The following is a 72089-nucleotide window of genomic DNA, read 5'->3' on the forward strand; positions in this document are numbered from 1 at the left end:
AATGTACGTCAAAAAAAAAAAGAGGCGGGATTCTGATCACATGATCACGGACGCCATCTTGACTTCTTTGCCCGCCCTCTTCCTCCCCTAGTGGGTGCCCTTGAACTGGGGGTGGTGGGGTTGGGGGGGAGAGAGGAACAGGCAAGGAGAACGCGAGAAAACTCTAAAGGCACAAATGGAAAAGAAGGCAGAAGAATCCGTATCCACAAAAGTCGAAGAAGCCAAAATGTTACGTGAACCACCCACTCAGTACTGTGCAAGTTCAGGGCCTGTTATATACATTTGTTTTATATATATATAGATATAAAATATAAAAAAAATTAAAGTTTTATTAATGGAAAAAATATGGGGAAAAAAAACCATGTCCCCTTTCCTCCAGCCCCAGCCGATCATTTGAAGACAGACTGGAACGTGGAACATTCTGGAGTCTTCATCTTCTTCATGAACTTTTTGAATTCTTTGTTCTTTTTATCCCACTTATGGATGGCCGTCAGCAGGTACTGGGTTTTCACCTTCCTCCCCATGATGAGAAACTGGTGGCTGAGGTTGTCCAGCTGGTGGCAAGGACAGTCTGCCCCGTTCTTGAGGTACAAAATGAGTTTCTTCAGTTCTTTCTTTTTGATGGTACCCAATTTCAAAGCCTTTTTCTTCCTGGGGATGATTTTCTTGTCCCCATTTTCCTTCTTCACCTCCTTTATTTTCATCTTCAGGGCTGGAAGGCAAAAGAAATTTAAACGGGAGAGCCAAGTTAGTCAGTGACAGAGAAAAGAAAGAAAAAGAAAAAGAAACCACCCTGGAAGCAGTAAACTAGGGTTTGCAGCCAAGCTACAGCAGAGGAGGGAATATTTGTTTAAAATGGGCTTCCATGATCAGATATCCTCCAAATGGCTTACATTTCAGTGCTCATAACCTCCAGGAAGAGGATGGCAACATATCAACCCAAGAAGACCAGTTTAAAACAAAACAATATACATATACATACATACATACATACATACATACATACACACACACACACACACACACACACACACACACACGAAGTTGGGTTAAACAACTGTCTTCAGTTGGAAAAGAAACTGATGTTAATAACAGAATAACAGATTTGGAAGGGACCTTGGAGGTCATCTAGTCCAACCCCCTGCTCAGGCAGGAAATCCTATCCCATTTCACACAAATGGTTGTCCAATTTTTTTCTTAAAAACTTCCAGTGTTGGAGCATTCACAATGTCTAGAGGCAAATTGTTCCACTGATTAATTTTTCTAACCGTCGGGAAATTGCTTCTTGTTCTGCCCTCAGCTGTTTCGGAGAATAAGTTGACCTTCCCCTTCACATCTATGCTCTTACTACTATGGAACAGAGATTATGTCATCTGAAGTCAGGCTTCCATAACCTGAAGGGGTCTTCATATGTGCTGATTAGTTCCCAGAATATTGAGTATAATCACTACTGGAAAGTTAGAGAACTGCAGTCCAAATGTATGGAGGATTCAGCTGAGATATTCCAACTCACAATGACCAGGTATACTACCCATCTCCTGGAAAATTATAATCCTGATCAGCAATTTCCCAGATGTTTGCTAGACCAGCAGTCCTATGAACCCCTGGAAGTATATATTCTTGTGAAGAAGACATGTTTATCAAATGTTCAAAACACTCTCCTAACTATCATTGAGAGCAGTCAAGAGACCGTTCTCAACTGGACTGGAAGCGTTCTGCTGAGTAGTCGTTTAGAAATAACTCCGTAGGCAGCGTATCGATATCTGAAGCTTCAAATCTTTTTGTTGGCCGAATAATTCAGTTATTTAAGTTTCCTGCACCGGCAGCCAAGAATACCTTGGGTTATTTGACAATCACAAGCAAAAAGGAAAGGAAAGGCGGGGGAGAGGAGGGTTAGATTAGTAAGACTTCTTGTTATCTCTGTGCTACCATCAAATGATCATGGGAATGGGAACTCAAGGGTTCAAAGTCTTGACTTATCCACAATTAGACAAAGCAGTGGTGTCCCTTCCAAGTGGTGGGATTCAAAAAAATTTACTACTGGTTCTGTGGGTGTGGCTTGGTGAGCATGGCTTGACTTGGCTTGGTGGGCGTGGTTTGGTGGGCGTGGCAGGGGAAGGATACTGCAAAATCTCCATTCTCTCCCCACACCCACTAACCAGCTTTCTAGCTCCGTTCTCCTATGCAGGGCAACCAAAGAAGACCCAGCTGATCAGCTGTGGGCATGGCTTGGTGGCTTGGTAGGCATGGCAGGGGAAGGATACTGCAAAATCTCCATTCTCTCCCCCACACCCACTAACCTGCTTTCCAGCTCCGTTCTCCTGTGCAGGGCAACCAAAGAAGACCCAGCTGATCAGCTGTGGGCGTGGCTTGGTGGGCGTGGTGTTCTCTGGGCGTGGTGTTCTCTGGCGTGGCTTGGTGGCTTGGCGGGCGTGGCAGGGGAAGGATACTGCAAAATCCTCATTCCCTCCCCACCCCACTAACCTGCTTTCCAGCTCCGTTCTCCTGTGTGGGACAACCAAAGGAGATCCAGCCAATCAGCTGGGACCGAATGGGAGACAGAGAATGGATGGGGGCGGGGCCAGTCAGAGGGAGTATTTGCCGTTTCTCCGAACTGCTCAAAATTTCCGCTACCAGTTCTCCAGAACTGGTCAGTACCTGCTGAATACCACCTCTGGCGGGGACTAATTCAGATTGGAGCCAGCAATATTATCCTTGGACAGGTATATTTGCCTTCATTCGTACATTATGATTTAGCAGAGAATATGAAGAAAGTTATATTTCCTACTGAACTGAACTGACTGAAAATTATAGTTTGAATTGACTTAGGTTGACCAATTTACAGGTCTTCAACTTTGGCACTGACCTATTTGACTCCTTTGCATTTCCCAGTTTCATCTGTCCATCCATTCCTTTGGCTCTCAAGGGAAGCTTGCATAAGAGGGGCGTGCATAAGCACACCAACGTGCCTACCGTCCCTGTGCTAATGTTCCCTTTTATTCTTACCCATTCCATGTATCATGTATAATCATGTTTATTGTCAGCCTTCAAGATCTACTGCTTTCCATCTTTTCTACTGCCTTGCATCTTTCGGCTGCCATAAGTAACGGGGGGGGGGGGAAGAGGGGGGATATGGTCTGGGAAGAGAGCTGGAGGTGTTACATTCTTGTGTTGTGTAAATGAGGAGTGGGGGGAGTATAAATTCCTGCTTTTAGGTTTCTATTTCTCGCTTAGCTTTCTTTTCTCTGCGCAGCTGCAAACCTTTATCAAAATATGCCAAGGTCAACGGACAGAGGCCTCATCACCACCTGAAGATGTCCACATGATCATATTCAGAACTTTTAATTGGAAGAATCTTTTGAACTATGGGGGGTGGGAACAACTTTATCACTTTGTGTTATGTCCCACCTTCAAAAGCAAATAAGCAACGCCGAAAGCAGTCGTCCTCAAAAGCAAAACAAACTAAGAGGAGTTTCAGAAGATAACAGCTGCTATTATTCACAGTCTACAGCACATTAATCCTGGCTTAAATCCACAAGCCTCCGAGCTTTGACCGTTGCTTCTCCACGTAAATTAAACGCTTTGTTCCTGACAAATTTTCAAACTCAGGCGGATCCTTTTATAGTTATTAGGGCAACAGTTAATTTCCTTAATTACTCATTTGACCTTCTCCTGCGTTCCAGCTGGCCTTGCCTCTTAAAGCAGTGTCTATTCCTAACATCTAACCAACAATTCTCCAAGTTCTCGTCTCCACTTGAAGACTCTCTTAAAACTTCTCTGTCAGCCATTCCCGGCTGATGATCAGATACTGAACCAGAGGAGGTCGAAGGTCCTGACCATTCTACTAAATCAGGTCTGTCCTCTCTTGTCACGTCCATCTCCTCTTCCTGATTATCATTCCAATCGCTGAGCCATGCTGGCTCATATTTCTCTGCCATGTCCTCCTCACTTGAGCTCATATCAGCCACAGGAGCTGAATCCAAGTCCGGAGCCACAACAACTTTGTATATGTGATCTGCGCGCCTAAATTCTCAGATTCAGAATCCTATTTGATGCTACCCCTTCATTTTTCAGTCAAAGAATTCTTTTCTCTAATTTATGGAGTCTAAGTATTTCTTTCTTGGATTTTGAATGGAGCACCGACTGACATTTATACTTATATCTGTTATCTAATACATGCCCGACAAATAAAATAAAGAAAAATTAAATACAAATTAAAAGCTCACAGAGACACTGATCTAATTTTCAGATTGGGTGCATTGACTTTGATCCTTCTTTTCTCATAGTCTGGTGTATCTGGTAGGAATTGAGCCATTGTAGCTGGGAATTCTGGGAAATACGGCCCCGACACATTTGGAGGCTGAGCAAAGAAGAATTAAGCACCGGGGACCATTAAGTAACTATCCATGGAAAACAGTCTGGAACTTTCTCCCGAAAACATGCCACAGCCCACTCCCCAATTCATATCTTAGGTGAGACAGGACAGGGTTTCAATCCAATCAACACAGATTGGAAATTGGCATTTAGCCTGGAGTTGCAGCTGCCAAAATAAATAAAACCCCACTTTCCCATCAGTTCAACCCACGTTCTCAAAGCAACTTCTCCCAGGTGGGACCCAAAGTACAAGGGATAGAATAGATCAGGTCCCATTCAAACCTGAGGCCATTTATCCACTTCTCTGGAGTCCAGCCTATCCATCATCTCTCTTATCTAGGCTATTATTTACCCACTTCAGCAGATGGATGATTTCCATCCCAAAATAATGCATAGGAAATTTCCAGCTGGGCGGAATGAAAGAAAGAGAAAATTGTGCATGTTGACATGAACATAGAACACAGAATTGCAAGAGTTGGAAGTGACCCTGGAGGTCATCTAGTCCAACTCCCTGCGTGAGAAGGAACGTCTATACCTTTTCATGCAAATGACTGTCCAGTCTCTTCTTAAAAGCCTAGAGTGATTACTAGTTGATTATTCTCACTGTTAGTGTCAGCCTCAAGATCTCTTCTACACCTTTTCTACTGCTGCTCTCTTTCGGCTGTCATTAGTAACGGGGAGGGGGGAGGGGAAGAAAGCTGGAGGTGTTACATTCCTGTGCTGTAGATGAGAAGGAGGAGGGGAGTATAAATTCTTGTCCTTAAGTTTCTATTTCCTTGCCTAGCTTTCTTTCCTTTTGCGCAGCTGCGGAAGTTTTATCAAAATATGTCAAGGTCAATGGACAGAGGCCTCATCGCCACCTGAAGATGCCCACATGATCATATTCAGAACTTTTAATTGGAAGAGTCTTTTGGACTTTTGGGGGGGGTGGGAACAATCCCATCCCTTTGTATATGTGATCTGCGCGCCAAATTCTTTAGATTCAGAATCTTCCCTGTAGCTTCCACTTTGAAATTTAGTAAAAGAAAAAACTTTGCTCTAACCACTGGAGTCTGAGTGTTTCTTTCTTGGATTTCGAATGGAGCACAGACTGACAGTTAGGAAATTTCTCCTTAATTCTAGGTTGCTTCTTTCCTTTGATTAGTTTCCATCCACTGTTTCTTGTCTTGCCTTACGGTGCTTTGGTAAATACATTGCATTTTTATATCAGACCCTCAACTACTGGAAACTGCTGAATGATAATGAACTGTAAGCTCCAGGCAGCAGAGGCCACGCTGAAAGGCATCGGGATTAACTTAATCCATTTTGTAGCTTCCTAGGAAAGGCTAGTCGTATTCACTCTCTAAACTGGGAGCTGGATCTTCCTTCAACATTATCGATGAAAAAAAAGTATTATTATTTTGCCAGACAAGGGAATCGATCTACGAATTCTAGTCACTTTCTTCTCAGCTGGCTGGAGAGTTCTGGGTGTTGAAATCCACAAGTCTTAACATTGCTAAGGTTGGATACCTCCAGTTGAGATGAAAAATATCTTTTCAACAGTTCAAGCTTCCCACGTATTGCAAACCGCCAAAGAAGGACCTGCAGTTATACTGACGGGTATCACTTTGTCCTTTCTAGTCATCTCTCCTTTGGTTTTGCATTTGCAAGTTTGAGGAACAGTCCAACATTCCTTTTAAACTTATAGTCCAAAGCAGAGGTGGTATTCAGCAGGTTCTGACCGGTTCTGGAGAACCGGTAACGGAAATTTTGAGTCGTTTGGAGAACCGGCAAATATCACCTCTGACTGGCCCCACCAACCCCATCTATTCTCTGCCTCCCATTGATTCCCAGCTGATTGGCTGGGTCTTCTTTGGTTGCCCTGCACAGGAGAAGGGAGCTGGAAAGCAGGTTAGAGGGGGGGAGGAATGGGGATTTTGCATTTCTTCCCCTGCCACGCCCATCAAGCCACGCCCACCAAGCCACACCCACCAAGACACGCCCACAGAACACCACTCCCACCAAACCATGCCCACAGCTGATCGGCTGGGTCTCCTTTGTTGTCCTGCACAGGAGAACAGAGCTGGAAAGCAGGTTAGAGGGGTAGGGAGGGAAGGGGGATTCTGCAGTAACTGTCACCTTTGGAAGCCATATTGAGATTCGATGCTCCCACACTGCCACAACTGAGCCTGAGAAAGTGGGAGGGAGGAATTCATTGGAGTATATCTAGTTAGACAGAATAAAATTCTTTTGCTGGTTCAAGGTCACTGAGTGTGGCGCATAACGAAATGGGAATCTTACTTTAGGACGGATGGGGATTGGACCATGTGATGTGGTGATGGCTAAGCGGGGGGGGATGGATTTGTAGTTTTGACTTTTGCAAGGAAGCCTGAAACTTTCAGATTAGAGATTCCACAGATGTGCCAGTTACTATCCAAATAAAGGAACTTTTGAGAGATGTCTGTCTTGGAGTTATTGGCTGGAATGGAGGGTTGCTGGAACACTGACAGAAACCTTCACCAAGCCACACCATGCCCACCAAGGCACGCCCACAGAACCGGCAGTAAAAAAATAAAAATTGAATCCTACCACTGGTCCAAAGGCAAGGAAAGACAAGCCAGTTGCTCACAAGGAGCCCTACTGTGTTCACAGTGAACTCAATTTCTTGCTTAGAAAAAGACTGTTTTCTCTTGCCAGATGTACAGTATACACACCCGGTTCTCCCAAAGGAAGGTTCTTGTCCACCAAGACCCAATGAATGAAAAAAATAATCATTAACTCCGTGGAATGTTCCATCACAGAGAAAAGAGTCTGTAATTGCTGCCTTTTTTCACAACCCGTTCCAAACAACAAATATTTTTCAAAGCCATCTCTTTTTCCTGCTGAATCACTTTTGGCCATCTTCAGCATGTCCACAGGGGCTCTCCACAGGCCTCTTAAAACAAGGGGATGGCCAAACACAACTCTTTTTGACTTGCCTGCATGCCCAAGCAGAGTTGGCACGCAGGCTGGCTGGCATCCGGGACTACTAGCTACTGGATCTGTATTAATACCATGGAGTTTTCAAAACTACAGACGAATGAAATCCATATCTTAAAAATTGCAGGCAGTCAACAGTTTTCTCTCTGGAGTAAAGGCATCCACAGTATCTGTGTGCGAAAGGGAGGGAGGGAGGGAGAGAGAGAGAGAAGAGAGGAGAGAGGAGAAGAGAGAGGGGAGGAAGAAGAGAGAGAGAGAAAGAGAGAGGGAGGGAGAGAGAGAGAGAGAGAGAGAGAAAGTTTTCTCTCTGGAGTAAAGGCATCCATAGTATCTGTGTGTGAAAGAGAGGGAGGGGGAGAGAGAAGAGAGAGGGGAAAGAGAAGAGAGAAGGAGAAAGAGGAGAGAAAAGAGAGGGGGAAGAAGAAGAGAGAGAGAAAGAGAGAGAGAGGAGAGAGGGGAGAGAGAGAGAAGAGGAGAGAAAGAGAGAGAGAAAGTTTTCTCTCTGGAGTAAAGGCATCCACAGTCTCTATGTGTGAGAGACAGGGAGGGAGGGAGAGAAGAGGGAGGAGGAGGGAGAGGAGAGAAGAGAGAGAGAAGAGAGAGAGAGAGAAGAGTGGGAGAGAGAGAAAAGAGAGAAAAGAGAGAGGGAGAGAAGAGGGAGGGGAGGGAGAGAGGAGAGGAGAGAAGAAAAAGAAGAGAAAGAAGAGAAAAGAAAGAAGAGAATGTCAACCACAACTACATGTGCCGCATTGTAAAAGAAGAGCATGACTTTGTTTGCACAGATATTAACATGTGCACACCTCATCGTTGCCTCTGCTCTGGGGAGTCAAAGAGACACATCTGCCTTCAAGAGAAAATTTACCGGGTTACGTCTCTGCTAAAGATCAGCAGAGACAACCTGGAGACTCTTAACTCATTTAGAGATTTTTACGGTCAAACTCTTCCAAAGGAAAAGTAATTCTAAGACCCCTCTTTGGCACGAATGAGTGGGGGTCCTGACTACCCACAAACCTAAGCTAAGTCAGACCTGGGCCCAAAACAGAGAAGAAGCAAAAGACGTCGTGGGCAGAGTCACACACCCCTTGTTAGCCTACGCTAAAACGGAGCTGGAAATATTGTGGTTCAGGTTGATGTGGAAATCCAGCCGCAGAGTTTCAGCCAGGTGCCATTTTCAGCGGAGGAGGAGTGGAAGTAATTTTTATTTGTTTTATTTTGTATTTATTTATTTTGTCAAGTGGTTATTAGATAACAGGTATAAGTATAAACATGGTTATGAAATGGATATGAATAAGGGGGAAAAAAAACAATAGGACAGGGATGGTAGGCGTGTTGGTGCACTGATGCACGCCTCCTACAGACCTCTTAGGAAAGGGGTGAGGTCAATAGTAGACAGTCTAAGGTTAATTTCTTTTCTTCTTTTTTGTGTGTGACTGATGACCCATTTGCTTGTGTTGGATTTGAGTGCCCTGGCAAGCCACCCAAAGCAGAGGTAAGGATGTTAATCAAGTCCAGTCCTAGAACATTAGCCTCGGCCCTGCCAGCGGGGGCTGCTGGAAATCCAAGCTTAATAGGGAACATCTGGAGAGCCAAGAAGACTAAGCCTAAATCTTGGAATTTGGGAATGGCATAACCGACTCAACAGAGATTACAGATTAGCAGAGTTGGAAGGGACCTTGTAGGTCATCTAGTCCAACCTCCCACCCAAGCAGAAGACCCTACAGCATTTCTGACAGATGGCAGTCCAGTCTCTTCTTCAAAGCCTCCAGTGATGAAGTTCCCACAACTTCTGAAGGCAACTTCTGTTCTTTGGGTTGATTATTCTCCCTGCCAGAAAATTTCTCCTTATTTCCAGGTTGAATCTCTCCTTCAATTTCCACCCATTATTCCTTGTCTGGCCTTCGGGTGTTTTGGAAAATAGCTTGACCCTCCCTTTTCTATGGAAGCCCCCCAAATATTGGAACACTGCTCTCATGCCTGCCCTGGATCTTCTCTTCAATAGACAAGCCATGCCCATTTCGTACAACTGTTCGTCATATGTTTTAGCCTCCAGCCCCCTAATCATCCTGGTTGCTCTTCTCTGCACTCTTTCTAGAGTCTCAACCTCTTTTTGATAGTGTGGTGACCAAAACTGGATGCAGTACTCTAGGTGTGGTCTTACTAAGGCTTTATAGAATGGTATTAGTACCTCCATCGAGCTTGTATCGAGCTCTGTTAATGCAACTTAGATTCTTCCTGACCAGTGCTGTCCTCACAGCCACCTGGGGTGATCAGCCACGTGAAGTGTCCCCAAACCCCTCATACAGGATCCAGAGACAAGTCAAAACAGAAACGCTTTTTGGAGCAAATTTCACTCGTCCTCCTCCAAAAACCGAAAGCTGCCAAGAGATCCATTAGATCTGTATGATAAGGAGGCTCCAGGCAACCAGTCAAAGGAGAGAGAAAACAAAACCTTGCATTAATTTCTCTTTCAGCTTCCTTGGAAACTCGAGAAGAAGAAATTGCCCACCAACTCCAGCTGAGTGGCAGAAACAAAATGAAAAGCACCTTCTCCGGAGCGGGAAGGCAGGGGCAGAAATTAGATCCCAAAACTCTGTTTGCTGTAGTAGATGAAGGACAACCCCCTCCCATTTTCTCCTGCTAACCCCCTTCCAATAGAACCAAGGTTGCAGAAGTTCTTCCCTAGGAACAGAGCAGGAAAAAAAGAGCCAGGGAGGGAAGAGTAACAAATTTAACACTTAGTAGATATGCGATACCATAAAAATACATTTTCTTTTCACTATAGCTCAATTTCATGTAAGAGCTAGTTTGGTGTTACAGTGAAGATGCCGGGTTAGAAACCAGGAGACAGTGAGTCCCTTCAGCATGAAAGCTGGATGAGTGACTTGGGGCCAATCACCAGGAGATAGTGAGTTCTAGTCCTGCCTTGGGCATGAAATCAGGTGAGTGACTTGGGGGCAATCATCAGGAGAAGTTGAGTTCTAGTCCAGCCTTAGACAAGAAATCAGGCTGAGTGTCATGCCCCTGTTGGAGACTGACTCCGAGGGAGAGGAGGAACAGCCGACAGGGAGTGGAAGTGGGGCTCCGGAGGTTGTGGAGGAGGCTGGGGAAGGACAGAGGCTGGCTGGGCAGTCAGAGGAGGACCCAGGCCCACCCCCTCTCCATCCTAGGGCACACAGGGATGGGAGGATAAGGGAGAGACGTGAACGGTGTGGTCTACAGGGGAGGAAAGGGCCTTGATCCTCTTCATGGGCTGCAGCTGTGAGAACTGATTAAAAGGACGGGCATGCGAATGGGCCAGTGCTGGAAACAAAGCATGGAAATATCTCTAAGTTTATTGTTCCTCTCTGAGTTTGGCATCCTTCCCAGTGTGTGTTCCGATATCTGTGGACGTCTTCAAGCTCTTCTCTTGCCTGGTTCCCTTAATTGCTTCGGTGTGGTTTGTGTTGTTTTATAGGCCTTTTTAGTTTAAATGGCATTTCCTCCTTTTCGTAACCGCTTGTGGGGGAGTTTTTTGTCTCCTGTCAAGGATATTTGGAGCTTTGAAGCAAAGTGAAGGAATAAAAGGGGCTTCACCTGTTTTTGTGACTGTGTTTAGTTTGTATCCCACCCTGAGTCATCACACTGAGTGACTTGAGAGCAATCACCAGGAGATTGTGAGTTCTAGTCCCATTTTGGGCAAGAAAGCCAGTTGGGTGACTTTGGGCTAGCTGCTAGTCCTTCTCTCCCAACCCAACCCACCTCACAGGGATATTGTTGGGGAGCAGGATGTATGTATTCAGGACATCTGCAAAACATGTTGTGGTAAGCATTATTCTCATTGCATTGATAAAAACATGCCCGTAATTTTTTGAACTATGTACCTGTTACATGGCAATTGTCAGCTGGACCACATAAATGGATTTCTCCATTACGTTCTTGCTGCAAAGATACATTTTTTAGCCCCAATTGTTCAGTAGATTGAAAAACTGCTCTTGCAGCAAGAGTTTCTTACAGATTATGAATGGTTGGATAACTGCAATGAAATATCATTTGTATTAAAATTGTTGGGCAAATCTTTCATACATAGGAGTGTCCACTCCTGCATACACGTGTATAAATGTGCATATGAATAAGAAGGATATATACATTGGTTGTTTTATTGTGTTCTTTTTTTCCTTTCTTTTTAAATTTTTCCCTCTTTGTTTTATTAATTCAGTAGAGGCCAAAATAATTTTTTTTAAAGAAATAGATTATGTGACTCCCAGAGAAGAACCTAAAACAAATCAGCATCACCTACAAGCACTGGACATTTAATTGACCAACTTGTAGGTTGTTCAGTGATGATTGGAGAGGAGTACTCCCCAGAAAGTTGCACTTCTGTGTCAGGAAGAGGCTTCAAAATGTCTCAAGTCTACCCTAACCAAAGCATTATCCAAGACCAATCTCCTTGCATTCCTTCATTTGAGACTCACCACTCAACCCAAAACAAGTGACACTTGTCTCTATATGCATCATGTCCGAACAACTTAGACATAGTATCCAAGTTCATAATTATTGACTTAACACATAGCTTCTTCATCAGGTTGAGACCAAGAGCAGTTCCGCTGTGAAAGTCTCTTTTGCAGTAGGTCAATAAATCCTCTTGATGCACATAACACTTTCATACTTTGAATTGCACATTAGGAATCATATTGTCACTCAGCACCCTGGGATAGAGGTTTTCTAGCATAGAGATAATCATAGAGATAATCATAGAGATAATTCATTTCACTTGAGAAAAGTATATACTTCATCGGGTCCTGGCTCCTAGATATTTTCAAGCAGCACAAAATGCTGGTTGACAAGACGACGAGTTAGAAATGAACTAGAAGAGAATATCATCTTGCTTCTATTTTTCTGGATTTTTGAACTCTTTTGGCCCCAACAAATCAAACTGGATGTGCAACCAATCACCAAGCAAAATAAAACCCCAAACAAACCCACAACCAAACCCGATCAAGTTTAGTGTGTTTTGCAAATGCTGCTGCTATTCTTTAAACAGACTCAATTGAATCTGTTGTATGAACACAGCCAAATCTCTTTTCCAGTTGGAACAGCTTTTAAGACTAGGACTTGTTTCTTTGGCTGGATAATTCAATATAAGTGGCTCTTCTGCCTTGTTTGATGCAGGATTATTTCCCTGGCTCTAAGACCGGTTCTCCCAAGGTCCATCCTAGGAATTCATACAGTTGCTTTCATTTACATGTTCTGAAACTGTCTACCCAACAGCTCCTATAGAGAACCAAACCAATGCCCAGTCCATTAACCAATGAGCACCTACATAAACGAGTGAACCAGTGGTGAGATTCAATTTTTTTTGCTACCAGTTCTGTGGGCATGTCTTGATGGGCATGACATGGCTTGGTGGGTGCGTCAGAGGAAAGTTACTGCAAAATCCCCATTCCCTCCCCACCCCACTAACCTGCTTTCCAGCTCCATTCTCCTGTACAGGGCAACCAAAGAAGACCCAGCCAATCAGCTGGGACTTGGTAGGCAGAGAAGAGATGGGGCGGGGCCAGTTAGACGTGGCATTTGCCTGTTCTCTGAACTACTCAACATTTCCGTTACCAGTTCTCCAGAACTGGTCAGAACCTGCTGAATGCCACCTCTGGAGTGAACCCAATGACCAAGAAACAGGACACTTGAAATTGTGGAGGTACTCAAGTCGGGAAGAACAGCCCTTCCACCACCACCCCAAATCCTGACCTTTGATCAGCCACCTCCTGCAAATTTGACTTGATCTGAGCTGCTGAGCGATGATGTGAATTGTGGTCCAGCACATCTGGAAGACCTCAGATGGGGAAGGCAATCCTACAAGGGACGTATTGCTTATTGATGAATCACAGTGTATTTTTTTTCCTCTGTCCTATCCAAAACATCCTGTGTTCTCTTTTCCATCAGAGCTATGGCTGCTTTCCAACAGCAGCCAAAGATATCCCAATGTTTTGTCTGAAAGGCTTCCATCGTAAGCCAAACCAAGAGGCACCAAGCAGAGTTTCTTGCATCGCAGTCAGATTTGAGTGGCCCAAAAAGCAGACAAAGTCCATTTTACTCATTATCGGGGATACTCTCCGAAGGAAGGCAGGAAACAAGGGAGGCAGATGAAATCACTCCTGGCAACTCCCTCCCGTTCCTAACAATGTAATCTCTGGTTGCACTGATTTGGCTCCCCCCAGAAAATTTTTACCTGCCAGTTAACATTGTTTACCTTGGTGGAAATTCAGGCGAATTGCGAGTCTGAATAGATTAAAAGTTAGGTGCAGCGCCAGACATAATTTTTTTTTGCCTAATTACACTCCTGCCAGGAGATATCATTTGATTAAAGATGTGACAAAAGAATTAGACAGACTTCCTGAATGGCCTCCCCGTAAAGTTTAAGACAACCATATTTGTAGGATGAGGAAAACATGGCAGACACAACAGCAATCTACATACTGAAGTCCCTTTTTATGGGGCATGGTTGTGGCAATCCCATGTTGTTCAGCAGCACAATATTCAATGTATTTTGTACATGAGCCCAAGCATCTCTACTACAAAGGTTGTGTGTTTTCCACAACTACCAATGTTGTTGTTGTAAGCTGCAGTGTCTCTGCCTTGGTCTCCCCATCTCTTAGTCTAATTCTCTCTTTCAAATGTCCACCTTTCTTTCTTCTACATTTGATGGAGCTGCAAAACCGAGATGAGGTGGATTGATTGGTTGCTTTCATGGCATGGTGACAATAACTTGGTCCTCAACACCTATAAGACCAAGGAGCTTATAGTGGACTGTAGGAGGAACAGATCAGACATCCTTGCTTATCAATGGAGACTGAGTGCAACAAGTAGCCAGTTTTAAGTTTCTGGGTGTTACCATAAAAGAGGATCTGACCTGGGGTGCCCACATTGCTGCCCTAGTCAAAAGGGCCCAGCAGAGATTATACTATCTCAGGAAACAACTGAATGAAAAACTACTGGTGACCTACTGCTGCACCATAGAGTGTATCTTAACTTATTGCACCTCTTTATGGTTTGCCAGTTGCACAGTGGCAGATAGGACAACACTCCAGAGGGTTAACCTCATTGCCCAGAAGATCATTGGCTGCCCTCTCCCCTCTTTGGAAGAGCTTTATAGCTCCCGCTGCCTTAAGAAAGTTCAAAACATTCTCAAAGATCCATCTCATCCTGGGAACCCCCTTTTTTTTTTTTTGAACTATTACCATCTGGCAGATGGTACAGAATAACAAAAACAAGGACAAATAGGCTGAAAAACAGCTTCTATCACAGGGCAGTAACTCTATTGAATTCTACTGTATAGTGCACTATTAAAATGCAATATCAGGGGTTTTCAATTGAATGTATAGAATGTGAAGGATGTGTGTTTGTGTTTATTTTCATAGTCATAATGTACACTGAAGATGGTATTTAATTTCATTGTACAAAGTGCTATGACAATGAAGTAAAGTAAACACCACTTCTGCCTAAAAAACCCATCAGAGAAACCTAAATCTGGGCTAACATTGCTCCTATCACCACCTTGATTTTTTTAGCCATTCTCAGCTAAATTTCACAAGCAGATTTTATCAAATGATCTAATCTAGTTCCTCTTCTAATTCTACTGATTGGTTTATTGCAAACTGAGAAAATTACCCACCTTAACTCTTCCAACCTATAGCACAGCACCTTCCCCAACACAAAAGAGGTAACTTGCTTTCTAAAATCCCAAAATCCTGGACAACTGAGGGATGCCTCCTAATGTCATAGGAAGGTGCGGTGGATTTAGGAGGGAGAATTTGGGGAAAAAAATGGGTTATTAAGAATGAGAATGTGATGAAAATGTAATGCATGCTTTGGCTGATTGTGTAAAAGACAATCAGCCAAAGAAGAACAAACTTTGATGCAAGTTAAAAATTGGAGCTTATTAAATGTACAGGAAGCAAAACATGAGTATTATAATAATGTATTGGAAACATGAATAGAATGTTGGTAAGGAAAAGCATTACACAATCAGTTTCTATAAAAGATCTAGAGGAAAAAGGATAAAACCTGGCAATTGTTTACAACTGGAACATAAAAAAAGAAACTGAAGGCTTGATTTTGGCTGCACAACTATTTAAACCAGGGGTGTCCAACCTTGGCAACTTTAAGACTTGTGGACTTCAAAGCTGGCTGAGGAATTCTGGGAGTTGAAGTCCACAAGTCTTAAAGTTGCCAAGGTTGGACACCCCTGATTTAAACTAATACGATCAAGGCCAGAATTGAAAAAAATCATCACATGACTCAAAATGCAGATTGTGCAAAGAAGCAGAAGAAACAGCAGATCATACATTCAGCTCATGCAAGAAGATCTCACACGCTGGTTATAAACAATGACGCAACACCGGTGCCAAAATGATTCCCTGGAATTTCTGTAAAAATTATTATGAAGCTATATGGAAAAAAAAATATGAAACAGAATCGTTGCTCAACACAGAAGTCAGGATATTGCAATGGAGTTCAGACAGAACAAATATGTTACCTTCATGGTTTGTGAATAGTAAACAGGAGGAAAAATAGTGAAAACTGGGGGGGAAAAATCAAGATGCCCAGTCAGGGCATCAGGAGACTAGGTGAAGAATATCATAACAAATACCTTCAAGCTGAATTATCAAGCATAATGGTTGGATGCTTAGAAGGTTAGAAGTAAAACCATGGAAGTTAAGGAGATCTGAAAGATAAACTCAGTGAAGGAAAAAAACATCAAGACTAATAGTGGGATTCAAAAAATTTAGCAACTGGTTTTCTGCCTGGTTGCTTGGTGGGCGTGGCCTCGTCAGCCTCTGGCGGGAGCCCCATTTTTCACCCTCCCTGGGCTCCAGAGGCTTTCTTCGAGCCCCCGGGAGTGCAAAAAAAGGCCTCCCTGGGCTCCGGAGGCTCTCTGGAGATCGGAAACAAACCCGTTTCCGGCCTTCCCGAGCTTCCGGGTGGCCCATTTTTCACCATGCAGGCCCTGCGCTTACCTGGGATCCAAAATGGAGACTCTTGGGAGGGGAGGGGAGGGCGGGGCCAGCTTGTCATTGCAACTACCAGTTTGGCAAACCAGGTGTAATATTAACATCTGGTTCTCCCGAACTGGTGCAAACTGGTAGCAGCTGACTTCCTGATCAAGACCATTAAGAACTGGGCAATTTCAGTCATTAGAATAGTAAACCAGAACAGTGTAGGACTAAAAGATTTGGATAAGAAGACCAGAAAAATAGTGACAATCTTTCACAATAGCGGAAGTCAACACTTGCACTGTTAAGTTTGCCCTGGGGACAACTGTGAGTAGATATTACGTCGTCTTCTTTTGAGCAATCTGTGAAAGAGTAGAGAAGACGGTCAACGCAGATGGTTGCTCATGTGTTAGTATTTACCGCAATATACTGCAATTCACAGGAAAGTCTGCTAACTCACACATATCTATTCCTCTGAGGAGAAACACATAGTTCATGCATTCGTAACGCAAAAGAAATTCGGTCAATTCCCTGCACTCGCTGAAAAAAAGGATCAGCACGAGATTACGTTTGGTTCTTGTAGACTTAAATCCAGCCGTTGCATTGGAAAAAAAAACACAAAATGAACTCCTGGGGCATCACTGGACATACAACAGAAGTTTCCTTTGCAAAATATCTCTGGACCTACATTCTTACATGACAGCATATTGCTGAAATTTAAAAATGGGGGTGGGGGTGGAGAAGAGCCACGTGGACATATAACACATGGATAAGAGAAAGCAGTGATCCAGGCAGAAGAGAATAGCTGTGGTGCCCCAAGAAAAGAAAGGCTCCATGCAACAAAGGAGGCCATCAGTTGCAACTCAGCCTGATTGAGTGTTCAGTGTCTGCAAAAAGCACAATTTAAGCCCCCAGTTCAGATATGCCTCCTTCAAAGGAAGGCCCATCTCTCTAACAGGTTTCCCAAACAAATTACACAAACCCTTGATTTACAAGAGCACAGCTGAATAGATTTTGGATGCAAAGAAGACCAAATCTGGACACCAGTGGTGGGATTCAAATTTTTTTACTACCAGTCCTGTGGGCATGGCTTGGTGGGCGTGGTGTGGCTTGGTGGGCATAGCAGGGGAAGGATAAAATCTGCAAAATCTCCATTCCCTCCCCACCCCACTAACCTGCTTTCCAGCTCTGTTCTCCTGGCAGGGCAACCAAATCAGCTGGAACTCAATGGGAGGCAGAGAATAGAGTGGGATGGGGCCAGTCAAAGGTGGGATTGGCTGGTTCTCTGAACTACTCAAAATTTCCGCTACCGGTTCTCCAGAACTGGTCAGAACCTGAATACCATCTCTCCTGGACACCTCTTTGTCTCCTATGAGTCTGGTAAGCCAAGGTTTACAATATGGAAATCAACTGACATGGGGATCCTATATTGACCAGATAATCTCAATAGATTCAATTCGTGCTATTATATCTAAAACTTGGGCTGACTAACTACAACGTGGTTTCCCAGCAGAACAGGGTCCTTGACGATATCATATGATAATATCATATTCACCCAACATGGTAAAGTCAACAGTTGGGTTCTTATAAAACAATCATTGATAAACTTCAAACCTATGCTTGTTTGGCTGAAAGGCCTGGGTCTCTTCCAACTACTGAGGCACCCAACCATGATTAAAAAAAGAAAAAAAATGACAACAGATGAAAATGAGATCATATGCACATGCACTCTGACAAACACACTTCTGTGTACATGTCAAGTAAAATGTAGCTTCAGTAGGGTTTAAACCTGGAGGGTCCAACCTTGGCAACTTTAAGACTTGTGGACCTCAGCTCCCAGAAATCCCCAGCCAGGATGTTGAAGTCCACAAGTCTTACAGTTCCCAAGGTTGGAAAGCCCTGGTTTTAAAGGAAAAATAATAGCCTATGTTTAGATTTGGAGGCCTCCTACCCACCCCACTTTGATTGGACTTCCTTGTGTGCAACTACCCCTGGTGTGCCTCTCCATTTTAATTCAGGCAAAGAAATCATGTCTCTTTTAGCAATGAAAAGTTGGAGATCCACTTACACAAAGCTCCATGACCTCCAAATTAATTGCCTCTACTTTCTAATCTTGGTTCTGGCAATCTGCACTCCCCGAATGACAAACTACCAATGTTCGGATACCTTAAACTAATTAAAGAAGCATTTCCGGATTTGCAGGCACATGCTGGGTTTTTGGCATGCTCACGCTGTTAAAACTATGACTCCTGGCCAAAGCTGGAGAGAAAAACACAGCAGGGAAGAAAGCCCATTGTCTGATGCATGGCTTAGCAGGGGTCTGCTGCTTCCCCTCACCAAAAATCAATAGAAGCTATCAAAAGAAAAACAATGAGCAGAATTGCCGAATAATTCCTAACAGCCCTGTCTGGAAACGGCTCGGGCCAAGAGCAATTAGAAGCAAAGACGGGCGAAGCACCACCAGATCCTGAAAAACAGAAATAATTTGGCTTCAATCCCCAACTCATGATGGACTTGCCCGCTCCTTGCCTTCCCCAGTTGCTGTTCTTTTAGCTGTAGGAGAGACAGAGGGAGAGGAGGAGGAGGAGGAGGAGGAGGAGGAGGAGGAGGAGGAGGAGGAGGAGGAGGAGGAGGAGGAGGAGGAGGAGGAGGAGACAGAGAGAGGGAGCAAGGGAGGGAAGGAAAGAGAGAAGAGAGAAAGAGGGAAGAAGAGAGAGAAGATGGGAGAAAATAGAGAGCGAAGAGAGAGAAGAAGGGAAGGAGCAAGAGAGGGGGAGAGAGAGAGAGGAGAGAGGGAGGAAGGGAAGGAGAGAGGGGGAGGGAGAGAGAGAGAGAGAAGAGAGAGTGGGAAGGAGGGAGGGAGAGAGGAAAGGAGAGAAAGAGAGAGAAAGGGAGAGAGACGAGAGAGAGAGAGAGTTCTTGATGCTAACTGAACTTGGTTGTTTGCTTGCATACATTTCATTAAAGGTAAAGGTTTTCCCTATCCAGACATGTAGGTTTTAGGGGCAATGCTCATCTCCATTTCTTGACCTAGGGAGCTAGCATTGTCTGAAGACCATTTCCATGGTCATGTGGCCAGCATGACCATGGCACACAGAACGTTGTAATCTTCCCATTGAAGTGGTACCTATTTATCCACTCACATTTGCCTGATTTCAAACTGCTAGGTGGAGGCAGCAGCTGGGGCAAGTAACGGAAGCTCACCCCATCAAGTGGCACTTGGGTTTCAAACATGGGCTGTTAGCTTTCCAGCAGACAAGCTCAGCATCTTTAACCACTGAGCCATGGCACCCCTCGACCTTTTATTACCCAACTTAGTAACAGCATCAGTGTTTTGATGATGTGACCTAGAAGCATACTGCAATGAAACATGAAACTTAATAAAATCAAGAGGACACCAACAAGTTGAAAACCAAGCTTGCAAAGATACACCAAGTATCATCCAATTTCTCTCTAGTCAGATTTTCCTTCCTCCTCTGATATTTCACTGTTGGCTAATTTTAAAACCTGGAACAAACTTTGCAATCGTCTCCTGGTTTTTGTTTTTGTTTTTTAACAAAATGTTCTTCGTTTGGCACACCCGTAGTACCAATCCAGCTTGTTCCTTCTTTAATTTGTTTGCATGGTTATTGATATTGTTTGAAGCTGGAGTTCTAAACTTCCTTGAATAATTTAACACCAATGAAGTGTATCTACATTGTAAATGCATTAAGGGTGAGCAGCATTCACTCGGAGCTGTATAATTGTGAGGCATGCTCTTGATAAAGGGACTTATATATTTATTTTTGTAATTGGCTTGAATGCTCATGACCCCTGCTTCCCTCTTCTCCCCCATCCCAAGATCTTCGGATAAGGTGGTCAGGACTTCTGCTTATTCTGAAACAAAACAACATATGGTTTCACTCATATAGTTTCCCAAAGGCCAGCCAGTAACAGGTTCCCATGGCAGCCGAAACAAAAATCATTTAGAAAAAATGAATACACAACATGCATGCACCAGTGATGGGATTCATTTTTTTTTTACTACCGTGGCTTGGTGGGCGTGGCAGGGGAAGGATACTGCAAAATCTCCATTCCCTCCCCACCCCACTAACCTGCTTTCCAGCTCCGTTCTCCTGTGCAGGGCAACCAAAGAAGACCCAGCCAATCAGCTGGGACTCAGGAGGCAGAGAAGAGATGGGGGCGGGGCCAGTCAGAGGTGGGATTGGCTGGTTCTCCGAACTACTCAAAATTTCTGCTAGTTCTGGTTCTCCAGAACTGGTCAGAACCTACTGAATAGACCACCTCTGGCATGCACCCATGGATGAAACCAAGTAGTAGCGGCAAACACATATCTTACACAATGCAAAGCCAATCCAGGATGCCTGGGAATATATCAATATATAACTGCAATTCTGAATCACAATACACATCTCTCAAAATAATATTTTGGTGGGTCTTGTGAAAAAAACAAAACAAAACATTGCCATCAAAGTGTGGAGCCACCAAGGAAGAAGGCGGAGCCTCCTCGCTGACAGACCGTAGATCGCGACTCTCTGCAGCTATGGTCCGTGCTCTTTCGTTGGAGAGCCCCAATCATTACGATTAGGGGCTGAAGCTGCCTTGGAGGGGCGGCGGAGTAAGGGGAAGCCACAAGCCAGGGTGAGGGGAGCCACATCTCCCCTCCTGGGCTTCGTCTTTTTCCCCCCGAAGACGACTGCAGTGGTGGTTTAAAATGGCCACCCCAAAGAGGAGGACTCAGCTGGATTAAGATTTGTGCAGGAGGGAAGGAAGAGGTGGACAACAACTGAACCGGGACAATTGGGCGATGCAACTAAACAAAAGTACCCCGGGATTAAGGGAATTTTTAAGAAAAGAAAAGTGAGCAGCGAAATTACAAAGGGACAGGAAAAAAAATAAGGAAATATTTCTGACAGCTAAGCGGGGCTTTGAACCAGGAAAGGAAGAAGCCGGAACTAAAGATTTAACTAAATTGGACTAAAATATTTTGGCAATAAACAGGCATAAAATAAAGCTGGACTTAAGATTGTCAAAAAATAATAATAATAAAGTTTACAAATTGGAGACTGGACTGTGTTGGAATATTGAGGTTCGAAAAACCCTAAATAAAAAAATAGGGGGAAAAGGTGAAGATTTTGTATAATGGAGAGTGCCACCTTTTGACAAAAACTTGAGCTCAAACAAGGGAAAGCATCCTGCTTCTGAATGAACTTGTGTGGATATAATATTAAAGAAATATTGAAACAAAGTAAGAAACTTAGAAAGTGAAAGCAGAACTAGAATAAAGAAAAAAGCAAGGAAAGACTGACTGTGGGATTGATTGATGTTTTTGGTATAGACCCTGGGCTGGAACAATTGAGAACTTTAGAAAATTGAAAGAAGAAAGAAGGAAAGTAAAAGTGTGGGTTTTTTTGTGGACTTTAACGATCATAAAATATAAGAGTATGTAATGATGATATCTCTTTGGGAATTAAAAATGGAACTTAAAAATATGAGAGAATTACTACAGGAAAGAGGCGAATCACTTTGTTCTGTGTTAGAAAAAATGGAAATGGCGATTGAAGAACAAGAAGAAAGAGCTTCAGAGGAGGAGGAGTCGATTCAAGGAGAAGACATCTTAAATAGACAATTAACACAAAGAATGCTACAAAGAAGTGGGGAAAGAAGGAAGGCTAAAAAGTTGAGACTTAAGAAGGCAATCAAAAGGGGGAATACCTGTGAAGTTGGGTAAGACAGAAAGACCCAGCAGAAAAGGGGAAAGGAAGATATTAAGAAAGAGAGGGATATAAACTGGAATGAGAAAAGATATGGGGATAAGAGGGGGAGGAGAAGCAGTAAGAAACAGGTGCATGAAATAAAGAAATACAGAAATAGTAAAATGTTGAAAAGAAATTGTTTTTTCAGAGATAATGGTTGATGAATTAAAAAGGGGATTCTGCAGGGTGACAAGGGGTAATAAGAATATTTCTGCAATTAAAATTATTTAGAAAATAGGGTAATATAGATATTGATAACTCTTATTAAAAATTAAGGGGGGAAATATGCTGTGGAATCCAAATGAAACGATGTAATGATTATTATTGTAACTGCTTAAAAATAATGGTTTATTGGGAATCAAGATGAGGGAATAAAGGTATATTTTAACCATTGAGGTGTCACACTCAAAGCAGTAAAAGGGGGGAAACCTATACTTGGTTTTTTTTCTTTAGTGTTAAAATTTGTATTAATTTAGAATTTATAAAAAGAATGTGTAATGGAAAGGGAATAATGACAGACTAAAGAACCAACTAAATTAATAAGTCATATAGACTATTAAAAGCAAGGAGAGACATTGGCAACCTATTATTATTATTATTATTATTATTATTATTATTATTATTATTATTATTATTATTATTATTATTATTATTATGATGCAAACACATTGTTTATCTTTATTTTTAAAATAAATATTAAAGGATTATATTTGAAATAATTGAAATGAACCAAAAGATGTTTCGATTGAGATTAATGAAAGAGGCCAGAATTAATGTGTTTGTTTCTCTCCTTACTGAAAATTTGAAATGGAAAAGGTAATAACAGAATTAAGTATGCATATATGAATGTATAATTGCTGTCATATTTGTATATAAAGGTGATGACCCGGAAATATGTTGTCCACTAAAAAGAGATTTTTGTTTTTATGTGAAAAACTGAATAAAATTTGTTGTTGTTTTTTTAAAAAAGTGTGGAGCCACCACAGGGGAGACTCTGCTCTTGTCTTGCCCGTTGTGAAAATGATTTTAAGTAAGAGCCTCTTCTGAAGCTAGCAAACAAATGGGTGTTTCATATCCATCCACATCAGGGAGGAAGAAACCATACATAAGATACCCCGGTTTCTGTTTAGATGGGAGACAGGTAGCAATAGCACTTAGACTTATATACAGCTTCACAGTGCTTTTATGGCCCTCTCTAAGTGCTTTACTGGCTCCCCAACAATCTGGGTCGTAGGGTTATAGTTTACTCTGGGTAACTAGGGAATTGAGCTGTTTGCCCAGAAGTATTATGCCCTTTGTGCTGGAGACTGATAGTCTATATTAAGGGCTATTTTTGTCTCCAGCATTAGCTGCCATCAAATGTCAGGTGTTGATAGCAATAGCACTTAGACTTATATACCACTTCACAGTGCTTTACAGCCCTCTCTAAGCAGTTTAGGGTCAGCCTATTGTACCCCAACAATCTGGGTCCTCATTTTGCTCACCTCAGAAATAGGAGTTGGGTTACGCTTTACTCTGGGTATGGAAGGAAGGAAGGAAGGAAGGAAGGAAGGAAGGAAGGAAGGAAGGAAGGAAGGAAGGAAGGAAGGAAGGAAGGAAGGAAGGGCAATAGCAATAGCCCTTAGACTTATATACCGCTTCACAGTGCTTTACAGCCCCTCTCTAAGCAGTTTACAGAGTCAGCCTCTTGCCCCCAACAATCTGGGTCCTCATTTGACCCACCTCGGAAAGTGGGAAGGCTGAGTCAACCTTGAGCTGGCCAGCATCGAACTTCTGACGGTTGGCAGAATTAGCCTGCAATACTGCATTCTAACCACTGCACCACCACAGCTCCTGTAGGAAATCCCAGGGCTGCAGACTAAACTGGGATGTCAAACAACATAATGAGAATATGAAGAGTACGGTTTCTGGAGCCATTTTCAATTCCTGTACTAGCAGCGGTCATATTTTTGGGCCTTATGGATACTTCCCTGCTTCCCCCCAGATGTCAGTAGTGGCTGCCCTTTTTGGATGTTGCTTTTTTCAGGTCCTGAGAAAGCATCGAAATGGGGAGAGAAAATTTAAGAATGTACATTTTGAGATGCAGATTTGTGTGGATTTGAAGGAAGATCGGGGTAAAGTTTGAAGGAAGGCAACTGAAAGAAAAGAAACAGAACTAACCTATGATTGAATATATGAATAAGTGGCTGCAAAATGTATTTAATTCATCTTCCCTTTTGTTTGATGAGCCAATGCAGAAATTCCCAGCAGGGCTGGGATTGAGATGTATCAAATCACAGCATCTGCCTTTTGGCTCTTAAGAGAAAACTCGCTTGGAATCCAGACTCTGGGGTCCCACGAGGTCTCCCAGTATTTAGTCTGCCATGTCCACAGATTGGCACCTTTCACCAAAGTCCTGCATAAACCATCAGCAGATGGCTTGGCTGCCGAATGTGCCGTTGCTCCAAAACCATGATGGCTGGGGGGATTCTGGGAGTTGAAGTCCACGCGGCTTAAAGTTGCTAAAGTTGAGAAGGGCTGTGCCAAAACTACGTGGAAAAAGGAGAGCTGGATCAAGTCAAGGAAATGGCTGAACTTCCCAAAGTTCACCTTCTTCCTTGCTCCACACTAAAACTACATAATACCTTGCCTTCCCGATTCATTCCAGGACATGGTGTGTCCTTTCTTTGCATATTCTTTTTGCCCTGGTCAAATGTACTGTAATGAAAGAGTGGATAATGTTTCTTGATGTTTTCCTTTGGATCTCTCTCTCTCTCTCTCCCTTCCTCTTCATCTTTCTCTCTCTCTCTCCCCCTCCCTCTTCATCTCTCTTTCTCTCTCTCTCTCCCTCCCTCTTCGACTCTTTCTCTCTTCATCTCTCTCTCCCTCCCTCTTCATCTCTCCCTCCCTCTTCATCTCTCTCTCTCTTTCCCTCTTCGTCTCTCTCTCTCTTCATCTCTCCCTCCCTCCCTCTTCCTCTCCCTCCCTCTTCCTTTCTCTCTCTCCCCGTCTCTCTCTCCCCGTCTCTCTCCCTCTTCATCTCTCTCTCTCTCCCTCTTCATCTCTCCCTCCCTCCCTCTCCTCTCCCTCTCCCTTTCTCTCTCTCCCTGTCTCTCTCCTCTTCATCTCTCTCTCTCTCTCTTCATCTCTCCCTCCCCCTCTTCCTCTCCCTCCCTCTCCCTTTCTCTCTCTCTCTCTCTCCCCTCTCTCTCCCTCTTCATCTCTCTCTCTCCTCTCATCTCTCCCTCCCTCCCTCTCCCTTTCTCTCTCTCCCCTCTCTCTCTCCCGCCTCTCTCCCTCTTCTCTCTCTCTCTCTCTCTCATCTCTCCCTCCCTCCCTCTCCTCTCCCTCTTCTCCCTTTCTCTCTCTCCCCTCTTCATCTCTCCCTCCTTCCTCTCCCTCTCCCTCTTCCTTTCTCTCTCTCCCCGTCTCTCTCTCCCCGCCTCTCTCCCTCTCTCCTCTCATCTCTCTCTCTCTCATCTCTCCCTCCCTCCCTCTTCCTCTCCCTCCCTCTCCCTTTCTCTCTCTCCCCGTCTCTCTCTCCCCCTCTCTCTCCCTCTTCATCTCTCCCTCCCTCCCTCTCCCTTTCTCTCTCTCCCTGTCTCTCTCTCCCCCTCTCTCTCCCTCTTCAACTCTCTCTCTTCCCCCCCTCTCTGTGTATTTGTGTTAACCCAATGCCTGTTGAATGAATTTCTTGTTTCTCAGGATCAGGTTGAGATAGCTTTGTGTTTGTGATAAAAAAAAAAATCCAAAACTATACCCTTCTTCTTACTCCTAAAGTGCCCTTCTCAGTCTACGCTTCTCTCCAAATTTCAGAGTCTAACATTTCCTGCAACATCTACCCTGGCTGAGGAACTCTGGAAGTTGCAGTCCACACATATGAATGGCATCCAGTTTGCAGGTGTCTGAGACACATCCCTTAGAGCAGGGGACCCCAACCACCGGTCCACAGACCGGTACCAGTCCGTGGAACAAATCCTACCGGGCCGCTGGTTTGCTGGGCGCCGCCATCTTGTTTTGATGAAAAAGTGCTTCCGGTGAGCTTTTCCGGGTAGAAAGCTCACCGGAAGCACTTTTTCATCAAAACAAGATGGCGGCGCCCAGCTGATGCCGGTACCGGGCCGCGGCATAAAAAAGGTTGGGGACCACTGCCTTAGAGCACTTCATAATCCTCAAGGATTAGCTCCATTCTCCCTTATTTGACCAGTTTTGCTGCTTTTTGATCATGTCTCTTCTCAAATTGACTAGCAATCTATGTGCCCTGACAAGCAACTGTGTGCCCTCAATCTTCCCTATCCATTGGCAGTACCTACAATGCCATATATACTTCTACACATATTCATATACACATACAAATATACATCCTTCTAAGTTACTCTCCACTCGCTGCAGAGATGAAAGATCAGAACCTGCTCCAGATGCTGTCAACATTGGGCATATGCTAGGCATTCAAGAGTTGACTCTACCCTCAACAGTGTCCACATCTTCACTGTTAATAGAAACAACAAGGAAGAGATAGTGCAAGGCTTCTTCAATTAGCCTTGGAGAAGGAGAGTCAGGTTAATCTATGGTAGCAAAAAAAATTAAGAGTCTGGTAGCATTTGTAGCAAAAGGCATAAGTCACTTCTGCAGGAAGGTCAGCTGAACCATCTTCTTCCTACAGAATTATGATGATGAAAAATGGAGCTGATAACATGGCAAAGAATGAACAGCTGGTGAGTAAGCTGCCTTTTCAAAAATCTCTGGACAAAGGTAGGATAGGAGATAACCCACAAGGGCTCCAGGAAATTGTTCTGAATTTTTTTCCGAAGAATATAATAAGATTTTAAAAATTGGACACTAGAAGGAACCAAAGATTTCAATTAAAGGAGAACTCATCAACTTAGATAACAGTTACAGAATGGTGCAAAAATATTCTAACATTCTATTCTAAATTATTGAAAGACCCCCTTGGAAAAATGGAGTCCAAAGTTACTATTGACACATGTCAATAGCGGTATCTGGCTCTAGGGATAAACTGGGTCTAAAAGATGTTATGGAAGAAGAACCCAATGTACTTCGCAAGGCAGAGACTGAGTTGAAGATGGGTTTATAAATGACAGGCTACAAGAAAGACACAGAAAAAATACTGGGTGCTAGAAGAAACCGGCTGATGTTTTAATAATTAAGAGGAAAATATAAACAATAAATCAACAAAAGGGATCTGGATAATTTTACCGTGTTGGACTTACACATGAGACTTTTTACAAGTTTTGAAGAATCTTGTGAGAAAGAGTAAAGAAGAAATGGAAAAAAATATAAGTTCTACATTATTTGGATGGACTAAAAGTTAAGACGGTTAAAAAGAATATAAAGTTGGTTTATTTAATGGTTTTATTTATGCTTCAAAATGGCTGTTGACTAACAATAAAAAAATAGTACAGGCTTCAGGCAGCAACTAGTTAGATGCACGTTGTCATTTAAGTAAGAGGAGGTGGATTTTGAAAGACGACACTTTTCTTTTTCTTTGCTATATTTTTTCTTTTCTTTTTTCTTTCTATTTTTTTCCTTCCCCCTTTTTTTACTATCTCAATTTTTCTATCTTCATAAATATGTGTTTTTTGCCGGTGTAATTACAATCTTTGATAAAATTACTTTTAAAAAAAAGAAGAAGAAGAAGAAGAAGAAGGCCCGAGTTTCAGATCATAAAATCTTACACCTTTTAATAAAAACGGGAGAGTCAGAAGCTCCCAGACTCCTCCGGATATTTTAATTAGCCTGGGTCACCTTAGAACAACCGAGACACTGATGGAGTTTGCATTCCAGAGATGCTCGGAGTGACTCTTGAGTGACACAGGTTGGGCTGTTCCCAGGATTGAGGTTTTCTGCAACTAAGCAATCCAGTGGGGAAGTTGTCCCAAAGATGTTTTTTTTTTTTTCAAGAGGTAACTGAACTTTCTGGGTTTTCTTTGAAGATGTTCTGCTTCTCATCCAAGAAGCTCCTTCAGCTCTGAAGAAGCTTCTTGGATGAGAAGCGAAATGTCTTTAAAGCAAAACAAGAAAGTCCAGTTGCCTCTTGAACCAGTGGTGGGATTCAAATTTTTTTTACTACCAGTTCTATGGGTGTGGCTTGGTGGGCGTAACGAAGGAAGGATACTACAAAATCCCATTCCCTCCCCACTCCTGGGGGAAGTTTACTGCAAAATCCCCATTCCCTCCCCACCCCACTAACCTGCTTTCCAGCTCCGTTCTCCTGTGCAGAGCAACAAAAGAAGACCTAGCCAATCAGCTGGGACTCGGGAGGCAGTGAATAGATGGGGGTGGAGCCAGTCAGAGGTGGGATTTGCTGGTTCTCTGAACGATTCAAAATTTCTGCTACTGGTTCTCCAGAACTGGTCAGAACCTGCTGAATACCACTTCTGCTCTTGAAAAAGCATATTTGGGACAACCATGACCTGGAGGACTGAGAATCTCCATAACCATTCAGTGGGGCAGTTGTTCTCCCCTTGCCATTTCTGTCGCGGTGTAGTTTCAGGCAGCAATTGGTAGTATTGTTGCTCCCACCGGATGTCAACAGCTCATCTCTTTCCCTTGTGTGGATATCCCAAAGGTGCTTTTTTTTTTTTTCTTTCTTTCCTGAAAGGCAACTGGAATTTCTTGTTTTTCTTTGAAGACATTTCCCTTCTTGTCCAAGAAGCTTCTTCAGCTCTGACGGAATGGTGGGGAATGGAAAGATTTATGCTCCTTGCATTTACAAGGTCATTTACATCCTTTTTGAGGGTCGTTTAGGCCAGTGATCCCCAACCTTTTTTACGCCGCGGCCCGGTATCCCCAACCTTTTTTACGCCGCGGCCCGGTACCGACATCAGCTGGGCGCCGCCATCTTGTTTTGATGAAAAAGTGCTTCCGGTGAGCTTTCTACCCGGAAAAGCTCACCGGAAGCACTTTTTCATCAAAACAAGATGGTGGCCCCCAGCAAGCCAGCGGCCCGGTAGGACTTGTTCCACGGACCGGTACCGGTCCGCGGACCGGTGGTTGGGGATCCCTGGTTTAGGCCACTTGGAGGTTTATCTGTGTGTCCTCAGGGTCACCTGAGTAGTGCAAATGAGTGCGGAGCCTTCTTGGAAACTGCTGAAAAAGACTGGAGAGTGGAGATGGATGGTGACGTATCCCTCCCACTCTGTTGAGAAGGGGCTGCTCAGTTTTGACACAGATGGCCTCTTTGACCCCTCTTCCAAACCAGCAGTCCCCTCTGTCCAAAATGTGGACATTGCTGTCTTCAAAAGAGTGACCTTGTCTTTGAAATGCAGGTGGACTGCTGTACCTTGTCCTGATGGGTTTGTTCTCGTATGGAATATAAATCCTTCCGTTTCCCACCATCCAGCCTTAGAGCTGAAGAAGCTTTTTGGATGAGAAGTGAAATGTCTTCAAAGAAAAGCAAGAAAGTCTTGGAAAAGGTGGGGGAAAAGCACCTTTGGTGTCGACAACCATGAACTTGATGACTGAGAATCTCCATAGACATATTTGCATGGATAGTTGGGGATGGATAGCAGTGTGAAACAAGGGTGCCTCAAGGAAACCTACCAATGAACAAATAGTCCCTGTAATCTTGGGATTGGTTTGCCATGGATTAATTTAAGGCAGTTTTCCAGCTTGGCTGGGATGCTATCTGAGTTTGGTATAGAGGAATACAAAAGAAATTGTCAAGAAAGACAAGAAACCAGCAGGGAAAGAAAATTAAGATTTATGGGATCCCATAATGTTCATCAATAAAGACCAGAAGAATCCTTTTTACTGATGATCCTGGAAGCTTCTGTATCAGATAGTAAACAGGACCAGCTCCAATACTTTTTGAAGTGGTGAGATTGGCTGGACATAGAACTATCAATCTCCTACAAGACCTAGTCCCATGTCCAACCCATTTAGTGCCAGAAAAATTAGCAAAAAATGTTTAAAGATAAATCAATTAAATGTTGGAAATGTGATCAAACACCACGAACATATTACCATATGTGGTGAACGTGCACAGAAGCTAAAAGGTATAGGACTAAAATACACACATGGTTGGAAAAAATGATTAAACAACACATAGATTTGAAGCCTGAAATGTTTTTACTAGGAATGGTACCAGAACGTTATAGTAAAGAAACGACTTATTTAATTATACATGTTTTAACAGTGGCTAGAATTGTATTTGCCCCAAACTGGAAGAGTGATAAGATACCGATAGAGGGAAAAATAATTGAAAAAATATTTGAACATGCAAAAATGAATAGACTGACACTAAAAATTAAAGAAAAAGAAGAATCTGAATTTTATATGGTGTGGGATTTGTTTTATCAATGAATAGAAAACAGAATAAATTAAAAGGGATTAGATGTACCCATAGAGCTATAAGAGAAACTAATGTAATAGACCTATTGGATTTCATTTATATTATATATTTATGGGAAGGTGATTATTGTTATGTTGTTAAATCTGATAAGAAGAATATTGTTAATAATAGTTAAGTAATTGGAATATGTACCTAATTGACACACAATTGAAATGGAATGGATTTTTTGTGTATAATTTTTTTAAAAAAAATACTGAAAAAAACCAACCATTCCTAGTATATATACACAAAGGCTGCACAAACCAGGTGTTCATAGACAAAAGGGAGAACTGGCTCAATGACCAAACCAGATGGAAACAGGCATCTAGAAGATCTTAAGAGACCAATAGAAGCTGGACAATTCCCAACTATGTCAGGTCCAACACAGCTCAGTAAGACCAAGGAGGCAAGAATTCGACAGATTTCTATACGATGTCTCTAATACTTGTCTGGGGAAAATGTGGAAGCTTGGAAACTATCTTAGGAATTTTCCAACCTCATTTACAGTGAATCCATTAGGGCAAGTCTCTTTGTGTACTTTGAGAACTTCTTCCAGATCTTTCTTCATTTGAACCGAGTTCCATTTATGAGATGAATTGTGAAGTGACTCCTCTGCTACCTCTTGACTGTTGATATCTCTGTTCTCTTCTATTCCTTTCTCTACCTCCCCACAATTTTTATAACCATTGGCTGCAACATCATGAACAGCATTACCAAGGCTCTGCATATGGTCCATATGGTAAGACTAGCTCGATACCCATGCTTCGCTACGAAACTATGTGAACGGGCTTAGTTTTGGGGGAGGAAAATAAGGGTGTGTCTTCTTAAAACCCTCCAGTGATGGAGCACCCACAATTTCTGAAGGCAAGCTGTTCCGCTGATTAATTGTCCTCACTGTTAGGAAGAATTCTGGGAGTTGAAGTCCACGAGTCTTAAAGTTGCCAAGTTTGGAGACCCCTGATGTCATGCCCCTGTTAGTATCTGACTCCGAGGGAGAGGAGGAACAGCCAACAGGAAGTGGGAGTGTGGCTCTGGAGGTTGTGGAGGAAACTGGGGAAGGGCACAGGCCAGATGGGCATTCAGAGGAAGACCCAGGCCCATCTCCTCTCCATCCTAGGGCACGCAGGGAAGAGTGGATAAGGGAGAAATGTGAATGGTGTGGTCTATGGGGAGGAAACGGCCCTGATCCCCTTCATGGGCTGCAGCTGTGAGGACTGTTTAAAAGGACATATTGTGCATGGCCCAGTGCTGGAAGCAAAGCCATGAAATAATTCTAGTCTTTTGGTTCTTATCTGAGTTCTGGCGTCCTTCCCAGTGTGTGTATTTCAATATCTGTGGACGTCTTCAAGCCCTTATCCTGCCTTGTCTCATTAATTGTGTCAGCGTGGTTTGTGTTGTTTTTCTATTTATAATTTATATGTATTTCGTGTTTGAATGGAAGTTCTTCCTTTTCACAACTGTTTGTGGGGGAGTTTTTCTCCAGTCAATGATAATTGGACCTTTGAAGCCAAGGTGAAGAAATTAAAGGGACTTCACCTGTTTTTGTGATTTTGTTGCTTTTGTATTCCACCCTGGGTCATCACATCTGGTTTGCAAAGAAGATGCCACTGTTTTCTTTCTTCAAAGTCTGACGATTTCTGAAAACCCTCCAAAGTTTATAAGATACCATGGTGGGATACTGATGCTTCCACTCTCATGATGCTAAGGAGATCCGTACTTCTTATTGTATGGATAGGAGACCACTGAGCAGTGTAGTGGCCTAGTGGTAAAGAACTCAATCCTAGATAGTGGCAGATGTTTCTCTCCTAGGCGCAAAGAAAAAACATCTGCTGCTCACTCTGTGTGTCATCACGAAGAGCATCTGGCCAGTAAATGCTTAGTTCCATTCAATCACCTTGACTCCACCCCGAATTAAGAGATTACAGGGTTGTAAAGAGGGAGGATTTTTTTTAATGGATAGAAAACCACTCTGGGGAACTATTACAATAGAATAACAATGTCAACTCATAAAACATATTGTATATACGTTTTACAGTTGTCAACGGAAAGGAGGGGGAGTTTCAAAGAGCAAGCAGCAGTGTGGAATCGAAAGTACATTCCATTCATATTTTCTTCGAACACTGATTAGATGACTGAAGCTTCTGCCCCGCAATCGAGAGCATGATTGATGACTCTTGGCTATGGACGTGTTTCGTTGGATGATACACCCAGAGGGGTGGGGTGGGGGGAAAACAGGATCAAGGGTGACAGTGAATTACGTGTCTCAGAGTCAGCTACGCCCAGGCAAATGCCGGTATGTTCACTTCTAATAAATCCAAAGAAGTTTCGGGAGTGTGGCTCGAGGCTCATGATTTAATGGGAGTAACTGCCGGAAATCCTGACAAACAGAGTTGGAAGGGACCTTGGAGGTCTTCTAGTCCAACCCCCTGCTTAGACAGGAAACCCTACACCACTTCAGATAAATGGTTATCCAGCCTCTTTTTTAAAAACTCCCAGTGTTGGAGCATCTACAATTTCTAGAGGCAAGTTGTTCCACTGGTTAATTCTTCTCACTGTCTGGAAATTTCTCCTTAGTTCTAAGTTGCTTCTCTCCTGGATTAGTTTCCACCCATTGCTTTTTGTCCTGCCCTCAGGTGCTTTGGAGAATAGCTTGACTCCCTCTGCTCTGTGGCAGCCCCTAAGATATTGGAAGACTGCTGTCATGTCTCCCCTAGTCCTCCTTTTCATTAGAATAGACCTATCTAGTTCCTGCAACTGTTCTTCATATGTTTTAGCCTCCAGTCCCCTAATCCTCTGTGTTGCTCTTCTCTGCACTCTTTCTAGAGTCTCAACAACTACATTCATCAGCTACACTCTGGAAGAATTTCTGGGACTGGTGAACCAGCACATCTGGAGAACATCAGGCAAGAGGAAGATCAACTATGTTGGGTCACAGAGAACTTCCAATTCTACGTGTATTTAAAATAAGGAAAATAAAAGTTTCCTTACCAAACTCACTGGCGCATAAGTGCTCCAGGATGGCATCTGACTTCATTTCATTGTCACAAGGGGGACACACAGCAGTGCCTGTCAAGAGAAGGAGGACAGATCAAGCGAGGGAAAGTAACAACAGCGTGAAAGAAGAACAAGCGCCCATATATACAAATACACCAAATGTAACTGCTCATAAGTTATGCTCATTCGTTTCCCATGCTCCTATCGATGTCCTCCTTCTGGGCAGGTGCAATGTGAGCATTGTGTTTAAGCTGGAGTTCATTATTTTGTACTTCAGTAATGAAGTCCCGCTTCAATGCAATGCTGTCATTGAACCTGCCCAGAAGGAGGGCACCAGAGGTGGATATTCAGCAGGTTCTGACCAGTTCTGGACAACCAGTAGCGGAAATTTTGAGTTGTTTGGAAAACCAGCAAATCCCACCTCTGACTGGCCCTGCCAACCCCATCTATTCTCTGCCTCCCGAGTCCCAGCTGATCAGCTGGGTCTTCTTCAGTTGCCCTGCAGAGGAGAATGGAGCTGGAAAGCAGGTTAGCGGAGTGGGGAGGGAATGGAGATTTTGCAGTAACCTTCCCCTGCCACGCCCACAGAACCAGTAGAAAAAAAAATTTGAATCCCACCACCGGAGGACACTGATAGGAGCATGGAGCTCTTGGGAAACGAATAAGTACGTTGCAATGCAATCCCTCCTTTGTGATAGTGGAGGTAAAATGAGGGTTTCTGTAGCTAGTTCCAGACCACAGAGCAGCCATCTGGTGAACGGGGGCGGGGGGGGAGCTTCCCCGCAGCCCTTGCGTGACAGTGCCCACAACATGGTCTCTTAACAGTTGAGATCAACCACCGACTGCAAAAGATTACCTGACGTGGAATTCTTTCAGGCTCACAGGGAAACCAGGAAAAGCCACATCCACAACTGAGATCTTTGTTCTGTCGAACTTCAGCTACAAAAACCCAGATGCTTCCCACCTCCCTTTTCTCCTGCACCCTTTGCCAAGATCAGCAACGGGATTCCAAACGCTAAATCGTTTTCTTTTTTCATCTGCCTCTTGACACTGGAATGGTTTTCTCTCTCCGCAACTCCCTCCCCTTCGTGTTTGGCTTTCATCTTTGTTCATTCCTCCTAAGCTGTTTACATAGCACCTGAAGTCAGCCATAAGAAATGTAGTGGGAAGCTATGAGGTTTGCTAGGCAGGAGTTCCAAAGAAAACATCCTTTCCGAGTTGAAACTTAGCATTCCACCTCCAGCAAGTTGAGTGGAGAATGGAGTCTTTTCTGAATCCTTCTTTGTGTGTGTTTGCAGGTGACATGGATGGATGGATGGATATATGGGTAGGTAGGTAGATAGGACAAAGGGGGGAAGACGGAGGGAAGATGAAAGGAAAAAAAAAAAGGAAGGAAGGAAGGAAGGAAGGAAGGAAGGAAGGGAGGGAGGGAGGGAGGGAGGGAGGAAGGAAGGAAGGAAGGAAGGAAGGAAGGAAGGAAGGAAAGAAAGAAAGAAAGAAAGAAAGAAAGAAAGAAAGAAAGAAAGAAAGAAAGAAAGAAAGAAAGAAAGAAAGAAAGAAAGAAAGAAAGAAAGAAAGAAAGAAAGAAAGAAAAAGAGGGAGCACAGGGATAGAGGAAGGAAAGGAGGGAGGAAGGAAGGAAAAGAAAGAAGGGAGGGAGGGAGGGAGAGAGGAAGAGAGGAAAGGAAGGAAGGAAAAGAAGGAAGGAAGGAAGGAAGGAAGGAAGGAAGGAAGGAAGGAAGGAAGGAAGGAAGGAAGGAAGGAAGGAAGGAAGGAAGGAAGGAAGGAAGGAAAACTGTATTGGCCAAGTGTGATAGACACACAAGGAATTAGAGGAGGAAGATGAAGGTCCATCTTTAGACTGGGGTCACACAATGCATTAAACCCTGAACCTACATTAATTCAATACAGTTACTGTATTCATGTAACATGGTTCCTACTTTATGCTAAGGACAATAGTAGCTGAAGGACCAACCCTAAGTTACCCAGTGCCATTTTAGTTCGTCTATGATGTTGTATGAAACCAACTTCAATGATAGTCTACAAAGATTCTCAGTTGTCCCAAAAGTGCTTTTTCAGGAGGCAACTGGACTTTCTTGTTTTTTCTTTTGAAGACGTTTCGCTTCTCATCCAAGAAGCTTCTTCAGCTCTGGATGGATTCCCCACTTCCCTTCCCCACTATCCAGTCAGAGCTGAAGAAGCTTCTTGGATGAGAAGTGAAATGTCTTCCAAAGAAAAAACTAGAAAGTCCAGTTGCCTCTTGGGAAAAAAGCACCTTTGGGACAACTTCAGTGATGTTTTTTTTAAATAATTTTTTATTTTATTCAAAATACAAAAGCAAAGCAAAATTTAATCAACACAAAAGTAGACAAAACATGTAAAAATGTGAATTAAAAGGGCAAAAATCAAAAGCACATTTTCCCTCCTAGTTAAACACTTGACAGATACAGTATATTCCAACAATAATAGCTTCTCCTTGCAAAAGGAGGTCCAAGATTTATAAACTTCGATATCTATTTGCAACCCAATCTGACCAGTCATACATTTGTGTGTGTGTGTGTGTGTGTGTGTGTGTGTGTGTGTAAAGAAAAAATAGTTAACAGGTTAAACAAAAAAAAGATAAAGATCATGGGCCCTGTGTTAACAATCTGTTATTTTAATTTACTCATAGAAAGTTTACAACAGAGGTCTCCAAAGTTGGCAACTTTTAAGACTTATGGACTTTAACTCCCAGAATTTTCCAACCAGCTGGCTGGAGAATTCTGGGAGTTGAAATCCACAAATCTTAAAGTTGCCAACTTTGGAGACCTCTGGTCTGCAAGGTTTCTTACCTACCACAAATCACCCCAATGAACCTCAACAATATTTATTACACAGTCTTCTTCCTCAATGATGCTCTCGTGTATTGGAACTGCAACTCAAAAGGGAGCATACTGATTGGGGGAATTCTCTAAAGCTCCAGAACGTCTGGAGTTCTGGAAAATGGTATCTTTAGACAGGCCTGAAGAAGTTCAAGTTGAGAAACACGAATTTGACTGTTGCTCAAGCTGGATCCTTGCTGAGGGGGTAACATTGAGATTGCATAATAATTTTCAGGAAAGAATCCTTTGGTGAACCAAGTCACCAAAATGCCATTCTACCAGAATAGAGAACTACTTTGGTCTAAAGAAAAGAAGAATTAGGGGTGACGTGATAGCAGTATTCCAGTATTTGAGGGGCTGCCACAAAGAGAAGGTCAAATTATTCTCCAAAGCGCTGGATGGCAGGACAAGAAACAATAAATGGAAACTAATCAAGGAGAGAATCAACTTTGAATTAAGGAGAAACTTCCTAACAGGGAGGACAATTAACCAGTGGAATAGAAGTTGCTCCTAGAAGTTGCGGAGGTTAAGAAGAGACTGGACAGGCACTTGTCTGAAATGGTATAAGGTATCCTGCTTGAGCAGGGGGCTGGACTAGAAGACCTCCAAGGTCCCTTCCAGCTCCTTCTATTCTATTCCTATTCATCTTTCCATCCTCAAGACCAATGTTCAAATATCCCCATTTAGTCAGGAAAGTCCCTGAGTGACCTTGGGCGGGGCCAGGCCAAGCCATCGTCTTAAAAGTTTTGAGCCACAATTCAGCTCCCCAACCTTCCCAAGGACCACAGAAGGATGGGGTGGGAGCAGGAGGCCTCCCAGAGGCAAAGAATTTCCATTCCCACCCTTAAAATCACTCCCTATCCCCCACAACCCCAAAAAAGCCTATATGTTGAAATCCAGATCTGCAGGCCCATCACCTACTCCAAGGGTCTTCAAACTTGGCTAGTTTAAGACTTCTGGACACGGATAGGATTCTATCTGGTCAGACCAGTTCTATAGAACCAGTTGTTACAATTCTGCGCAGTTCAGAGAACTAGCAAATTGTGCCTCCGGCTGGTCCCGCCCCGTCCCGGCCACTCACTTCTTACCTGGCATGTGCGCCATCAAACTTGCCTGCTAAGTTGCTATTTTTCCTTTTTTCCCCCCAACCATCAGCTTTTCCACAGATTTAGATTAGCTAGAAAGCAGGAAATCGTTGGAATTCTTGTTTTCTAGCTAATCTAAAAGCAGAGCTGAATCTTCCTTAGGACTGAAGCTTCTATTTTTTTTAGTTCAGACTCAGATAGCAGATTGCAGAAAGATAGATCTCTGAGTGAATCTGTGATTCTGTGAGCAACTCAATCCGCCTGCCTGCTTTGCCTGATTTTGGGTAAAAGCTGCTCTTTTTAAATAAAAACAATCAATATTTACATCAATATTTATAATTTTTACATAGAAGCCATGCCCAGCCAGTCACATGACCACTAAACCACACCCACAAATTAGGCCACGCCCACAGAACCAGTTGTTAAGAAATTTGAATCCCACCCCTGCTTGTGAACTTCAACTCCCAGAATTCCCGAGCTAACATGACTGGAGGAGGAATTCTGGGAGTTGAAGTCCACAAGTCTTAAAGCTGTCAAGTTTGAAGACCTCTGACCTACTCACTCTGGTCTAGGCCAACACTGTTTAGGAGAATCTTAATCATAATGTAGGTAAAATTATACAAATAGTCCTTGATTTACACTCACCATTGAACCCCAAAATTTCCTTCCTAAGCAAGGCAGTTGTTAAGCCAGTTGTGTCTCATTTTATGACCCCCTTTTGCCACAGATGTTAATCTAGCCATTATGGTTTATTTAAGAACGGTTACAACAATCCATGATTCAGAACAACACATAAACCCACTTACAGTGCTTAACCATTTTCTCTCCTCCATCCATTCTTCCTAACAGCTTACTTACTGTAACTATTCATCCATGGATTTCATATATTAAAAACAAATATTAAGTGCTAGAAGAATTTGCTGTGGTATTTTATTGTGAAATCATTGTACCATTAAAAAAAATCAGTCAAAGATCTCAATTTTCCAAAAAAACAAAGAAGAATTTCTTTCAAGTTCACTTATTCAGCGTGGCCTCTACCAGGTGCTTTGGATTATAATTCCCATCAGCCCTGACCACAAATTGTGCTGATCTGGGCCGATGGGAATTGAAAGAAAAACACACAGAGACGCTTAAGTCTGTAAGTAAATATAAATAGATGTCTTTCCTGTTGACAAGGAAGAAAGATTTATCACTTTTTCATTTAGTACATTTTTGTGGCAGATGCAACAACTAATCCTATAGATTGAATTAAACTTCCTACAGGCCAGGGGTGAGAAAGGAAGCACTCATTCATCCTCTCTCTCACACAACCACAGGCATACACAACCAGGGAGACAGCAAAGGCCAAAGAAGCATAGAGATAGTTAAGTTTTCAGCTCCCTGAGTTCTTGACAGAGGAAATTTCTCCTTGGTTCTATGTTGCTTCTTCCCTCGATTCGTTTCGACAACAGAGAGCAACTTCCATCTTATAATACTTAAGAAGGAGTGGAGCTTATTGTGAGCTGATGGCTCCACTCTTTTGCTCATCAATTTTCATTTTAGTTTCTATTTTATGCATTTCTTAGATAATCCAGCTCAAATCAGAAGACAAGTCAAATTATCCATAACAGAGGGATACAGTCAAGATCAAGGGAGGTACTAATACCACTCTATAAAGCCTTAGTAAGACCACACCTAGAGTACTGCATCCAGTTTTGGTCACCACATTATAAAAAAGATGTTGAGACTTCACAAAGTGTGCAAAGAAGAATAACCAGGATGATTAGGGGACTGGAGGCTAAACCATATGAAGAACGGTTGCAGGAACCGGGCATGGCTAGTCTAGTGAAGAGAAGGACCAGGGGAGACAGGATAGCAGCTTTCCAATATTTGAGGGGCTGTCATAGAGAGGAGGAAGGGGGTCAAGCTATTTTCCAAAGCATTCCAAGACCAGACAAGGAATAATGGATGGAAACTGAACAAGGAGAGATTCAACTTGGAAATAAGGAGACATTTTCTGACAGTGAGAACAATCAACCCAAGGAACAGAAGTTGCCTTCAGAAGTTGTGGGAGCTTCATCACTGGAAGCTTTCAAGAAGAGACTGGATTTCTGTCAGAAATGGTGTAAGGTCTCCCACTTGGGCGGGGAGTTGGACTAGAAGACCTACAAGGTCCCTTCCAACTCCATTAATTTAATCTAGAAGAGGGAAGGCAAAGGAAGGAAGGAAGGAAGGAAGGAAGGAAGGAAGGAAGGAAGGAAGGAAGGGAGGGAGGGAGGGAGGGAGGGAGGAAGAAGAAAGGGAGGAAGGAAGGAGGGAGGGAGGGAGGGAGGAAGAAGGGAAGGAGGGAAGGAGGGAAGGAAGGAAGGAAAGAAGGAAAAAGAAAGTGAGGGAAGAAGGAAGGAAGGAAGGCAGGAAGAAAAGGAGGGAGGGAGGAAGGAAGGAAGGAAGGAAAAAAGTAAGGGAGGAAGAAGAAAGGGAAGAAGGAAGGGAAGGAAGGAGGGAGGGAGGGAGAAGGGGAAGGAGGGAGGGAAGGAAGGAAAAAGAAAGGGAGGGAGGGAGGGAGGAAGGAAGGAAGAAAAGGAGGGAGGGAGGAAAAGGGAGGGGAAGGGAGGGAGGAAGGAAGGAAGGAAGGAAGGAAGGAAGGAAGGAAGGAAGGAAGGAAGGGAGGGAGGGAGGGAGGGAGGGAGGAAGAAGAAAGGGAGGAAGGAAGGAGGGAGGGAGGGAGGGAGGAAGAAGGGAAGGAGGGAAGGAGGGAAGGAAGGAAGGAAAGAAGGAAAAAGAAAGTGAGGGAAGAAGGAAGGAAGGAAGGCAGGAAGAAAAGGAGGGAGGGAGGAAGGAAGGAAGGAAGGAAAAAAGTAAGGGAGGAAGAAGAAAGGGAAGAAGGAAGGGAAGGAAGGAGGGAGGGAGGGAGAAGGGAAGGAGGGAGGGAAGGAAGGAAAAAGAAAGGGAGGGAGGGAGGGAGGAAGGAAGGAAGAAAAGGAGGGAGGGAGGAAAAGGGAGGGGAAGGGAGGGAGGAAGAAGGGAAGGAGGGAGGGAGGGAGGAGGGAGGGAGGGAGGAAGGAAGGAAGGAAGGAAGGAGGGAGGGAGGGAGGAAGAAGAAAGGGAGGAAGGAAGGAGGGAGGGAGGGAGGGAGGAAGGAAGAAGGGAAGGAAGGAAGGAAGGAAGGAAGGAAGGAAGGAAAGAAGGAAAAAAGAAAGTGAGGGAGGAAGGAAGGAAGGAAGGAAGGCAGGAAGAAAAGGAGGGAGGGAGGAAGGAAGGAAGGAAGGAAAAAAGTAAGGGAGGAAGAAGAAAGGGAAGAAGGAAGGGAAGGAAGGAGGGAGGGAGGGAGAAGGGAAGGAGGGAGGGAAGGAAGGAAAAAGAAAGGGAGGGAGGGAGGGAGGAAGGAAGGAAGGAAGGAAGAAAAGGAGGGAGGGAGGAAAAAGGGAGGGGAAGGGAGGGAGGAAGAAGGGAAGGAGGGAGGGAGGGAGGGAGGGAGGAAGGAAGGAAGGAAGGAAGGAAGATTATAATGAGAGTGAGGGAGGGTCTCAAGGAAGTCCCACCATGGCCACCCCCACCCCAGCCACTCCCACAGCCCAGTCCTCCAAGGTCAAACACAACCCTGATGCAGCCCTCAATGAAATTGAGTTTGACACCCTTGGACTAAATGAATGGTTGTAAGTTGACGTCTCCCTATATCCTACAAACCAGAGTTCTGTGTTGCCGGTTCTACAAGGACATTGGCCACCAGTTGATTATCTCTCTTTTATTTAAATTTCTGGTCACTCTGGTCGCTTTTATTTGCATTGCCTGTTAAATAATTAAGATAAATATATTTCTCTAAAAGGAGGGAAATTTTCTTATGTTAGTATAAGCTTCAACCACAAACGGTTTGCTAATAGTTCTTGTTAGGAGATAGTTTTGCATTGCTCATTTGATTGATTGCACCTTCATTGCTCTCTCTCTATTAAATATTAAAAATATCTGAAAGACTATGGTGCTATTTACACAATGTTGACTAGAGATTAACGCTCTAATGCGTGAACAACTTCAACTTTTAGAAATAAAAAGTAGTTTTCTGACAGTGAGAACAATCAACCCATGGAACAGAAGTTGCCCTCGGAAGTTGTGGGAGCTTCATCAGTTGAGACTTTTAAGAAGAGATTGGACTCCCATCTGTCAGAAATGGTGTAGGGTCTCCCGCTTGGGTGGGGGGATTGGACTAGATGACCTACAAGGTCCCTTCCAACTCTGATTATCTGTTATCTGTTTATACCAACATTAGCTGTGATCTCTAAAATGTTCATGTTGATGCAATAAGTTGTTTAAATTTTACATCTAAACCTAAATATGGCATTAATAAGCAATATTAAATATATATTTAATTATTTGCTATCCAATAAAGATTTCGGGCATGGCTTGGTGGGCATGGTAGGGGAAGGATACTGCAAAATCCCCATTCCCTCCCCACCCCACTAACCTGCTTTCCAGCTCCGTTCTCCTGTGCAAGACAACCAAAGGAGACCCAGCCAATCAGCTGGGACTTGGGAGGCGGAGAATAGATGGGGGTGGGGCCAGTCAGAGGCGGTATTTAACAGTTCTCCGAACTACTCAAAATTTCTGCTACCGGTTCTCCAGAACTGGCCAGAACCTGCTGAATACCCACTTCTGTTTCTGTAGCTGTGTGTGCCACTTTTAGCTTTTTGTATCAATTGTGAGATTTGTGTCCATGTTTCACTGGCATATGTTAGAGCAGGTAGCACACGCATGTATTCTTTTATTGCTTTTAAAATAGTGACATGTAACATGAAATATGGGATTCAGTAACAGTATAACAAAGTTGGAAGGAACCTTGGAGGTCTTCTAATCCAACCCCCTACTCAGGAGAACTTATGCCACTCCAAACAAATGGCTGTCCAGTCCCTTTTTAAAATCCTCCAGTGATGGAGCACTCACAACTTCTAAAAACCAGGACATTCTACTGAACTGATTTCACTGTCAGGAATTTTTCTCCTTTAATTCTAGGTTGGGTGTCCCTCAGATCAATTTCCACCCAGTACTTCTTGCCCTGCCTTCAGGTGCTTTGGGGAATAAGTCATCCCCTCCCCTCCTCAACAAATGGAATGAAAATAAAATAGATCAGTTTTCTTAGTAATCTATCTATCTATCATCTATCTATCTATCTATCTATCTATCTATCTATCTATCTATCTATCTATCTATCATCTATCTATCTATCTATCTATCTATCTTTCTATCTATCTATCTATCTATCTATCATCTATCTATCTATCTATCTATCTATCTATCTATCTATCTATCTATCTATCTATCTATCTATCTATCTATCATCTATCTATTATCTATCTATCTATCTATCTATCTATCTATCTATCTATCTATCTATCTATCTATCTATCTATCTATCTAGCTATCTAGCTATCTAGCTATCTAGCTATCTAGCTATCTAGCTATCATCTAACTATATCTATCTATCTATCTATCTATCTATCTATCTATCTATCTATCTATCTATCTATCTATCTATCTATTATCTATCTATCTATCTATCTATCTATCTATCTATCTATCTATCTATCTAGCTAGCTAGCTATCTAGCTATCTAGCTATCATCTATTTATCTATCTATCTGAGAAATACCACTCACGCATCATCACAAAATCTCCAGAACTGTCAAGCCTACAAACTTGAAATTTGGCACGTATGTTCCTCTTGGCTTCTAGGTGCCAGCTAAGAAAGGATTTTTCGAAATGACCATCAGAGCATTAGTATTTCCTATATTATTATTATTAACACACTCTGATGCTAAGGAGTTCTACTCCCCCTCCCTACCTGAAAAAAAATCTGTTCCAACTGCAGTTGAGCTAAGCCACGCCCAGGCGCCTTGCTGTCTCCTTCTTGCTCACACAGCAAACATTGCCTCAGTTTCCAAACAGCCCTCAACTCTCTCACACACTGACCAGACGCTAGCCAGATGAATACCGATGGATGTTGGTAGGCAGAGGCAGAATTTTTTTCCCTTTATTTTCCTTCCCCGAAACTAAGCCCAATCACATAGTTTTGTTGTGAAGCACGGGTATCCTGCTAAGTAAGAAATAACTGGCTGTTCAGGGCTTCCCACTCAAACCTACATCCATGAAAAACCCAGAGATTCTCCCACCCAAAAGGGAGTGAATCATAATCTAACTTAGTTTCTGGACTGCTAGATGCCGAAACAAAATAAATTTATGCATAAATAACTCACTCCTTCCAAAAAAAAAAAAAAAGAGAGCCCTTCAAATGTTATCCAAGCCATGGAAAAAAAACAGAAAGCCCTTATTTCTTTTATGCCTCCCAGTCAAAAACACTAGCATTTGTGTTTCTTCCCCACGAAACATGCTGGATGAGGCCTTGTGACCATCCTTTGCTTTTCCATCTTTGGCAAAGTATCACCTTACCCATCGTATCCTGTTCTAATTTGGCACCAAAATTTTAATCAGGGAAAATATCTCCGTCTCTCAAAGGACTGGATTTGTAAAAAATTGGCAGCTTATACCTGAAACCAATACGAGCAGGGAAGGGTGTGTGTGCGTTTTTTTGTGTGTGTTTTGTTTTAAAGGAGATTTTGGTGCCTCTACGGCGGAGAAAAACAGCCAGAGCAAAACTCCCCGTCAATCAACTCCTGGTTTCCAGCTATGGAGCAGTTATGAAAATAACTTTTTCCTCCCCGGAGATTATTTGGGGGGGGGGGGAAGTAGCAGTAATTTCTAAATATGGCCTTCTACTACGGAATGTAAGGAAGGGAGAGGGGGTAAAAGTGCTTTCGAGGAGAGGGCAACACTTGAGTGCCAAAGTATTATTTTACATTTGGACCCTGATGTCAGCTTATTCAGAAACCTTGGATAGTTTAGGAATGTTAACTTTTTAAAGATGCACAGATTTCATGCCTGAATGAGGAAGATGAAGAGGCTGATTGCGAAGACCACTCCAACCACTTTTCCCAACTCACTGATTAAAAAAAAAAAAATTGCGTGTAAAATTGAGGAGTCAAAATCCTGGTCCAGGAAATTTGCAATAAGGGTTGTCTGACTTCGGTCTTCAGCTTCCACAGAGTCACAGAAATATCTAAAAAATACGGCTTGAAGCTTAACAGCTCAAAACCAACAGCTCCATGAGCTGAGTATTATATGGTACGGGGTTTATTCTATCAATGGTTAAATAATAAAAAATTAAAGTTGGAAACAGGGAAACAAAATAAAGATGATGTGTTAAGAGAGAGAAGTTAAGATGATGACTAACATGTTGAGTACTATTATGTTACTATTGTATAATTAATTAGCATAATTAATAGGTGGATATTACTACTGTATGTTAAATATTGCAGAATCAATATGTAATGAAGGATGTTGCGGTTTTGATTATTGTTTAACAAAGATGTTTGTACCCAGAAAAACACACTGTTCAACTGAAGATGGAATGATTGTATTAAAAATTTAAAAAATATTATTTTTTAAAAAAACCCAACAGTTCAAAAACCAGGATCATGACATCAGCAAACAACCCATTAATTTACCACTGATAACTTCAGAAGGAATACCACTAGAAAAGTTGAAAGGATCAGATACCTAATTTACATGAAAGCTGGGATATGACCCCTGAAGTAAAGACAAAAAATAGACAAAGCTCGAACAGCACTCTCCAAAATGGAAAAGGTCTTCTGCAGTCACGACATAAGCCTAAGATTGAAAACCAGGCTTGTCAGATGCTCCAATGGAGTGGAGAGTTTGTTTGTTTATTTATTAGAATTTGTCAAACAAAAAAACGAGAACAAGAATAAAAGATGGTTGGTCTCGGACAGAAAGTCACTTGGAGAGACTAAAAGCATTTGAAATGTAGATTTACATAATGGCTACTACGGATAAGTTGGGCTGACAAAATCAAAAATGAGGAGGTGATAAGCTGCCTGGGAAAGCCAAGGGAAATCATCAAACCATTAAAAAGCCAAAGTTAGAATATTTCGGACATGGGATGCGACTCCTGGAAAAATACGGCATCCTTCACTAAATCCTCCAGGGAAAGATTGAAGGCAAACGAGGTCCAGGTAGAAGAAGAACATCATGGCTTCAAAATCTAAGGGACCGGTTTGGACAAAACTCAGTGGCACTTTTTCGTGCGGCTGTTGATAAAATTAGGATTGCCAACATGATCGCCAATGTCCAAAGATGGATATGGCAGAAGAAGGAGGAGAAGGAGGAGGAGGAAGAGGAGGAGGAAGAGAAGGAGGAGGAGGAAGAGGAAGAGGAAAAAGAGATGGCGGTGGTGGTCTCAGTCTATGCTAATAGGGAATTATGGGAATTGAAATCCTTCCTGTTTAGAGATGATCAGGGTGGGAAAGCTGTTTCACACACACACACACACACACACAATGGTCACCATTGAAGAACATACAGGTTGCCCTCATTTTACAATCCCTTGTTTAGCAACAGTTCAAATTACAACAGCCCTGGAAAAAATGACTCACAACCGGTCCTTGAACTTACAATCATTGCAGCATCCTCACACAAGGATATATTCAATATTCGGCCACTTGTATTTGCCACAATTGCAGTGCCTGGGGGCCGTTTGATCATCATTTGCAACTTCCCAGTCCACTTCAACTAGCAATGGGCAAAGCCAGTTCTGCTTAATGACGGTTCTGTTAGGGACACTTTTTTTATGGGTGCCTGGAAGGAGGCAAGAGATGGAGTTGAAGGCTTTGGTAGCCTCTTCCAATGCTACATTCCCTGGCTTCTCAGTGGAAAAGTATAGGACATTCTAGAATTGCAATTTCTTTCATCTGCTATCCTAACTGCTTAATTTTAAATATTGTATGTATATGTGACCATTTGCCTGCCCAAGATCCACCTCCTTGAGTTTGACCTCTTGGATTCATGTTTTTTTGTTTAATACTGTATTTTGACTGAAAATAAGACTGGGTCGTATATTAATTTTTGCTCCAAAAGACACATTAGGGCTTAGTTTCTGATTAGGTCTTATTTTTCAGGGAAATACGGTACTAAAAGCATCCATCTGGCTAACAATCTTAACTGGGGCTTATTTTGGGGGGGAGGGTTTATATTACGAGCATCCTGGAAAAACCATGCTAGGGCTTACTTTCCAGTAGACTCTTATTTTCAGGGTAAGAGGGTATTAACACAAACATACATACATATATCCAAATGCACGGGGAAGAAAATTCCTTTGATCATGTTCAATCACTCTGCTAAACAAATAATTCCCTCAACCCTGTTCAACTATTTACAAAGTCTGCACTACTATTACTGTTAATCTTCTCACAGTTCCTTATCCCCCATCCCCTCCCACTTGTAACTGTGTGACTGTAACTTTGTTGCTTGTATCCTTACAATTTATATTGATTGTTTCCTAGTATGATTTGATTGCTTATTGTACCCTATGACTATTATTAAGTGTTGTACCTGATGATTCTTGACTCTTGACGAATGTATCTTTTCTTTTTATGCACACTGAGGTTATTTGCACCAAGACAAATTCCTTGTGTGTCCAATCACACTTGGCCAATAAAGAATTCAATCTATCTATTCTATCTTCAAGAGCCATGCTGAGCTCTGGAGTCCCTGGTGCTTTGCTAAAGTTTCTGATTTTGGGTTACTTCCATACAAGGGTATGAATACAGTATTCTATCTTCACAAAAGCTCCGAGGTTGAATGTCCAGGAAGTCATGTTGGCTAAGGCCAGCAAAATAGCCAGTGCAAGATTTAAGTAACTCAGTGGCCAGGACCCTCTCCAATCTGTTGCTTTCATATCCAAAGAGACTAAAAGCACATTGTACTGGGAAGGGGGGGAGCCAGTTTGTGGATGTCAAGCCCCTCGTTGTATATCAAAGACTAAGGCTGAAAAGGCAGCCCAAAATGTAAATTCCAAACAGCAGAGGAAAATTACTCTATCTGGCATCTTTTACTATGTCTAAATGGAGAACATCATATAAAACCTTTCCAACATTTTGGTACATTAGCTCAGCATTGTTATGATCCTGACAGTACTGAGAAATGGAAATGAAAGAAAGTGGCTTGTTAAATATCCTCTTCCATGCACGCTTAATCAGACAAAATGTTGCAAGCAGCATGCCCATAAAGGACTTATTTAGACTTTATTTAAAACATAAAACTGCTTGGTGCCCAGTTCCAGCACTAGTTTCTTCACATCAATTCTCCCCCATGCCTTGCAACTGCCGCTCCCATAATGCCCAATGAGTAAGGGGCATGCTGCCTGAAATTATACAAGTCAACTTTGGAGGACAGAAGGGAAAAAGGATACCAGTTTGGGAAAGGACTCTATCATCGCGCTCACTTTTTGTACAAGCACCACTGCAAAAATCACCAAAGGGGTTTCTCAACAGCAGCTGAAATAAAAACCTCCAGCTGCAAAAGCAGTTGGCCTTAGGGACTGCCTTCAGAGATACGGCTCAGGACCCATAATTTAAGAGGAAGCCAAATTATCATCCAGGAAAATATCCTCATCTGGACTAGCAAGAGCATAGATCTAAGAACTTGAGTTGAAATACTCAAAATTACCTATTAATAATACAGTAGAGTTAGAAGGAAACCAACGACTGAGTCTTATTATCTTTATCTTTGAAATAAATTTTCTTGTCTGCAACAACAACAAAAAGTGCTTATCAGAATTGAGAGGCTGAAGCTTACATCTTCACCACAGAGGCGCAATTTTAAGCCAATCAGGATTTCTCAGTCTACTCTACCACTTGGGAAGGGCGAGGAAGTAATACATACACTCTAATCAGACACCCAGATCATGCTGAGTTTGCCCCAGCATCCAGGCTCCAAAAAGGATCAGGGGTCATTTATGGTTCAGCATCCTGTGGGAAGCCAGCCATGGATTTCAACATGTAGTATAAACCAGGTCATCCTGCTAAAATAGGATTGATTTGTCTGGGCACAGCAGGCATTATAAACAAAGCAATTATGCTTTGTTAGCCCAGGTTGAGCATTAATGCCAAGGTGTTGATTAGCAAAGTAGCCAGAACTAAGTCCTTTGTCTATGGCTGGAGGTGTTGGGTATAAAGAGCAAAACTGTCAAGAGGCTCATGTCTTAATAAATAAGGGCCACACAATCAGTTGCTTCTTGTTATTGTTTTGTTTTGCAATGCACAAAAGAGCAATGGAGCCAGAGATGAGAAATGTTTGCAGAGATTCCCAAGAGCTACTAAGGTTCCAAAATTACTCCATCGCTGCACAGACACTGCTGCAGAAATGGGGAAATTGCTTCTTTGAAACTCTCTTCTCTCTCTCTCTCTCTCTCTCTCCCTCCCGCCTGCTTTGGTGGAGCAGAATTGCATGAGCCTCATTCAGCAGAGTTCTCTGGAGGCTGCCAAGTCAAATAATTAATCCTGCTACTATTAAGCAATGTCTGCCATAATTGCAATTAATATTGACATCATCAACCTTCTGGAGTCTTTGAGCAGAAATTTCCTTTGCCTTTTACAGAGGTCCAGGCCTGATGCTGAAATCCTCAACAAGCAGAATCTGTCCTTAATCACTCATCAGCTCCAGCTGGTTCCCTTCTTAACCTCACACACAAACTCAATTTAGAATGGGTGGGCTACTGGGTTACTCAATCCAGAAGAGTCTTCTCTATCCCCCCTTCCAACTTTGATGTGCTTCAGAGGGGTAGAACCAACTTGGTGTAACCGCTGCTAACAGTTCTGGGAACTAAAGGCCAAATAATCAGAAAGTGGGGAATTTGGAAGAATGTTCTATTCCAGTGTTTCTCAACTTTTAAGACATGTGGACAGGCTGGCTGGGGAATTCTGGGAGTTGAAATCCACAAGTCTTAAAAGTTCCAAGATTGAGAAATATAGTTCTATTCATTACTAAAGACCTTTAAATGGAAACAGCGATTGCACTTAGACTTACATACTGCTTTCCACAGTGCTTTTCCAGCCCTCTCTAAGCGGCTTACAGAGTCAGCCTCTTGCCCCCAACAATCTGGATCCTCATTTTACCAACCTCCGAAGGTCGGAAGGCTGAGTCCACCTAGAGCCGGTCAGGATCGAACTCCTGACAGTTGGCAGAATTAGCCTGCAATACAGATTCTACAATGGGAAGATGGGACCCATTTGGATCATCATATTATGGGTTCTCCCTAAATGTTCAGAAGGCCTTCTTGGGTCTCGCCCTAAGTTGGCCACCAGGAGCTACCATCTCACGTCGGCTTCCCAGCAGGACCATCTCTTGAGTTGATTCTAAGAATAGAATAGAATAGAATAGAATAGAATAGAATAGAATAGAATAGAATAGAATAGAATAGAATGGAATGGAATGGAATGGAATGGAATGGAATGGAGTGGAGTGGAGTGGAGTGGAGTGGAGTGGAGTGGAGTGGAGTGGAATGGAATAGGAATAGGGGTAGGGGTAGGGGTATGGTAGAGTAGAGGTAGAGTATAATAGAATAGAATAGAATAGAATAGAATAGAATAGAATAGAATAGAATGGAATGGAATGGAATGGAATGGAATGGAATGGAATGGAACGGAACGGAATAGGGGTAGGGGTAGGGTAGAGGTAGAGGTAGAGGTAGAGGTAGAGGTAGAGGTAGAGAAGAGAGTAGAGGAGAAGAGAAGAGAAGAGAAGAGAAGAGAAGAGAAGAGAAGAGAAGAGAAGAGAATAAATATTGGAATGAATAATAGAGTAGAGTAGAGTAGAATAGAGTAGAATAGAACAGAAAATAATAGAATAGAATAGAATATTGGAGAATGAAGAATAGAATAGAATAGAATAGAATAGAATAGAATAGAATAGAATAGAATAGAATAGAATAGAATAGAATAGAATAGAATAGAATAGAATAGAATTCTTTATTGGCCAAGTGTGATTGGACACACAAGGAATTTGTCTCTGGTGCAAATGCTCTCAGTGTACATAAGGAAAAAAATAAAATAGATTCATCAAGAATCATCAGGTACATCCCTTAATAATAGCCACAGGCTACAATGAGCAATCAAATCCTCCTGGGAAACAGCCACCATAAATCATGAGGATGCAAAAGCCAAGGGACTCAAGCGCTCACCTTGGGGCTTGGAGGCCTCCGTGGCGTTGGGGGCGGTCATGGCGATGCAGACATCGTCCTGGGGAACTGGTCGCACTTGAGCATCTCGGGCCAGTAGAAGCCGAAGAACTGCATGACGGGCTCGCAGGAGTCGCGCACGGCCTCGCAGAGCCAGCGGCAGGGGTAGATGGGCCGGTCCAAGCAGATGGGGGCGAAGAGGGAGCAAAGGAAGAGCTGGGTGCCGAAGTGACAGTTCTTGTTGAGCAAGGGCACCCAGCTGCTGGCCTGCTGCTTGACCTCGGCCATGGTCTCGTGGTCCAGGAGGTTGGGCAAGACCATCTTGTCGTAGCCCACGCTGTGGCAGAGGCGCAGGTCGGCCGGGATGGCCACGCACTGCGGGGGCTTGGTGTAGAAGCGTCCGCTTTGGTAGGAGCTGATGTCCGACTGGAAGCTGACGTAGTCGTACTCGTTGGCCCCGGCCAAGCCGGGCAGGAGGAAGAAGAGGAGGAGGAAGGAGACGGCCCAGGCTGCCCAGAGGAGCATCCTTGGGGCATCCCAGCGGGGACCCCGCGGGGGAAAGGCGAAGGCGCCCATGCCTGGGAGGATGGGAGGAGGAGAGGTAGGTTGCAAAAACAGCGGAGAGAGGTTGCAAACTCCTCCGCCCGCCTGGCTTCTTATGAAGGTTGCAAACCCACCCACCCCACCCACCCACTCCCCAAAATAAAATAAAATAAAATAAAAACAGGGGGGACCCGAATTGGGAGCAAACGGGCCCCGCTGGAGTCCAAAGCGTGCGGAGCGTCTAAGTGGCCTCACCGGTGGCGGGGCAGCCCAGCTCAGCCTCCTGCCTGCTCTGCTCGGCGGATCCCGAGAGCGCTAGGAGCACTTTCTTCCCCGGAGTTTCGGAGCTCTTTTACCGCCGCCAGCCAATCCGCGGCCGCTTAAAATTCCCCCATTCTTTTCTTTTCTTTTCTTTTTTCTTCTTCTTCAGACCTCCCTCCTCCCTTCCCTCCCCCCACCCACCCGGGCTACAAGTGTCACTCAATTAGCCAATCGCCTCTCCGACCTGGGACCCCTCCCCTCGGCGCTGGGGGAGGAAAAACCCAGCGCTCTTCCAGTCCTGCCTTAGAGGCTCCGCTCCGCTTTTCCCCTGCGGTGGGCAGCCGGAGCGAGCGGGGGGCGAGGGAGGGGGGCGGTTTGGGGGTGAGGGTGGGGGTTGTCCGACGACACAGCGAGATTTGCACGCGTGGGGGGTGGGGGGAAGGTAGTCGGGCCTGTCCACCCTCCCACCCACCCCCTCTCCGCGCGCTCGCTCGCCCTCCTTCCTCCACAACTGGCTGCCACCGGGGTCAGCCCAGGGAGCGCCTCGCGGGAAGGGAAGGGAAGGGAAAAGGGGGATGGAATAGAATAGGGGAAGAGGAAGAGGAAGGAGAGGGGGGGGGGGAGGGGGAGGAGATAATTAAAGAATAGAGTAGAATTAAGAAGGATAGGGTAGGGTAGGGTAGGGTAGGGTAAAGACTAGACACTAGACTAGACTATAGACTAGACTGGACTAGACTGACTAGACTAGACTAGACTAGAATAGAATAGAATAGAATAGAATAGAATAGAATAGAATAGAATAGAATAGAATAGAATAGAATAGAATAGAATAGAATAGAAGATGGAATGGAATGGAATGGAATGGAATAGAATAGAATAGAATAGAATAGAATAGAATAGAATAGAATAGAATAGAATAGAATAGAATAGAATAGAATAGAATAGAATAGAATAGAATTAAGAATTAATGAAGAAATGGAATGGAATGGAATGAATATTGGAATAGAATATTATAGAATATTATAGAATAGAATAGAATAGAATAGAATAGAATAGAATAGAAGATGGAATGGAATGGAATAGAATGGAATAGAATAGAATAGAATAGAATAGAATAGAATAGAATAGAATAGAATAGAATAGAATAGAATAGAATAGAATAGAATGGATTCAAGAATTATGGAATGGAATGGAATGGAATAGAATAGAATAGGAATAGGAACAGGAATATCAGAAATAGAAATAGAGTAGGGTAGGGTAGCGTAGAGTAGAGTAGAACAGAACAGAACAGAACAGAATAGCTGGAAGAGAACCTTGGAGGTCTTCTAGTCCAGCCCCTTGCTCAAGCAAGAGAACCTCTACCATTTCAGATAAGTGAGACTAGTGTCTAGTGTCTCTTCTTAAAAACCTCCCGTAATGGGAAAGTGGGAGCTTCCTGCAGGTTGTTCCTTGGTTTGCTCTGAGGGGAGCCTTCTCTGGAGCGGGGCTCAGTTTGCTTCGCCGCAGAGTCAACAGCCCTGTGACGACGACTCGTCTTCACCCAACACGCTCAGCCATAAATCCTGCTTGCAAATCATGGGCCAGCCCGACCCCCTCCCCTGCCCCCACCCCCAAACAAAGCCCACAAGGAGCTTAGTAAGAGGTGTTTAATTACTAAGTCGAGCTAATAAACTGACTTGCCTGGTGAGGATTCCTCGGAGCTGGGTTTTCTGTAAGCCCACCCTTTGTGCAGGTTTGAGTTCGAACTCATCTTGGCCTTCAGAATGCAGACTGGAAGGGGTCAAGCTGGAGTCCCATCCCAAAAGAAGGAGGTGGCTGATGGGAGGGTTGAGTCTTTCAGCCCACAGGAGACTTTGGGTACCGTATCGTCTCAATGCGCTCCATTCCAATTATTGCATTGGCCAGGAATGAAGGACCATCTTACTCTTACTTGTAGCTGGGAATAGGAAAGAGAAATAAAACTCAATTTGTCTTTCACTTAGAACTGGATTAAAGGTAAAAGCTCCCCTCGCACATACGTGCTAGTCGTTTCCGGCTCTAGAAGACGGTGCTCATCTCCGTTACAAAGCCAAAGAAGAGCCAGCGCTGTCCGAAAACGTCTCCGTGGTCATGTGGCCGGCAGGACTAAACACCAAAGGCGCACAGAACGATGTTCCCTTCCCACCAAAGGGGTCCCTATTTTTCTACTTGCATTTTTTACGTGCTTTTGAACTGCTAGGTTGACAGAAGCTGGGACAAGGAACGGGAGCTCACTCCGTGACGCGGCGCTAGGGATTCAAACTGCCGAACTGCCGATCTTTCTGATCGACAAGCTCAGCGTCTTAAGCCACCGAGCCACCGTGTCCCTTCTATATGGTCTCTACAATACCGTTAATTTATGTGACTGCTATATGTCTAGTACAACACGGCAGTGATGGTCAAAGCTATGAGAATGCGCTCAGTCGTGCAGTCCCTGGTCATCTCACGGTTAGACTATTGTAATGTGCCCTACATGGGGCTATCCTTGAAGAGCATTCAGAAAGGACAGAGCTGGGCAGGTTATTTTTCTGGGGGGAGGCTAGAATGGCCCCAGTAACACCAGTGCCACATGAGTTCCACTGGTTACCGGAATGCTGTTACCTTCCCACCAAAGGGCTCCCTATTTTTCTACTTGCATTGTTTACATGCTTTCAAGCTGCTTAGTTGGCAGAAGCTGGAACAAGTAACTCTGTTACGTGGCACTAGGGATTCGAACCACCGAACTGCCGAGCTTTCTGATCGGCAAGCTCAGCGTCTTAGCCCCTGAGCCACCGCGTCCCTAGAACTGGATTAATCCAGTGGGAAAATTAATCAGACTCTTAAGTTAGTTTGAGGTTGACTGAACCCCTTACGGAGGAGCAGATGCTTTAGGTCAGGGGTGTCCAACCTTGGCAACTTTTAAGACCGGTGAACTTCAGCTCCCAGAATTCCCCAGGCAGCATGAGAGTTTGAAACCCATAGGTCTTAAAGTTGCCAAGGTTGGACACCCTTCAGGGGATGTTTTGCTTTGTGTTTGCTGGCTAGCTTTGGGGAAAAGGTCAATCCGTTGAGCAGCTGCCCAACCCATTTTCTCCAAAACCTCTGTGAGGTCCTGACACTCAGCCAGGAAGTGTCAGGCAGAGTGTGAGACCCTCCCTAATTTGGAAGCCTGTTGGGAGGTCTCCCTTCTGCTTGCACCCCCCAGCACCAACTTCCTGGTCCTGCTTCTGGCTTGGAACACTCGTTCAGGACACATCTGGGAAAGTTGGCTTGAGTTTGTCGTGCATCCAAGACTTGGCAAGGGCTGAGAAGCTGCTGCCGTTGCTCCTGTGTTTGTGGCAAAAAATAAAATAAAAAAATCTGTTGTGCATCAGGCAGAGATGCAGGAATGCAAGGAGGAGGCTGCGGGGAATGATCTTGTGCATGTGTGTGTGTGTGTGTGTGTTTGTGCAAATATTACTGTGTTATTTTTGTGAGGGTAAATCTACACCAGCAGCGGTAGATCGTCCATCGTGTCTCCTTGGCTAGCATTTGGATTCATCTTTTTCCAACAGAAGAAAAGGGCAAGGGAGCTTAGCGCGTTACGTATACCCAGCCAACTCTGGCTTATTCAATAGAATGTGGTTAAAGAATCCATAGCTTGGCACACTGTAGGTACCCAGCTGCTAAGACAAATCCCGTCAAGGCTTAGCGCGATGCAGGAGTTTGGGTCCATCTGGCTGCTAGTGGTGATTCTCCAGAATTTATGCAGGAATTTTCCAGTCCTCTGGAAATACAAGGTTGGAACCTGTGACTTCTTGCATGCCAACATGCATTCCATCCCTGAGCCTCAATTAGGGTATACAGTTGAGTTCCAGGCTTTTTGGAACATTGTCTTCCATCAGCTTCTAACATCACATCCCTTGGCAAGGCATTGGAAAGGGAATACAAAATAGCTAACTGTCCCATTAACATCCGTCCGTCCCATTAGAGAAGTGTGGGGTGGGGGGGTGCTATTGCTATTGTCCTTATCCTTCTCATCTTTCCTAATAGCTACTCGTATTGGTATCTTATCAGTATCACTTTGTTGACTGTATCTTATGATTTATGATTTATCACTTAGTTGCTTGTACCATATGTACACTGAGAGTTTATGCACCAGAAACAAATTCCTTGTGTGTCCAATCACTCTTGGCCAATAAAGAATATTCTATTCTATTCTATTCTATTCTATTCTATTCTATTCTATTCTATTCTATTCTATTCTATTCTATTCTATTCTATTCTATTCCATTCCATTCCATTCCATTCCTTATTCCATTCTGTTCTTATTCTATTCTGTTCTTATTCTATTCTGTTCTTATTCTATTCTATTCTATTCTATTCTATTCTATTCTATTCTATTCTATTCCATCCCGTTTCACTCCACTCCACTCCACTCCACTCCACTCCACTCCACTCCACTCCACTCTACTCTACTCTACTCTACTCTATTCTGTTATTGCATTGTTTTTTTAATGTTGTAAGATGCCCAAATTACTAAAATTAGATGGGAGGGAGGAAGGGAGGAATTAATTTGCAAGGGACCAGCTGCCAGTGACTAGCTATAATTCTCCCCATAGAAGCAGGAATGAATAATAGCAGACATGCCCCATTTGAAATGGAAACATCTGAGTAGCAACTTACAAAAGCAGACTCTATCTGTTGCCATCTACCGGGCCATCTAGATTTTTGCAACTCCGAAGACTTATCTCATTCGTTTATAGGTCTGCAAAGAAAGAAAAAAACAGATGCAAAAGGAAGGGTTTTCAGGACTAAAGGTGAACATAAAATGTCCCAGGATAATGTTGCAGGATCCAATCTGGGCCAGGACCCACCTTTGACCAGAAATTTTGTCTCCTGAGCTTTCAGACGCCTGCTGGAAGCCCATCCTCAGGGAACTTCTCTCTAGCTAGTTCCCTGAAGATGGGGCTCCAAAACAAGTCCAAAAGCTCAGAAGAAGAACCGGCCCAGATTGGATCCTGCAAGAAGGGATTTTGCTTAATCAGCCCCTTGTTTTTCCCCAGCCTGCATCCAGCTCCATATAAAGAACGAGGCAGAAATTGCCTTCTGCCCTCGAAATAAGATCCGCTCCTCGAACAGTGACGCTAAATATCACCATTAACTCAAAACAGATGAGCCTCGAGCCTTACGCACCCATAGCGCCAGCTGACCTGACCTTTGCAACTTGCTGAAAATCCCCTTGAAATTTACCAGAAGCACTGCAACTTCTGTAAAGATTTAAGATTGATTTACAGCAGGTCCATAAATAATATTGGTTTTTTTGGGGGGGGGGAGCGGGTTTCTCTGCCAATCTAGCATATGAATTAGATTTAGTGGCAAGGGATGGACATATCTGGAGAAGAGGAAGGATATTATTAGAATTGCTTGCTAGTGCCTACCTTCCATTGAGCTGATTGTATAAATATAGTACAGCCCATCTACAGAAGGTTTTAATCTTCAGTACAGGGACGGTGGTATTACTTTGCCTCTCTAGCCTTTTGGTGTGTGTGTGTGAGAGAGAGAGAATTTCTACTTAGCAGTTATCTGCAGCGAAAAGAAAACACCTTCACTTAAACTTTCAGTCTTTCTTTTATAGAAAAAGAAAGAGCACAAGTTTCATTTTTTGACGAAAGAGGAAGCATTAATTCAGCTGGAGGTCCTCTTCCCTTGCTCTCTAAGATGAAATATTTGTCTGGTTGAGAAAACGAGTGGGTTTTTTGGTTTTTTTTTTCTGAAGAGGAGCCGCTGAAAGCTGCAGCTCATCATGCTCCCGGAGTAATCGGGAGTAAATAGTTTAATTTCCTTACATCTGCTGCATGTCCAGGAAATTAATCTGGACTAAGGGGAACTTTTAAGCAAAACTCTTGATCTGCAACTTCTGCGACCAGTTCAGAGTGGACCATTACCAGGGGGATCCAGGAGACATCTCAAAAAAAAAAGTCAAAACGGCAGTTGGTGAGCATGTCATTGAAATTCATCCCCATCTTCACATATAGATATTTAAAAGGTGGAGTTCTTGCACAGTTGCAGTGTAGAAAGTCATCACCCACCCCCCAGAAGAATGAAATATTTTGGGAAATCTTAAGAAGGCAGAATATTCTATTTCCCTAATGGTGAAACATGTGTTCTGACCCAAACCTTGTTCCAAGGAAACAAACATGGAACAGAGGGAACAGGAAAACCTTTTAATGATTCTTTATGAATTCCGTTCCTTCCCGGTTAAAAGGCTGTTTCCAACTAATTGTCCCAGATAAGAACGAGTCTTGCCAAGGTTGTGCAAGGCTGCCAAGAACACTAGATAAAGTTGCCAAGAAAGATTTCAAACACAAAGAGTCTCCAAACACCAACCAAGATACTCTGAACATCCACAAGGCTTGAGTGCAAAAACTTCTTTGCTTCCTGCAAATAACTCCGGTTTCTCAGCTGGCTTTTATCTCTTAAGGGAGGGGCCATTACCTTGCAGCCTTACTCCTGAGTCACTTGTGCTGCTGCAGTTGCTCTTTCCTTTGAGCAGCCCTGCACGCACACGTACTTGGCACAGGCTCCTCGGGGACCTCTTCATCACTGCTGCCAGCCTCCACAGTCTCCAAAGGCAGCACTCCACTCCCTGATGGTCCTGGCCCCATCCCTGCAGCACATGCAGGCCCCTCATCTGAGTCCTCACTCTCCAAGACCTCAGCCATATGCACCTGCTGCCAGCGAACCACAACAACATGTTGTTTTAAAGTCAGAAAGCAGACTTTCTTAATAGCCCCCAGCAGATATTTGGTGCCCATTAAGCAAGATTGGGCCAGCCTATTCAGAAACCAGCCCCAGTTTCCCTGCCCCCAAGCAGAAACTAAGGAGGCCAGCCAGTGGTGGGATTCAAAGTTTTTTTTACTACTGGTTCTGTGGGTGTGGCTTGGCCACCCCACTAACCTGCTTTCCAGCTCCGTTCTCCTGTGCAGGGCAACGAAAGAAGACCCAGCCGATCAGCTGGGACTCAGGAGGCAGAGTGGGGGTGGGGCCAACCAGAGGTGGGATTTGCCGGTTCTCCAAATTTACTCAAAATGTCCGCTACCGGTTCTCAAGAACTGCTCAGAACCTGCTGAATACCACCTCTGAGGCCAGCTTTTAGAAATGCAGATTTGCTAATGCATTCAGAAAGACTGGGTCAAGACAGAAACTTAGATAAGCAACAAACAGAAGGTTGACAAAATTAGCTCAGACAAGCACGTAGGGTTTGCATTTCCTCTTTTGCCTATAGAGCCAGCTATGACCCCTACATGACCCCATAGGAATCTGACAACAGCCAATAGAATATTAACAAACATGTTCTTGCACAGGAACAGGAAGCTCAAATGCAAAGCCCAAAGAAGGTATAAACCTCCCCTCCACTCTCAACAGGTCAAGATAAGCAGACTCTGTAAAGGATGAAGGCAGATCCGATGTCCAGCACTTTAGATTCCCTAGTGTGTTGTTGTTTGCTGGAATATCCATAAGAACCAAATGAGGTTTTGATTGGGACATTCAACTCAGTGGCAATTCAGTCAACTCTCTGAATTCGCTGGAAAGTAAATATTAAATGCCTTCAACTCTGTTCAGGTGATTCAGGAGCAGAAATTGTCCTCTACCTCCCCCCCAAATTAATTCTGGAATCCCAATTGACTCAATCCACTTAATGTTTTGGTCTGAGTATTTGGATCGAATTGGAAGGACTGTCTGAACACTATGATCTGTCTCATTAAAATGAATTGATTTTTTTATTTTTCTAAATGCGGGGTGCTGGTGAAAATGCATCAGGGCTGTTTTGCAAAAGTTTAATATGAAGTAGTCTGCTTATCAGATGTAGAATCTGGGTTAGAAGGATGCATGGTCTCTTGAACAGGGCGCAAATCACCCAGGAATGCTTTCAGTGGTACTGTGGAATGCATCGTGAAAGCAGCCCTCCCAGCTTCCTCTTTTTTAAAGGAAAAAAAAAGAAATTAAGTGATTTTTGCTTTGCAAAGGCAAATGTTTCTTTGCCTTTCCTCTGACCATCCTTGCTAGAGGAAGGGACATTGTAAGGGACAGCAATAGCGGGCAAGGTTATGCAAGTGCAATAGCACTTAGACTTATTATATACCGCTTCACAGTACTTTACAGCCGTTTCTCTAAGTGGTTTACAGAGTCAGCCTCTTGCCCCACAACAATCTGGGTCCTCATTTTACCCACCTTGGAAGGACGGAAGGCTGAGTCAACCTTGAGCCAGTCAGGATCGAACTGCTAGCAGTGGGCGGAAGGAAGGAAGGAAGGAAGGAAGGAAGGAAGGAAGGACAATAGCAATAGTACTTGGACTTATTATATACCACTTTATAGTGCTTTACAGCCCCCTCTCTAAGCGGTTTACAGAGTCAGCCTCTTGCCCCCAACAATCTGGGTCCTCGTTTTACCCACTTAGGAAGGATGGAAGGCTAAGTCAACCTTGAGCCTGGTGAGATTCGAACTGCCAAATTGCAGTCAGCTAGCAGTTAGCAGAAGAAGCCTGCAGTACCGCACTCTCACCACTGCGCCACCATAGCTTATATGGCTCACTGTGGCACAATGGACATATTCAGGGTAGCAGGAAAGGTTTTCCATCTCTTGACCCAAGTTGGCGTGGAGACCATTCTTTCCTTCCACTTGTATTCTGGCGAGGTTTAGGGTTATGGTTGGATCCATGCTCTAAATCAGGGGTCGCTAAGCTTTTGGACCTCAGGGACCACCAAACTCATAATTTTAGATCCCAGGGACCACTAACCGGTTCTGTGGCATGGCCTAATTTGTGGGTGTGGCTTGATGGTCATGTGACTGGCTGGGCATGGCTTGTATGTAAATATTATAAATATAAATATAAATATAAATATAAATATAAATATAAATATAAATATAAATATAAATATAAATATAAATATAAATAATATAAATATAAATAATATATATATATATATATATATATATATATATATATATATATATATATATATATATATTTGTTTTCTGAGGTTCTCGGTATTTGTATGTGGATCTTTGGTTATGGTTTCTCCGTATTCACGTTGCCTAGAAGATGGCGAGTGGGACCTTTGCCTAGATACTTTGTCAATAACAAAGATCCATATATATATATATATATATATATATATATATATATATATATATATATATATATATATATATATATATATATCAAAGTCTGTCACATAAATTTGTTTGCTAGCAAACTCACAAGCTAACTCAAACATACCATGTAGGTAAATATTGAGTTTTCTATTTGAAAAAAAGAGCAACTTTTAGCCAAAATCAGGCAAAGCGGGCAGGTTTCTTCTAGTTGCTCACAGAATCATTCAGTGATCTATCTATCTGCCATCGTCTAGCTCAGTCTCTCAAATTTGCTTGCCGTGAGTCTGCACTGAATAATAGAACCTTCAGTCCTAAGGGAGGTTTGGCTGTGCTTAAAAGCAGAGCCGAAGATCTAAAGACTAGCTAGAAAGCAAGAAATCCAACCATTTCCTGCTTCCTAGCTAATCTGAATCTCCCAGCACAGCAGAACAGCTGATGGTCGGAAAAAAGGAAAAATAGCAATTTAGCAGGCAAGTTTCCCGGGTAAGGGGAGGGTTCCCGCAACATGTGGGCGGCGTAGCCTTGTGTTTCTGTGCAGCCTGGATTAATTTCTTTGGGGGGTGCTCTGGGGTGAGATTTCTCTGCGGCCCACCAAAATTTTCTCACAGCCCACCAGTGGGCCGCAGCCCACCGGTTGGCAACCACTGCTCTAATTCAGGAGTCTCCAAACATGGCAACTTTGAGACTTGTGGACTTCAACTCCCAGAATTCCCCAGCCAGCTTAACAGAATAACAGAGAGCTGGAATCGACCTTGGAGGTCTTCTACTCCAACCCCTGCTCAGACAAGAAACCCTATACCATTTCAGATAAATGGCTGTCCAGTCTCTTCTTAAAAACCTCCAGTCTTGAAGCACCCACAAGTTGTCCCACTGATTCATTGTTCTCACCGTCAAGCAATTTCTAGATTGTGAATATGGCCTACTTTTAAAGACTCAAGAATATGTTGCAACAATAGTTTGGGGTTCTGTATTTTTAAAAGTTATGCTCTGTTATCCATTGGTTTTTAATACTCTATTTACCACCCAGTGGCTGTTGTGCAAAATAAGTAGCTCTATACATTTTAAAAAATATATACACAATGAATATAATCTTAAATTTTCCTTGAGGAGATACTTCAAAAGCCAACTCTCTTCAAATGTAAAGAAAAATAGTAGGATAACTGAAGAAACGTTTTTTTTTAAAAAGAAGAAGAAGAAGAAGAATGATCCTCCCTATATTGCATTTTCTTTGCCTGGAAGATAAAGCATCCAAGGATAAAATTGTGAAGGCTTCACTAGTTTTCCATGTCACCCACCCACCTGGATGATTAAAATAAACATCTTTCCTATACGTTGCCTTTAACATGTGCCAAGTAACTGATAATATTTATTTTATGAGGCTTCTCCTTCTGCCAGAAGTAACCATTCATTCTGATCTTTATAGGGAATGAAATGCAGCTGTTCAAAAACTCAGCAAAGTAATTCCAGTCCTAATAATTCAACTTTTCTATCTACTATCAGTATACCTATTGATTTCATTATTTCACTTGAATTTAAAGGAGAGTCATCAAAGAATGTATACTTCAGTTGGTTTCTGTTTCTTCTTCTTCTTCTTCTTCTTCTTCTTCTTCTTCTTCTTCTTCTTCTTCTTCTTCTTCTTCTTCTTCTTCTTCTTCTTCTTCTTCTTCTCTTCTTCTTCTCCTCCTCCTCCTCCTCCTCCTCCTCCTCCTCCTCCTCCTCCTCCTCCTCCTCTTCTTTATTATTATATCTCATTGTGAACTTTAGATCTAGGCTAAGCAGGCAAAGAAAGTGACAGCCCCAAGTAGTCATGGGTCAGGGCCTAATCTGGAAATGTAAACACAAACCATGACTTTTAAAAATGACCCATTGTCTCCATCCCAGTAATGACACTGGAGACAGAACATGCCCAACTTTCCAGGTGTGTTGTACCTGAAGCTCCAACTTGGCTTCTTATCGGGCGATTCCACTCGGAACAAATGAGTAATAATGGGAGCTAGAAATACCTTGAGGGGGATTGTGAGAAAGCTAATCTATTCCACGAACAATTTCCCAAATACTCACGTGCAATGCCAAAGGTTTGTACTGTAAACATTTTCTAATGCCTAGCCATAAATCTAAGCAGCTGTCCTTATAACGGCAGCAGACTTCCAAATGCAACACCAAAAAACTTTCATCTTCATAGGTTCGTAATGGATGCTACCCATAGGAAATCTGCCTGATTTTAGCTGGGTGGGGTGGAAGAGATTTGAATTCCCAAAGTAGATTTTAAGATGGCCATTGTTTTTCTCCTCTCTCCTTTCCTTGCCCATCCTCGCTTCCCCGCTGTTCCTTATCTTGGGTAAAAAAAACTGTCTCCAGGGACATGAGATTTCCATTTGAGTGCCCCTGAAGTGAATGGCTGTGTTTTCGTGAGGCCATGCTGCAAAGTCCTTTTAGAAATCACTGGAGCACAGTGTCATTAGAGGGAAGCACAGGGGAGTTATACAAAGAAGGACTTGCCAAATTACTAATCGGCAAAAAAAGCCTCATCCATCTTAATGAGATGGGGTTAAAAAAATAGCAACCTAAGCCCGACACAAAAGGGGCCTTTCTGAGCTGTTTGTTTATTGTGCTCCGAGTAACTCTAAAGTTGGAGAACGGCGGGCGGGTCAGTATAAAATCTATAGGGAGGCTCTCCCCAGAGAAATTGGGGTTTCACACAGTACCCAAGTCATGGGGACAAATATGGAGAGGTCAGGAGAAACCATCTTTGGGATTTTAATCTTCTCAGGGTAAATACGGGGCAAAAAGTTGCAAAACAAGTCGGTTCAACCTCATCATCCTGGCCTAAATGAAATGGCTTTCTTGACTCAAGGGCCCATGAAACTGGTAATCTTCCAGGCTTTGCTATTATTAATAATATTAATAGTAACTCTTCTAGGAGTCAAACAAATTTCATGCATAAGAACTTCTACAGTTCTTTTTATTTTTTTTTATTTTTAACAATAAACATAAACACGAAACACACAACATTAAATAAAATCTTCTTTCCATTATACAGTGTGTCGATTGGTACGTATCTCTTGTGCACGATATCAACATTCATTCCATCCTAATTTTATATTACAGTTCATAATACAGTATATAACACTACTATTCGCATAATATCATATGATTATCAATCTTTATCAGGCTGTAATTGCAAGCTCACCTCATCCTTTTCAAGCAAGAATCAACTGTTATAAGAACTTTTACAGTTCTTATCATTCTCAAAGATCCATCTCATCCCGGACATCCATTTTTTGAACTATTATCATCTGGCAGACGGTACAGGATAATAAAAACAAGGACAAATAGGCTGAAAAACAGATTCTATCTCTATTGAATTCTACTGTATAGTGCAATATGAATGCAATATCAGGGCTTTCAATTCAATGTGTGAAGGATGTGTGTTTGTGTTTATTTTCACAGCCGTGATGTGCAGCGAAGATGGTGTTTGATTTCATTGTACGAGGTGCAATGACAATAAAGTAAACTAAACTACAGCAATAACAATAATTGGCCAGATGGTCTAGGACCATAATGGCAAACCTGTGACACGTGTGCCAGAAGTGGCATGCAGAACCATTTCTCCTGGCATGCCAGCCATCGCCTGTTGCTGTTCCGGGTTCCAGTGCATGCATGCACACCGGCCAGCTGGTCTTCCTGTATGCAGGAGTGCCAGAAATTGGCAGAATAGCTTCAGGCACATGCATGTGTGCTGGCCACCTGGTCTTCCGGTTTCTAGCATGCATGCATGCATGAAAACCAGCTGGCTGGCATGTGCATGCGTGTTAGAAACTGGCGGGCCACCTGATCTTCTGGTTTCTAACACACGTGTACACGAAGACCAGCCAGCCGATGCGTGCATGCACATTAGAAAACGGCTGGCCAGCTGATCTTCACATGCGCATGCGCATTAGAAGCCGGAAGACCATGTGGCCAGAATGCATGCGCGCGCCGGGAGCTGCTCTTCCAGTTTCTGGCACACGCGCGCTCCCGTTTCGGCCCTTGGTGCAGAAAAGGTTAACCACCACTGGTCTAGGAAGTTGACAAGCAAGGCCAGTTAAAAATAGGTGTCCTTGTTTTTGTCCTCAACTTCTGGTGTTCTGGAGAGACTGTGTGGAAGATGGATTTAGATACAGCATCTGATCTTTGGTGATAAAAGTAACTTCCATGAACATTTCCAGTGCCTTTTTGAGGCTCTACCATCACAGAAATGGAGGTCATAAAAAATACTTCATTTTGCTTCACACCAACAATATGTGTTCTGACCAAGGCTTCCTGAGACACCAACAAACACATGTTAAATCCCAAACCCTTTTATTTTAATTCAATGGCTGTGAATTATCGTCATTCACAGCCCATAATGAGTCTCAACCAGTTATAAATGGAAGTCTGCCAAAGTCCTTCGGGAGAAGTCTGATAAGAACACACCTTTATCTTTCTTGAAGTGCTGCCAACGACTAAAGTACCAATTAGTCTTTCAAAACCAAACGGAGCACAAATGCACCACGGAGCTTTCAGGTTCCCAAACCAACCAGAGCGAATAACGTTGCTTCCTGCAAAGGTCCTTATCCCTTTGCACTTCCTTTATACCTTATGGGAGGGGCAATCACCTCCAAGCCTTACTTCCGAGTTGCCCCTTTTGTCTTAACTGCTCTTGCCTTCTGGCAGCTCTGTGTATGCACGCACTGGGAACAGGCTCCCCTTGTTCCTCTGCCTCGCTGCTACCAGATTCTGGAAGCTCTGGAGTCAGCACATAACTCCCAGATGGTCCTGGCCCCATCCCTGTATCGGACGCAGGACCCTCATCCGAGTCCTCCCCACTTTCGATTCTGCTGCCGTCTCCGCAGGCTGCTGGCAGACCACAACAATAGGTTGCTTCATAGAGTCAGCTGCCCTCGATGAAGAAATAATACAGTATTGATTCTCTGCAGACAGCAGTACAATTTATTGGCTATCCGTTCTCATGATTTATTGCAGTGGATTTGGAATCTGTGAAAACTCAGTCCATCCTTCAACATCTTGGGTACCTTCCAGAGATGTGGATTCCAACACCCATAATTCCCAGCAGAGGCCATAGTGGCTAGGGTATCCTGGAAGCATGAAGAAACATTAGGGGTTACTCAGTCTATAATAAATGCATCGGCCGTTATAGCAGGGGTTGGCATGTAATCTGGAAGATTTAATGCAGCCACTAGAACGTCTCTATTATCCAATACATTTTGGCTCAAAGTTCTGCAGGAAACTTCAATTCCAGCAGCAAATGATAGAAAATGGGGCTAAGGAGCTAAGAATTAAAAATAACTCAAGGACAAACATTCAAAATAGCTCTGTCCCAACTGCTGAAATAGCAAACATTTGGGTAGGAATTCAGTGTTTTGAAGAAAGTGCACACACTAACAATTTGTACATATTAAGAGGACAGGGAGAATTATTGCTCTACAATGCAGCAGGGTAAATAAAATGTTTGTCGTGCCTCCATTAGGCAATGGATGACCATGGGAAGAACTTTCCACTTGGAGGAGATTTTGGGGAAGAGACAACTGTTCAGCTGAGGACGAGATGTGGAAAACACAGAGGTTGCAAGCAATCTTAGATCAGGGGTCTCCAACCTTGGCCACTTTAAGACTTGTGGACTTCAGCAAAGCTGGCTGAGGAACTGTGGGAGTTGAAGTCCACAAGTCTTAAAGTGGCCAAAGTTGGACACCCCTGATCTAGAGACAATGTTCCAGAAGTTTTTACCTCAGAGTTGTCAAAGCTTGGCAACTTTAAGACTTGTGGACTTCAATTCCCATAGTTCCTCAGCTACTTTAAGACTTGTGGACTTCGGCAAAGCTGGCTGAGGAACTATGAGAGTTGAAGTCCACAAGTCTTAAAGTGGCCAAAGTTGGAGACCCCTGATCTAGAGACAATGTTCCAGAAGTTTTTACCTCAGAGTTGTCAAAGCTTGGCCACCTTAAGACTTGTGGACTTTGACTCCCAGAACGCCTCAGCCAGCACTGGCCCTGTTTTTATATAATTAAGTGAGAAGCTAGATCTTTCATGAGTAGAATCTCCCTGGACATTTAAATTTTTCAGCAACCTGGTGATATTATTTAAAATCCCTGTCATACAAAAACAAACAAAACCACAGGTGGCGATGTGATCTTTTGCATTCGTTTTTTTTAAAAATTGCCATGAATAAGAGACAACGAAGGATCCATCTCACTAGTTGGCCATCCAGGGTTCATATTTAGGATGAATCAAGAATGTTGCAAACCATCTGTGAGTAGACTGTCTTGCTCAGTGAAATGATGCACGCTCCATCCATTGTCCTGATACAATTTTCTATTGAAAATATAAGTTAGCATGGCCTAGCGGTTAGGGCACCAGACTAGAAGACACCAGGAGATGGTGAGTTCTAGTTCTACTTTAAGACATGATGAAAGCCAGCTGGATGATTTTGAGACAGTCTCCCTCTCTTGGCCCAACCCACCTCAGAAGGCTGCTGTGGTGGGGAAAATAAGAGGACGAAGGAGTAGGTTTCTCAACTTGAGTTATTTGTCTCTCTGTGTGTATCTGTGTGTGCTTGTAGACCAAAGTGATCCAGTTTTGTTCAGAGAACTTGGGACTGTGGCTCCTAAACTGGGAGAATGGCTCTAACAGATCCCAGATGCAACGTTAGGAACAATTAAGATGCTGCTTAGAATCTTCAAACCCTCAAGGATTTACGATTAAGGAGGATACATACACCGCTAGGGGTGAGAAAGGAATGTATGTGTGTGTATATATGTACGGTATGTATGTACATATTATTATTTATTAAATATATCTGTCAGAGAGAGACAGACAGACAGACTGACAGACAGACAGAGAGAGAATATCTTTGGTGCTCTCTGAGCTTGGTTGTTTTCTTGCAGACATTTCATTACCTGACATGGTAACACTGTCAGTGCAATTATCAATCAGAATAGAGTTGTAAGGAACCTTGGAGGTCTCTTAGTTCAACTCTTGCTTGAGCAAGAGACCCTATAACATTTCAGATAGGTGGCTGTCCAGTCTTTTCTTAAAAACCTCCAGTGATGAAGCTCCCACAAATTCTGAAGGCGACTTCTGTTCCATTGGTTGATTGTTCTCACGGTCAGAAAGTTTCTCCTTATTTCCAGATTGAATCTCTCTTCCTTGATCAGTTTCCATCCATTATTCCTTGTCTGGCCTTCGGGTGCCTTGGAAAACAGCTTGACCCCCCTCCTCTCTGGGGAGCCCCTCAGATATTGGAAGGCTGCTCTCCTGTCTCCCCTGGTCCTTCTCTTCCCTAGACTAGCCAGGCCCAGTTCCTGTAACCGTTCTTCCTAAGATTTAGCCTCCAGGCCTTTAATCATCTTAGTTGCTCTTTGCACTTTGTGGAGGGGCGGGGTTGGGTGGATTTGCTCCCTGTTTGCATGCAGTAGCTTGCCCTACCATTGTTAGTGGAGATGTGATTTTTTCCTTGGTGGGTCCTTGATTAGGGTATTGTCTTCTACTTGATTGTTTATCTGGTGTTAATCCTCCCTTATCTGAATGTGGGCTGCTGGTGAGGAGGATGTCTTTGGCTCTTTTTTGCTGTTTTTTTTTTTTTTGTGTGTATCTTTCTTTCTTCTGAGGACAAATTGCAAAGGCAGCATCCCTCCCATAATGGACCTTTGTGGATTCAATTAAAACATTATGAACTTTCAAATTGGCAACAGGAAATTACAGGCTACCAAACTGAACCTAAACCAGAACTTTTCCTACTAGGAATTATTAAAGATCAATATCCCAAAAAAATAAAATACATCATTTTACATATCTTAACTGCAGCCAGGATAGCTTTCGCACAAATGTGGAAAATTCCCAACACCCTCAGTGAGGAATTAGTCCAACAAAAAATAATGGAATATGCTGAAATGAACATGTTCACGTTAAAAAATGAAAGAGAAAGAGGACTCTTGTGTATTATTCAATCTGGCACAAACGATATGAATGGATAAGCGAACAGATATTAGAAATAAGATGTGAAGATCAACTGTAAGAGACCTTAAGAAAATGATTTGTAAATATGTAAAATATATAAAAATATAAAATAGAACTAATTATTGATAAGAATAATAATTATTGATAGATGTATATGTAATAGATGTATATATAATATTTAATTGATAGATGTGTATTAAGACTTATAAGATCATAATATTTGTAGATGTCAAAATGCTGTTGAAAATGTGATTATGATTTGAGTTGTAATGGTGGAAAATACAATAAAAAATCTATTATAAAAAGAAAAAAACATTATGAACTTTCTCCCTCACAGCCTGACCAAAGATTTTATCAATCTGATCCCTCAACCTGCCTTATCCTGAAAAGTCAGGCTTTTAATATTGCAACGGGGCGGAAGATGCCATTTCCAGGGAAGCAAGTTTGCAGGATAAAATGGTCACAAAGCACAACGCTTTCTAGGAGAGTCGAAACCAAGTGAGAGGAAGAGGTGAGGTGGGCTGAGCTGGGTGGGTTGGGAGCTCCATATTCTTTAGCTCTTAATCATTAGAATGGGAAAATGCGGCCCTGTCACATTCTGGGCTCCAAGAGCTGGTTGCATTCAGGCCTTTCAGAAAACAGGGTCAGACATGTTTTTTGACCTCCAACCTTCTGCTTCCCTGGTCTCCATAATTATCTTCTGCAAGCGGCTCTTCACTGTTCCCCAGGACAATGAAACAATTTGTCACTTCAATTGTCCATCAGTCAACAGTGGAGCCCCTTTTCAGCTGGCTCAACACATGTTTTTTTGAGGACTTGTCAGCAAGACCTGTCTAGCCAGACACTATAACCATGGAAAATGGACGCTTTGTTAATTCTCCTTCTTAGAAAAAATAAATTCATTCACTTCCCTCTCTCCAACATCACCTCTCTCCCATTCTCCCATTCTTCTTCTTCTTTTTTCTGACTCTCTCTCTCTCTCTCTCTCTCTTCCTTGGCCTTCAGTTCAGTCTTGAATCGTTCCTGATCCTTAAATGATTGGTCAAAAGGATTTGCATGAGGAAGCAGAAATTAATTATTCTTTTCTTGGGCTTGCTTTTTTCCTTCTTCTTTTTCTCGCCCCATAATTGTGTGTGCCCAAATGAGATTACAATTATGGAAGAGCGTAAAGGAACTGCTTTGCATTTATTTGGCTCCTAGATAAGGTCCCAACCGAAGCATTCTCAAGCTTTTCTTAGAATCGTGCCTTTCTCTTTTGACACGAACTGTTAAACAAAAATTAGACTTCGTTCCACAGGAATTTCCTTGCCAAACATTCAAGTGGAGGTGGGGAGTGGTTAGGGTTGACAGTTCGTCCTGGCAATGACACAAAAAATGCCACTTGCACTAGGAGATCCCCCTGCATGCATGGCATAAATAAACACCGAGAAGACCATTTTGATCATTTTAATCAGAAAATCAGTCTTATCTTTCTGGTGATTTTTTTTTTTTTTTTTGCCAATAATTTGGTGCTGATAAATTCTTATCGCAAGACTCAAGAGTTTGAGGAGACGTGTTTCCCATGGATGTTTTTCAAGTGTTTTCCTAGATCACAGATGCCCTCAAGAATCCTTTATCTTGCAGCAGGATACAAATATAATAAATAAATTGCCACAAAGCTGCAAAACCATCCTGAGGAGCAGATCATATTTGAAGATATGAAGGGAAATTATTACTCCTGATTGGCCTAAATCTATCTGTCCTTCTTTTGGGGGCTTTGTTCCTTTGCATTGTTCTCAAGGTGCTTGGCCGATTCTTTCAAAATCCTCTTTGAGTGTTTTGGAGCATTCCTTTTGAAATTTTCTTTCTTTTTTTTTCCTGTTTTTCCCCTGGCTGGGAATGGCAGGAGTGCTACAACTTTTCCCCCAGGCTTCCAAGCTGGGAAAAGCCTTCCCTTGGAAGGCAATTCACCACTGAAGGCAAAAGTGGAAAATGGGACATATATGCACAGTCTTTGATTATTTCCTCAACTAAATATCGATTTTCTGAACCTTTATGTGACAGACTGCATGTGTGAGAAGTGCCCAGTGGCGGGATTCCAATAATTTAACAACCGGTTCTCTGCCCTAATGGTTTCTTCCAATAACCAATTCACCAAATTGCTCAGAAAGTTAACTGGCTCTCCCAAACTGGTGCGAACTGGCTGAATCCCACCACTGAAAGGGCCACATTGCCTTGCAGTTTCTGTTGTGATTGCATTTCACCATTGAGAAAAAGGATTTTTTCTGCATGTATTTCTTGCCATGCATGCAATGCTAGTCTAAAGAAAAGAATAATCAGGGGATGATAAGATAGCTGTATTCCAGTATTTGAGAGGGCTGCCACAAAGAAGAGGGGGGTCAAATTATTCTCCAAAGCACCAGAAGGCAGAACAAGAAACAATGGTTGGAAACTAATCAACCTGGAATTAAGGAGAAACTTCTTGATGATGAGGACAATTAACCAGTGGAACAGCTTGCCTTCAGAAGTTGTGGGTGCTCCATCACTGGAGGTTTTTTTAAGAAGAGACTGGACAACCACTTGTCTGAAATGGTATAGGTTCTCCTGCTTGAGAAGGGGGCTGGACTAGAAGACCTCCAAGGTCCCTTCCAGTTCCTATTCTATTCTATTCTATTCTACTCTACTCTCTACTCTACTCTACTCTACTCTACTCTACTCTATTAGTATGCTATTCTATTCTACTCTATTCCATTATTATTCTATTCTATACTACCCTGTTTCTCCAACAATACGGCCTCCCCCAATAGGAAGCCCCAGCATGTTTTATAGGCATGAAATGAAATTAAGCCCCTCCTCCCAAATTAAGGCCTATATTAAAACATGCGAAATGGGGGGGAATGGTGGGGGGGCTTGCCGTTAGGAAGTACTTTTGTTGCACACCCGGATATGGTGCTGCCTGCGTTGACCCCGATATGAAGTGCCCCACCAACGCCGAGGTCAACATCCAAGCTGTTGCCACTCGCCCACCCAAAGATGCAAGGGGGGGGGAATTAAGTCACCCCCGAAAAGACAGCCTAGCCATTTTTTCGGGGCTCAAAAAAAAATAAGACCCGGCCTTATTATATGAGAAACACGGTATTTGTTGAGGTATTCCCCATTAGGAGAATGAGTGCACTCAGGGAAACATAGTGAGAGTGGTGATGAATAACACACAACCAGCATACAGATACACTGAATAGTAAAATGTAAGTTTTACTTCCAGTATACGGGTAAACAAAGTCCAACAAACAGTCCAAATCATACACGGTTAAAGCAGTATTCAAAACAATCAGTCCAGGGATAATCCAAAAATGAAGTCCTTTTCTTTACCAGTATCATCAACAAAATTCAGTAAACGGAGTTTGCAAACAGTTGCAAGACTCACAGCAATTCAAGCAGAATGACGATCAGGCAAAAGGCAAATGCAAAAAGAATAAACCAGGTTTCTGGCTCCATCTTATGCCCGTTGGAGGAACCTCAGCCAATCACAATTACAGCATTCTCTTAAAGATACAACAGTATTAAATGACTATCCTGGTTTATATATTGCCACCCCAACTGTTAGGTGACTATCATTCCTAACAGTATTCTACTCTACTATTATTCTATTCTATTCTATTCTACTCTATTATTATTCTATTCTATTATTATTCGACTCTTCTATTATTCTATTCTATTATTATTCTATTCTATTATTCTACTCTATTCTATTCTACTCTACTCTACATATGCAAGAGGCATTTTTTGTG

The 72089-nt window shown here is 43.0% G+C and overlaps 1 protein-coding gene across 1 annotated transcript; it reads right to left on the minus strand.

Moving 5' to 3' along the window:
* Positions 1-276: 276 nt before the first annotated feature.
* Positions 277-51333, minus strand: SFRP1 (secreted frizzled related protein 1). The gene is given in 5 exon segments (XM_087969648.1): positions 277-712; positions 33378-33455; positions 50392-50451; positions 50454-50966; positions 51187-51333. Coding segments are annotated over 4 exon segments (972 nt in total). The 5' UTR covers positions 50965-50966; positions 51187-51333; the 3' UTR covers positions 277-389.
* Between the last annotated feature and the right edge of the window lie 20756 nt (positions 51334-72089).

Source organism: Notechis scutatus, chromosome 7 (genome assembly GCF_049901735.1).
Source record: "Notechis scutatus isolate UNSWTSFEM ecotype Mainland chromosome 7, rNotScu1.2, whole genome shotgun sequence".
In the NCBI taxonomy this organism is placed as follows: Eukaryota; Metazoa; Chordata; class Lepidosauria; order Squamata; family Elapidae; genus Notechis; species Notechis scutatus.